The 72,089-nt window shown below is 44.2% G+C and overlaps 1 protein-coding gene across 1 annotated transcript; it reads left to right on the top strand.

The window, feature by feature from the left end:
• Positions 1-6,670: 6,670 nt before the first annotated feature.
• On the top strand, positions 6,671-42,792 carry LOC142784536 (uncharacterized). Its single transcript, XM_075882971.1, has 3 exons — positions 6,671-7,069; positions 7,136-7,387; positions 42,691-42,792. Exons 1-3 carry the CDS (start codon positions 6,782-6,784, stop codon positions 42,790-42,792), a joined length of 642 nt encoding a protein of 213 aa, XP_075739086.1. The 5' UTR covers positions 6,671-6,781.
• The last annotated feature ends 29,297 nt before the right edge of the window (positions 42,793-72,089 follow it).

Genomic DNA, 72,089 nt, shown 5'->3' on the forward strand with positions numbered 1-72,089 from the left:
CAAATTGGTCTACGGAAGGAGCCCGGCAACGACGCTCGATGCCATGTTACCTAACGTCACCGACGAAGAAAGCCTCGATGTGAGCGAGTACCTTCAACGTGCCGAAGAAGCCCGACAACTTGCGCATCTCCGTATCAAGAATCAACAGACGATAGACAGCCACCGTTACAACCTTCGACGACGCTTCGTGGAATACCAGCCCGGTGAACGTGTTTGGGTGTGGACACCGATACGCCGACGTGGACTAAGTGAAAAGCTTCTGCGACAGTACTTCGGACCGTACAGGGTGGTTCGACGTCTCGGCCCACTTGATTACGAGGTTGTCTCCGACGGCATCACGAACTCTCAACGACGCCGATCGCGACCTGAAATCGTGCATGTCGCGCGCCTCAAGCCGTTTCATGCGCGTTAACAAACTGAAACAGTGTTTTTTTTGTATTACTGTTTCATCGTAATTTATTCATTGTACTTTCTTGCATTATTATTGTGCCTTCATCTTTAGTTAAAGCCCCGCAGGGGCGCCTGCTCAAGTAGGCGTTTGGTGTGTAGCGACACCACGGTCCCGAGCTAACGGGGGAGTTTCTACTCCCTCCCACGCCTAGCCGTGCGTGGCTTTGCCGTGTCCGGGGAAAAGGGGATCCTGGGGGTTGAGCCGATGCTGGGTGATTGGACCTTTAAGGCCCCCCGGCAGAGGCAACACACCCCTTTGGCCCCGGCTTCACGTAGACGGCACCCCTGGGCTGACCCACCCAGGGGAAATCGGCAGTCGCCTTTTCCTATCTCTCTCTGCCTACATCTTCGTCTTTTCTCATCTTTAAATCGGTCCTGTCGTCTTCTCTCTTCCATTTACTTCCGGTTTTTCCTGGCGGCAAGGGTTAACCTTGTGTAATTACTCAACCTTGAGTAGTTATATTTGGTTATAGTGGCAATGTACGGCTGGCGTCTGCAGCCTTATGCTATTAAGTGCTTCAGCGTTCCCTGGTTGGACTCCATGGTGGGTGGTCGCCATTGCTGCAGAAAAAAAGTACACTACTATGAGAACACCTGCATTTCCCCATCTCCTAGATCGTCTTCCGCTTAAGAGGGGACGCACCGATGAAATATTAATTTTCAACCAACCCAGACAATGTTTTTCGAAATTTCATGTAGTGCACAGCGAAAAGCCAACAAAACAAGCCAGAGCCATATCTCCATTTCTCGTTGCTAAATCTCTGACTGAGCTCTTTGGCTCAGGATACAAGGTTACAAAGATGGCTAGCGGAGACCTTCTCCTTGAGCTGCCAGAAAAACACCACTATGAAAAACTTGGCGGTCTCAAAGCATTTGGTAATATTCCAGTATCTGTTTCACCTCATAGATCAATGAACACCTCACGCGGAGTTGTTTCAGAAGCAGACCTTTTTGAAATGTCTGAACAGGAACTGCTTGAAGGATGGAAAGAGCAAAATGTCACGGATGTGAAACGAATCGTCATCAGACGCGACAACAAAGAAATACCTACCAAACATATAATACTCACTTTTGCATCTAGCACACTGCCTTCATCTATAGACACAGGATACATCAAACTCTCTGTCCGTCCCTACATTCCCAATCCAAGACGGTGCTGTAAATGTCAACGATTTGGTCATGGCTCGCAGAACTGCCGGGGTCAGGAAACTTGTGCAAGATGTGGTAGCCACGGCCACCCATCTGATAACTGTGTTACTACGCCTCACTGCGTGAATTGTGACGGGGAACACGCCGCGTATTCGCGTTCATGTCCTAACTGGAAGAAAGAAAAAGAAATAATCACTCTTAAAGTCAAAGAAAACATCGCATTCAAAGAAGCAAGACGAAGAGTGTCGCCATTTTACGGCGCAACATATGCTGATGCGGCGCGTCAGGGGGCAACGCCGCACCAGCCCTCGCCACCCCTTCGGCCTGCGCAGAGCGAGCCGTCGGCTGTGGCACCTGCCCCCAAGGCGGCTGTAGCCCAGGCTACACCGCCTACTCCCAAACAGAGACCGGACACTCCAGAGTCTTCGGGTCTCAAGGCCTCCCCTCACCAGGCGAGGCCCAAAATCCAAACTAACAGCCCGCACGTGCGGGCATCCAGTGCCTCCGAGGAGGCAATGGATACGTCGGCACCCTTGGTGCCGAAAGAGCGGCGTGGCTCCTTGGAGCGCGCCAAGAAAACAAAAAAGCAAATAACAGGGCCTGGTGACAGCCCTGTTAAGTGAACTCAAACTCCCCGTCTAAACAGCCACTCGCTTTTCGTACACACAGCATTATTTTACATTCACCATGAACACTCAAATTATACTATGGAACGTCAGGGGCCTTCTCAGAAACCTTGACGACATCCAAGAACTCCTACACGAACACTCACCAAAAGTGCTGTGTGTACAAGAAACACACCTTAATTCAAAACACACAAATTTTCTTCGCAAATACGTCATTTTTCGAAAGGACCGTGATGATGCCATGACATCATCCGGAGGTGTTGCCATCATAGTGAATCAAGGAATTGCATGCACACACTTACAACTCCAAACATCCCTTGAGGCAGTGGCTGTTCGAGCGGTTCTTTTTGATAAACTAATCACAATCTGCACTATTTACATCCCTCCTAGCTATCAGCTGCAAAAACGTGATTTACACTCTTTAATTGATGAACTTCCGGAGCCTTATGTTCTCCTTGGAGACTTCAATGCGCATAGCAGGCTATGGGGAGACTCTCGTTGCGACGCGCGAGGTCGACTGATTGAACAATTCCTTCTCTCGTCGAACGCATGTCTCCTAAATAGAAAAGAACCAACCTATTATAATCTCGCACATAACACCTACTCCTCCATAGACCTAAGCATAGTGTCTCCATCTCTTGTGCCTCTACTCCAGTGGAAAGCCGTCAGTAATCTGTACGGAAGTGACCACTTTCCCGTAGTTTTGAGCACAACTACAGCAACTGAGTGTACACCCCGTGTTCCCAAATGGCTCATAAACAGAGCCGACTGGGAACGGTTTCTTACCCTCGCTCGTATAGATTGGAGTGACATATGTACTTTAAGCATTGATGTTGCTGTCGACTACTTCACAGCTTTTTTGATTGATGCTGCAACAAAATACATCCCACAAACAAATGGGCACCCAGGAAAACGGCGTGTGCCACGGTGGAACTCTGAATGCCGAAACGCGCGCAAACAGCAAAACAGAGCTTGGAGGCTGCTTCGGAACTCACCGACAGCCGAAAATCTTGAAACCTTCAAAAAAATAAAGTCTCAAGGCAGGAGAACGCGTCGGCAGGCCAGAAGAGAAAGCTGGCAGAAGTTTTGTCAGGGATCAATTCATACACACAGGAGGCTAAAGTCTGGAACATGGTCGGTAGGATAGCAGGAAAACAAGTACACACACTTCCACTTGTGGACACTCGGGGTGATACCTTGGAAGATCAGGCAAACGTCCTCGGTGCACACTTCTTACAGGTGTCCAGCTCATCCCACTATACTGACACTTTCCAAAAATACAGAACAAGAATAGAAAAGCAGAAACTTGAACATAAATGCACTAGATCCGAGGCATATAACCAAGCTTTCAGTCTAGCTGAGCTGCAAATGTCTCTAAACTCCTGCAGTACTTCTGCCCCAGGTTCTGACCGTGTGGTGTATGAAATGTTAAAAAACCTACCAATCGAAACACGAAAAACCTTACTTTGTTTGTACAATGCTATCTGGTTTTCTGGCACTATCCCTACCTCCTGGAAAGAGGCTATTATTATTCCCATTTTGAAAAAGGGCAAAGACCCTTCTTTACCCTCGAGTTATAGGCCTATAGCACTTACAAGCTGCTTGTGCAAAGTCTTCGAAAAAATGATAAACTGCCGACTTGTACATTTCCTTGAAACAAATAGTTTGCTCGACCCATTTCAGTGCGTGTTTCGAGAAGGTAGATCCACCACAGACCACCTTGTTCGTATCGAGGCACAGATCAGAGACGCCTTCGTCCATAAACAATATTTTCTCTCTGTGTTCCTCGATATCGAAAAGGCTTATGATACAACATGGCGTTTCGGCATTCTAAGAGACCTTTTCCACCTTGGCGTGCGCGGAAGAATGTTTCACATAATCAAAAGTTACCTGTCAAACCGGACATTCCGTGTCCGAGTGGGCACGGTTCTTTCCCAAACATTTGTTCAGGAAACAGGCGTGCCACAAGGTGGTGTACTTAGCTGCACACTTTTTCTCATAAAAATGAATTCCTTGCGCTTGTCCATCCCTCGCAATATGTTTTATTGCACATATGTCGATGACGCCCAGCTTGGCTTTAGGTCTTGCAATCTGCCATTGTGTGAGCGGCAGGTTCAGTTAGGTTTAAACAAGCTCTCCAAATGGGCAGAGGAAAACGGATTCCGACTGAACCCACAAAAAAGCACGTGTGTTTTGTTCTCTCGAAAGAGAGGCATGCACTCGGAACCTGACATTCGACTGAACGGGCAACGTCTGTCCGTCAAAGCCGAGCATAAATTCTTAGGCCTAATCTTGGACAACAAGTTGTCCTTCGTGCCGTACATCAAGTATCTAAAAACAAAATGTTTAAAAGCCATGAATGTTTTAAAAGTGTTGTCACGTACTACTTGGGGTAGTGATAGGCAATGCCTCATGAACCTCTATAGAAGCCTCATTCGCACCCGCTTAGATTATGGGGTCGTTGTCTATCAGTCTGCTACTCAAAGTGCCTTGAAGATGCTGGACCCCGTGCACCATTTGGGCATCCGCCTTTCTACGGGTGCTTTTCGCACCAGCCCCGTAGAAAGCCTTTACGTTGAGTCAAATGAGTGGTCGCTTCATCTGAAAAGAACCTACATGTCCTTTGTTTACTTCCTTAAGGTGAAAGAAGACAAGGAGCACCCCTCATACTCTACAATTAATGATTTGTCGAGCTCAACTCTGTTTCAAAACAGGCCTTCGATGAGGCAGCCCTTCTCAGTTCGCCTGAAGTGTCTAGCTCAAGAAACTGCAGTGTCACTTGAACACAGTTTAATGGCTCCTGTAGCATACCCGCCACAGTGGCAGTGGCAGACTATAGACTGCGATGTGTCTTTCCTAGAAGTTACAAAACATGCACCTATTGCCCATATCCGAACATACTTTTTGGAACTTCAACACAAATACACACGTCCTGAGTTCTTCACAGATGCCTCCAAGACTAACTCCTCTGTGTCCTACGCTGCTGTCGGCCCATCCTTTTCGGATGCTGGCCCTCTACATCCACGCACAAGTATCTTCACAGCGGAAGCTTACGCGATACTTGTGGCAGCTAAACACATAAAACAATTACAAATACAAAAAGCAGTAATTTATACAGACTCCCTCAGTGTAGTAACGGCTCTGCACACTCTTAAAAAACACAAAAACCCAGTCCTTGTCTCACTTTACTCCATTTTATGCACACTCTACACACTCAAACAACATGTTGTAGTGTGCTGGGTGCCAGGGCACCGTGAGATTCAAGGCAACGTGAGGGCGGATCAGCTCGCTGCTTCCGTCCATGAGAGCACCGCCATTACATCCATATCAATCCCGGCCCTTGATCTTAAGCCGTCTCTCAAGCGAAACCTCCGGGACTACTGGCAGAGCAAGTGGGATACACATACACAAAACAAACTACACGTTATCAAGCCACACCTTGGCCATTGGCCACCAGTATCAAAATCACGTCTAACAGAGGTAACACTAACAAGACTCAGGATAGGACACATATACACGACACACACACATCTTTTGTCCGGTGGTGATCCACCATTGTGTGATAAATGTGGTGAGACATTAACAGTTCTTCACGTTTTAATTCAATGTAAACATTTAGACACTCTAAGAAGACAACACTTCCCACTATCCTACCGACAACATATACCTTTACACCCTTCAATGTTCGTCGGTAGGGAACCGCTTTTTAGTCACAAATCATTATTAGCATTTTTAAAGGAAATTCATAATTTTCATATCATATACCCGGGCATACCGTAGCACGACCTCTCTAGAGAGGTTTTTGCTGCGGTGGCTACACAGGAAAGCACTTGCCTCACGGCCCTTGCACGCAAGGGTACTAACGTGTGAGGTACTTGTGCTAATGCCATACATATCCACCATCGTCTTATTATCACCAACTTTTGTCATCATTCACACCACACACATCTTTCACGGCATGGTCATCATTTTATTACTTGTATGTTTTTACCCGCCTTATCGCGAGGAATTTTATGGCCCTTATACAGCCGCTTATCACAATTATTGTTCATATTTTTAGTAAGATGAAATGGCGCTCTTTGGCGAACAAATGGCCCTTGCGCCAAAAACACCATACATCATCATCATCTTTAGTTAAAGCATCGGGACGATGCCTTTTTTCAGAGGGGGACAATGGCACGTTCCATTTCCCAAATTTTCGTTATCGTCCCAAAACACCACATGATTCTCAGCGCAAACCGCGCCTGCAGTTTTCCAGAAGGTTCCTGACTGTAGTAGATCATTTCGATAAGATCACGCCCACTGTGCGAACGGTACAGATTGTTCTGGAACCTGCGCCACCACCAGCGATAACGCTAGAACATTCGATGGCAAGAGTATAAATGCCGACGCGCTTCGCCACTTGTCAGTAGTTGTTGATCGAAGGCCGACGCTCTGTTCGCCGCTATCAGTCCGAGACTGCTATCTGTGCGATACTGCTGCTGTAATTGGACTTTCCTTTTACCGGGCACAGGTTCGCCCAAATAAACAGTTATGGGCACGGCGGCACCCGAAGCATGCAGAACGCTAATCCCTTCTTGTATGTAGTACAGATCGGCACTTTCCTGCTGCTGATACCGGCGGGGCATGAAGAAGCGGGCAAACCGACGACAGCCTGGACAGCAAATCCAGGCCGTGATAAAGCCCGCCACGTGCAACACGTGCCGGTTGGTATGGATGGCCGGCCCTACAAGTTGGACCCGTTGGGTTCAGCGACGTACAGCACCGACGCCATCTTCAGCGCCCCCTCGGTGCCTCACTCAACGTCGACAACCCTGGATATAAATACGGCCCCCCAAGCGACGGTGATTAATGGGCATGGCGGCACCCGAAGCATGCAGAGCGCTAATCCCTTCTTGTATGTCGTACAGATCGGCACTTTCCTGCTGCTGATACCGGCGGGGCATGAAGAAGCGGGCAAACCGACGACAGCGTGGACAGCAAATCCAGGCCGTGATAAAGCCCGCCACGTGCAACACGCGCCGGTTGGTATGGATGGCCGGCCCTACAAGTTGGACCCGTTGGGTTCAGCGACGTACTGCGCCGACGCCATCTTCAGCGCCCCCTCGGTGCCTCACTCAACGTCGAGAACCCTGGATATAAATACGGCCCCCCAAGCGACGGTGATTAATGGGCACGGCAGCACCCGAAGCACGCAGAGCGCTAATCCCTTCTTGTATGTCGTACATGTGAGAAAACGCTACGGCGAATGCACGCGTTCTGACTGCCTCTTCTTGATTGTGCTGCCGTGCCCAAGGGTGCTTTGTGATCCCTTGTGTAACTTGTCCTGCTATTTGAGGGACCTGTTATTACTAGCAGGTGACGTCGAGACAAACCCCGGGCCCGACTTAAAACAAATTTCTCAACAACTAACGCAAATTGCTGGTGATATTAAAGAAATTAAAGAAGAACGACTAACCGCTATTGAGTCCAAATTAGAAAAACTGGCTGCCTTAGATGAAAAAATACTGGACTGCACCACAAAAGTTTCCGCCTTAGAAAAAGTAGCATCAGGCCTAGAATTAAAGCTGGATGAATTAGAAAACCGGTCAAGAAGAAGTAACTTGATAGTGTATGGCATCCCTGAGGATGAAAAAGAAGACGAGGAATCACTAGAGCAAGTAATAAACAATACAGTTGTGAAAGGTGTTCTGAAAATTGAACCTGTTTCAATCGAAAGGATACATCGGCTCGGTAAACCAAGCGCGAACAAAACTAGACCAATAATTTTCAAACTCCTTGATGATCGAGACAAAACAAAGATTTTGAAAAACTGTCATAAACTAAAGGATACCGACATATCAATTAGTGAAGGCTTTTCCCAGTGTGTGCGTAATATAAGGAAAAAAATTGTGCGACTCGGCGAAACCAAACAAGAAATCCGGGCAAAGGGTACATCTTGTCTACGACAAAATTAGTATAGACCGTATTCTTTATCGCTGGGATGACACCGTAAACGATAAAGTGATGATTGGCGAGGCGAAAAATCCCTCAACTGGAAAAAAAAAAAAAACCTGCCAAGCAACGGGCCGGCGTCTCGCACACGAAACCGCCCCAGTTGAGGTTTTTAAATGTGAATTGCCGAAGTGTCTTAAACAAATTAGAATCTCTTGAATGCCTACTTCTCGACCTTGAGCCAGACTTTGTTGCTTTAACCGAAACCTGGTTAAATAATGACATTTCAGATAGTGAAGTAACGCCCCCAAATTACAATATAATACGGAAGGACAGACCGACGCGAGGCGGTGGAGTAGCGTTAATGATAAAACGCGAAATACAATACACTGTGCTGCCAGAGGTTGAAGGTGTAGAAGCTGTCTTTTTGAAACTAAAATTTGGCTTTCGCACAACAATTGTGGGCTGCTGCTATCGCAGTCCTACTTCTGGTGAAGATAGCATGCAATCGCTCTACAACTACATTGAACAAAACGTACAAAGCGCAAGATTCATCTTGTTGGGTGATTTTAACCTTCCTAATATCGACTGGCAATCCATGAAATTTCATTCCGCATGCTCAGATGTCCTTATCGACACAATGCTGCGATTTAATCTTCACCAAGTAGTCAACCAACCAACACGTGTCCAGGGAGAAACTTCAAATATTCTTGACCTTATATTCTTGAGTAACCACTTCCCAGCCGATGAAACAAAGATTGAAGTTATGGATGGCATATCTGATCACAAGCTCACTTTGTGCACTGTCCCCTTTCGTGATAAAATAGAACCAACGAACATAAAAATTACTTACCCGGATTTTAAATATGCCGACGACACCAGCATACTAAATTATCTAATTATAAAGTTTCCGTCCTTCGAAGAATTGTCGAATGATAGTTCCACGACCATTGAAATATTATGGTCTCAGTTAAAAGAAATTATGCACCACTGTATTAATACCTTTGTACCTCTTAGAGTGAAAAAAATTAAGAAACACAACCCGTGGATAACACGTGAGGTAATAAATGCGAAACGCAAAGTAAAGCGAATACGAAAGAGAATGAAACGAAAACCCGGAGCAGTAACAGTAAATAATTTGACTGCTGCTGTGAGTGACCTAAAAACAAAAATCAAAACAGCGAAGAGCAACTATTTCACTAAAACGTTGCCAAACTTTCTAAAAAATTCACCCAGCAAGTTTTGGAGCTACCTAAAGCCTGCAAAAAACAACAAAAGCAACACACCCCCAGAAAAAGATAACCCAATCACTGCAGACAAAATGAACAACTATTTCAAGTCTGTATTCACTGTCGATGACGGAAACATTCCAGACATCGACACTAGTGCGGAAGGTACCCTGGAATCGATTATTGTCAATGAGGCCGGTGTCATAAATCTCTTGTTAAACTTGGACACAAAAAAAAGGAGCAGGGCCTGACAACATTCCTAACATCTTTCTTGTAAGATATGCAGAGGTGCTAGCTAAATATCTGTGCGTCATGTTTAACAAATCACTATCAACGTGCTCTTTACCTGTGGAGTGGAAAAAGGCCAAAGTTGTTCCTGTGCATAAAGGAGGATGCGGAAATGATATATCTAACTTTAGACCTATATCCCTGACATGTACAATCTGTAAAATCTTGGAGCACATAATTCTTAAACAAATAACTGTTTTCTTAGAAGAAAAACGTATATTATCTCCCTATCAGCATGGCTTTCGCCGAGGTTTTTCAACCATAACTCAATTAGTGGAATTAACACATGAGGTATCCCAGAGTATTGACAACCAAAAACAAACTGATCTAATCTTCCTCGACTTTGCCAAAGCATTCGACAAGGTATCACACAAGAAACTACTTCAAAAACTTGAGGCCACCTTAGGAAATTCTACTGTTCTTAACTGGATCAAAAATTATCTTACTGATCGTACACAGTATGTGGAATTTAACGATGAAACCTCTGCTACCACCTCCGTCACATCTGGAGTTCAGCAGGGCTGTGTGCTGGCGCCAATTTCGTTTCTTCTCTCTATTAATGATTTGCCTACAAATATTAAGGAAAAAATCAAATTATTCGCGGATGACTGCGTGCTATATCGAGAAATAAACTCAACGGAGGACCATGTAGCTTTAAATAGTGCTTTACAAGATGTTTCCTGCTGGTGCCGTAAATGGCAGATGTCACTTAATGCAAACAAGTGTACAATTTTATCAGTAAGTCGAAAAAAAAACTAGGTCAAATTTCCTTTACACCATTAATGACATTCCCATAACTAGAGTAAGTCAGCATAAATATCTTGGAATTATTATAACTGAAGATCTAAGATGGGATGCACACATAAGTTACGTTACTTCAGCTGCACTACGCCGCTTGTTTACACTCAGATACCGGCTTCGCCAGGCCTCGCCTTCTCTAAAACTGCTTGCATACACTTCCCTTGTGCGACCATTACTTGAATACGGTAATACTATTTGGTCACCATTCACAAAACAGCAAATCACGAAACTGGAAGGAATACAAAGGAAAGCTATGAAGTTCATTTACAACAAGTACAGACATACAGATTCTCCGACTAAACTAATGAAAAAAGCTGGATTACTTACTCTAATGAATAGAACAAGGTTAGCACGTGCAAAATTCATACATGAATTAATACATGGTCATTTAAACATTGATGTATCCGCCTATCTTACGTTTGATCAAACTAGAACAACACGCCAAAAACACCCAATGAGACTTAACGAATACTCCTTCAACACAAACTGCTTTAAGTACTCATTCTTTCCGTTAGCCACTAATGAATGGAATAAACTGGATCCGAGTATCTCCAGCACTACCGAATTAGCAAAATTTCTAACCCTTGTCGAAAATGAACTTTGTATTATGCAAACGGAATCACCTGGTTGATTTTAATATGTGTGTTCGTGTGAACATTGTACGAGCGAAGTATCATGTCATCATATTTTTTCTTTAAGCAATTCTTAGTACTGAATCCAGGTGAAGAGAAATCGCTCTGTTGATTCTTGAACATGTTTCTGTTTTTCAGTGTGTATAAATTTGCCCTTCCTTGAAATACTTCGCCATATTGTAGGGTAGTTTCTTATTGCTGTAATTTCTTGTTGTGTTTCTTGATGCATATGCCAATATGTCAACCAATGTGTCAACCAAGTCGCTGCATTTATTTTCTTCTGACAACTTTTCTTTACACTAATGTTTTATGCCTTCTTTGATCTGAAATTGTTAAATGATCCGATTCTGTTAGTTTCATTCTGTACTTTATCGCGATGTATGTCTTTATTGTGTACCTATTCGAATTTTTATGTTCACGCCCTTCCTGCTCAAATCCCTGATGGGATTGGCAGTATGTCGAAATAAATAAATAAATAAATAAATCCCAACACGAAGTCTCCTGTCTTCGGCCACATCACGACCTCGTGACAGTATGGTACCTGGGTTGCTCAAGACGACAGTTTTTATTTCGTGAACATGTGCCTAGAAAAGTACAATTTACTAGAAATTCACGCTTTACGCAGATAGCGGTGATCAGAGCATTGGTCGTCGGTAATATGATCTGCGCGAAGGCACGTCGCCATATATACCCGTGGCATCGAACATCGTCCATATTGTAGGTGTCTCAAGCTAATCAGAAGATTATAAAATAATCTAGAATTTTCGTAGACTGCCAAGCGTGCTTTGCGCAAGGCAATTGATTTATATGAGGTGTTCAACGTTTCAAAACCACCATATGATTATGAGAGGTGCCGAAGTGGAGGACTCCAGAAATTATGACAACATGGGGTTCTTTAAAATGCACCCAAATCTGAACACAAGGGTCTACAGCATTTTCGCCTCTATCGAAAATGCAGCGGCCACAGGCGGGATTCGATCGCATGACCTGCGGGTCAGCAGCCGAGTACCTTAGCTACTGAATCACAATGGCGGTGTCTTTGCGCAAGACAGTGACATAAAAATACAAGCGAAATGGCAGTGTAATAATGTTGTGATAAAATTTCAGCAGATGCGACAGGCTGCACTGTGGATGCTATTTTCATACAGAATGGTCAGTGGGTAGCCACGCGTTGCTAGGTGGATCGACGTCTTTGGGTATTTCGAGTAGGCTAAGTTTTTACCTAAAACATACGGCGTGACGACAGCACTCACGTTGACTGTAAATTTTAGTGAAACAATGTGCACGCTTCGGTTGGCTGATATGCATATTATTAAGAAGCTGTTGTGTAGTCCTCAAAGGTTAAGAACATCAATGGTCGAGCGAACCTTCACTATCGCGTGCTGGATGAAAGGAATACATCTATGTAATGTTTACAGCCAGCCTATAGACCGCAACTGACGGTGTGGGCCAACATTACTCCTGTAAGTCTATATATTTAGGGTTGTATCCGTTACAGTAAAAAGTAACTAAGTACGTTACTCGTTACTCTAATAAAAAAAGGGGAACGTTTCACGGCTCCACGTTCTATATATACATAAAAAAGGTAACGCATTACCATTACCGTAACCAAAAAAAAACATAACGAATGTTACCTCTGCCGTAGCTCCGGAATCATCAGTTTTAATCAACGTGTCTTTGCTGCAGAAACCCACAATGAGAATTTTTAAATTTCAAATTTATGTTTCACACATACTAACCCAAGCAAGGATTATACTCAACGTTCAATTAACGAGAATTATTTGTACAAATGTGCTGAACCTTAGCAATGTTATATAGAGGCTTAATGACGCCTGCCCATGTGATGGCTTCTGACTCTGCAGTGACCCAGGGTGAAACCATTTTTTTTTTCATTGGAGCATTATACACAAAGTGAGGTTCGATAATCTACGGTATTCACAAAGAAGCTATCATTGAACTCTAAAGAAATTTACAAGAATCGGCCTTTTCTTGATCCTTCAGCACATTCAATAAAGCATGTCGAAATCGGTACTGTTGGTCCTAGCAACCGAAATGGCCCGCCGTGCGCCAGTAGGCAATCACGGAGGCCTACGGAGGACTACATTGGTGCCTTTTTATTGGGGAGGGGGGTATTGGGAGATGTCGTGGGGAGGAGGGGGGGCACTTGCAAGTTTGTGACACCAGATGTGGCTTGCAGACGCGTAAGTCTAGAAAAATCACGAAGGGGGACACACATCTTGCAATAGCAGTCATATTGTTTTAATATTTTGCAGGTTTTATTTTTGTTTATATAAGAAATAAACTCATGCCTAGAAATCAAATTGACAAACGAACGTAGGTTCCAAGCACTCGTAATTGCATTCTTCTATTGAGCCTTTTCCGGAACCAGTTGAGAGTGGCAGTTGCGATTTCAATTGTCTCACACACCTGATGGGTATTGAGCACGTGTACACGCTACAAAAAAGCATTAAAAAGTTGAATGTTTTATACATACTTATCAAGCATTCTTATTTGTGACGTTTTTCAGATAAATTTTGATGGGGCCCACTTGCAAGGGGTGTCTCCCTCCCTTGACCGAGCACAAAGAGGTCGGGGAGTCAACGTTCTCTGCAGGCGTGGTCAACGGGCGTCCAGGTCATGACCAGTATGGACTGTGCATCTGAGACAATATTGCATTTGCTCTCGTCTTCACATATGGCCATTGACAGGTTTTTGTCTTGGGGGGGCGGGGGGGTATCACGGCTGAGGGAGGGGGTCGTGTTGCTGTCGCTAGAGTGGGTAGCAAGTGCTGGTGCAGCTTGAAGGGGTCAAGTGCCCCTTTTGCACCACGCTGATGTCTACACTTCATTCATTGAACACAACGGTGAGGACTAGTTGACTAAATTCGCAGATTTGTTTTCTTCCGCATCTTATACCGCTACATAAAACATTCTCATATTGTGAAAAGTAGGTATTTCGATTCTTTGAAGGAAAGTAACATTCAAGGCATGACAGATACTCAAACGAGCGGTTTCCTGCAATCGCAATAAAAAAACTCGTAGCAAAGGTGCTTCTTTTTTCGTGCAGCGTACAATGTAAAAGTGAGATCCAGTTCGGAAAAAGCGAACTGAGTGACGTGCGTTGGTGCTTGCTCAATGTTCAATGAAAGAAGGTTTCATGAAGTATGACGTAGCCAACAACAGAAACAAACTGCCGCATCTTAAAAAAAAACAAGAAAAGTGCTGCACATTCGTGGTAGAACATGGACATAAATTGAAATACGCGTTTTTTATTATGAAACCGAAATAAAAACTACTTATCAAAACGCTTTGCATTCATAGTGATGTCGACACAACTTTGTAGTGTCATTAGGGCTATTTGGATGAAGATCCCTGAAATTCAACTAATTCAGCAACCTCTGGCAGAAGAACCTTTTGAAATTTTAGTTTCGGTTTCCGCGCCGCCGGCGCCACCGCCGCCGATGAAAATAGGCCGCGCGCCGCCGCCGATGAATTAACTGGCGTGCGCCGACAACGCTGCCGCCGCCAACTCTGAACGACCCCCACGCTGCCGCCGGTCGAAATCACCTCGGCGCACACCTCTACTCTAAACAGTGCCTGGGGAATGGCTCGCGCTCCCAGCGCAGTTGGCCTGCCTTCAGTTTTGAGCAAGCGCCGCGCGGTGGCGCTCGCGACTGAGACCTCTTCGCGACTGAGACTATTAGAGGGAAGTGGGTTGGACTTCAACCTCTCTTTAGTCAAACAAGGAAAACTTATTGATCAGGCACTACCAGCATTAATGTACGCAGATGATATAGTGCTAATGGCCAACTACAATGAAGATTTGCAGAGATTGATGGACATCTGCAGTAATGAGGGAGATAGGTTAGATTTTAGATTGAGTAAGGAAAAATCAGCAGTCATGATTTTCAATGACAACGAAGGTAGTGAGCTTAGGATACAGGAGGTCACGCTAGAGATAACAGATAAATACAAATATCTGGGCGTATGGATAAGCAATGGGACCGAGTACCTGAAGGAACACGAAATATACGTGACGACTAAAGGTAACAGGAATGCAGCGGTAATGAAAAACAGGGCACTGTGGAATTACAATGAGTATAATGTTGTGAGAGGAATATGAAAAGGGGTCATGGTTCCTGGTCTGACGTTGGGCAATGCGGTCTTGTGCATGAGATCAGAAGTTCAAGCAAGATTAGAAATTAAGCAACGTGAAATAGGTAGGCTTGCTTTAGGAGCTCACGGGAATACACCAAATCAGGGAGTACAAGGTGACATGGGATGGACATCATTTGAGGGCAGGGAAGCTAGCTGCAAGACAAAACTTGAGAAGCGATTGAGAGAAACGGGGGAGGAGCGTTGGGCTAGGAAGGTTTTCAGCTGCTTGTACATAAAAAATGTCGATACAAAATGGAGGAAGCGAAGTAGGAAGTTGACTGGTAAATACTTAGAAAACAGTAGGTGGCCAAACCAAAAAGAACTATCGGTTAAGAAGAAAGTGAAGGAAACGGAGACTGGCATGTGGAAAATGGGCATGATTAAGAAGTCCGCACTAGAGATCTATCGAACTTTTAAGCAGGAAATTGCCAAGGAAAGGATCTATGATAATACTCGGGGTAGTTCCCTACTGTTTGAGGCAAGGACGGGAGTACTGCGAACCAAGACATATCGGGCCAAATACGAAGGGGTAGACACAGTATGCAGTGCGTGTGGAGAGGAAGAAGAAACTGCCGAACACTTGATAATGTTCTGTAAAGGGCTTCACCCTATAGTTCAGGATGATGGCGCAGAGGTTTCAAAGCACTGGGGTTTAGGGACCGGGAGGGCAAAATAGACTTTAAGCAAGTAGACCTAACTAGAAGGAGGTTATCTGATTGGTGGGTAAAGTCAAGGCACGAGTGAAAATTAAACTCTTCACTGCAAAGTACGAATCCTCAAACTCACTTTTTAAGAAAAAATAAATATAGTTTTGGGTTCATTAAGTATTGCGGCTTGGTGGCGCTAGCCACCACTCGATCTAAAGGCTACAGCCATATCCAACCATTCATCCATCCATTCATCCATTATCACGGCAGCGGGCGGTACCAGCTAAGCGTTTTTCATCTGCGGCCCATAGGGGCGCTTCAGTCGAGAATTCTTCGAGACCTGCAACTGTGCATCACTGTTTCTGAGGCCATGCAAAGTGTACCGTTGTTGCACCGTCAGCCACAAGTGACGCTAGCGATTGAGAACATTTTCAGAATGAAGAAAGGAAAGGATGTGGCAGCTGTTTTTCTTCTCATGCGGCAGGCATCTTCCTAGAGGAGGCGTTGCCGCGTTGGTACAACTTAGTAGTACACACATTTGCCTAGTCTTCGTACTTGCGGGTGGCGAATCGTACTAGCGGCTGCGTTTATTGCTGTGTTTCGGTTTTGTTATGAAAGAAAGATTGACCCATTTTGAACTTCGTGAGCCTATTTGGAAAGTAAGCCTAAAAAAATAAAATGGTGAAGCACAACCGCTGAACATTTGCTAATACTTGTTTTGTAAAAAACAGCTCAAAGCCACACGAACACACACGGAGCCAAAAGCAGGCCAGAAGTACTAATATTAGACAAATGTGTGTACTACCCATCATTCCACTGCTCGCTGAAGAGCCGTGCGTTGCAGCTCCCGTAGACACTAGCGCCAGAGTTCCCTCTAGTAAGTATTGTGGGAAAGTCTATCAGGCCGACATCTCTGCCTTCTAATATATTCTCACTCTCTCTCTCTATGGCTAGAAGAGAAGGTGTCAGCATCGTCACAGCCGCCGGCCGCGCCTTGAAAGTAGGCGTGCTGGTATTTCATCTCCCCGTGGAAATGCGCGCAAGTCGCCAACGTGATCGGTCGAGAGCGCTTGCCAGCCGCTAGCGCAGCACTTTTAGTCGCTTGCTCATGTGCTCGCAAGTCGCAGCGTTTTCGCTTTTCCTATTTGGACTTGTTCGGGATCAATACGTGTCAATGTGACCATGCAACAGTGATGAGTAAACAGCAAAGACAATACTTTGCTCCTGGATGCAATGCGGTATATGCTTCGGCCCGCGAGCAAGGGAAGAAAGCGTTTCTCTTCTCTGCTACCGCCGACAATGAACAGAGCAAGGCCTGGAAGCGTACGATTACTCGCGTTAACAAACCACTGGAAAAGAACTGCTTTGTTTGCAAAGCATACTTCGACGAAAGATTCATCGTCCGTAGCTACAAGCATGTTATCGACGGGTTCTTAGCAACTTGGGAAAAGGTTGTGCTGTGTTGGGGGCTGGCTGGTCCCGACGAAGCAGAAAAAGAAGACGGCCGACGGAGACGTACGCGGCGGGCGGGGACGCCGACCAGCCCAAACACGCTGGTTGGCGCGGAACGCCGAAGGAAGGAACAACAACCGCACTCCACGGTTACCCAACACACACTGATTTTATTTTACAGTCGCCTTGAAACCCTGGATTAAGGTCCCTAGATGCCAGAGCGGCGCCTCCTGGCATCCTCACATGTCATTGCGAAACCGAAACCCAGAACACAACAACCATCCCCTCCTCGAAAAAAGTTCACCTATACACTGTTTATATTTATACATGATCGATACAAAAGTATATACAAGGTATGTACGTTAGAACACATGAAAATTCGGAGCACGGCACACCGAACTCACACACTACGAGACCTGAAAATGCATTGACAAACAAAAAAATGTACACAATTGTTCAGAACAAGAGTTTTACATCCCATAGTCTTCGAAGGACGCGGCTTCTGCCGCTTCCGCTTAGGGCGGGCCCTTTTGGGTGTAGAATCAGGTGTGTCTGCACCTTGGTCACTTGTGCTCTGATGTGACACGTCAAGAGCAGTGGAAGATTGTGAAGGCTCTGAACGAGCGTTAAAATTCGCGGTCTCATCAGAGCTCACAGCATGAGCTTCGGAAGAATTTTGCGGACCGAAGACCGGTTCAACGGTCTCAGCCGTATTTGAAGGTTCGAAGTGAACCGTATGGCTTAGTGTACTTGAACCAGCGACACCCACTGGTAACTCCTCCACCCTAGAAGAACTGCCTCTACATGGAGGCCACATGTGATAATCTGATGGATAGTTGAAAGGCGCGGACAGAACGTGATGGGGAAGACTTTTAGGTGTTGAAGGCAAATCCCTATGTAAAATAACAAGGCGCGAAGCATTCCAGATGTTACCATCACTTAAGCGAAGATAAGTGGGGCTAACCTGGCCCAATATTTCGTAAGGACCTCGATACTTGGGGCGCTTGCCTGGCACACGAACCTTGACTAGATCTCCAGTGCGAACTCTGGACTGCTTTGCACCTCGACGGGTGTCGACATACTTTTTCATTGCTTGTTGCTGAGAAAAAACCCTGGTACGGATTTGATCAGGAGAAGACACTGCTATGTTACGAGGCAAAGAGTCTATGTCGAGAGCAACTCTCGGTTGCCTACCGTGGGCAACCGAGAGTTGAGCAGGAGACACTCCAGTGGTGCTTTGTGGTGTGAACCTGTGCGAAGCTAAACATTCAGTCAAGACTTGCTTGAGGGGACGGTGCTCTAATTGGGCGATCTGGATATGTTCCTTCTGAACGCGATTAAAGCACTCGATTTGCCCATTTGATTGGGGATAGAAAACTGATGACCTCAAGTGCTGAATTCCTCGTTGTGAAAGAAAAGCCTCGAAATGTTGTGACTGAAACTGTGGACCATTGTCCGTAACTATGGCATCAGGAAAACCTTCCAGGCTGAAGATTGAAGACAGAAACTCAATAATGACCTCAGAAGTAACCGTATGTGTGAAACAAAGCTCTGGCCATTTGGAATGGTAGTCGATGAGAGAAACAATGAACCGGGCATTTTGCGGAACATTATGCAAAGGACCGATGATGTCCATGCCGAGTTTCTGCCAAGGCTGATCAGGCCACCGGACTGGCTGCAACGGAGAAAATGCAAGTTTAGTGGACTTGTCAGCTGCCTGACCTATATGTCAGTTGTAAACTGTATGCTCGACCTGCTTGTCTAAGGCTGGCCACCAGTACCTGTCTCGGAGATTCTGTTTGGTGCGGACAATGCCTGGATGGGCCTCATGGGCAAGCTGTATCAGCTTGTTACGGAAAGAAGCAGGGGGAATCACGCGTTCATCGCGGAAAAGCAAGTCCTCGACACAAGACAGTTCCTGTCGGACTGCGAAGTAAGGCAAGAATTCAGGAGCAAGAGCACATTTGGAAGGCCATCCTTCACGTAAATATTTGAGAACTTGAGACAAAGTGGAATCTGCAGCTGTAGCTGCCTGAAGCTCAGCTTTAGTAATGCAGGAAGTAACTAATGAAACAACTTTCTCATCCCGCTCTTCAGTAACCGGTATCTGAAGAGGAAGGCGCGACAGTGCATCAGCAACCACGTTATTAGAACCTTTACAATATTGAACACTGAAATTATAAATAATGAGTTTGGCACACCAACGGGAAATGCGAATGGGGCGGCGGCCTTCGGGTCCTGCAGAAAGAAGAGCAACTAGTGCTTGGTGGTCTGTACGTAATGTGAAGTGCCGGCCCCACAAGTAAACATGCCATTCCTCACAGGCAAAGAGACACGCGAGAGCTTCACGCTTTCCTACTGAATATTTGCGTTCTGCAGATGTCAATGTACGAGATGCAAAAGCGATAGTGATCAGCTGATCACCTCTGAGTGGTTGAAACACTGCTCCCAGTCCAACATCGGACACATCCGTCGTGATGACGATGGGAAGCTTCTCATTAAAAATACTAACAGCTGGCTTTGAGGCCAGTATTGACTTAACTCGAATGAAGCTCTGCTCAGCTTCAGCTGACCAGTTAAAAGACTGTGCTTGACGAAGTAAGTACGCAGTGGTTCAACAACATCAGCATGGTGAGGAACAAACTTTGCATAATAACCAACAAGACCTAAAAAAGATTGCAAGGTTTTGGCATCAGTAGGCCGTGGGGCATAGACAATGGCCGGAACATTAGATTCAACAGGTGTCAAGCCGCGGGAACTGACATTATGACCTAGAAATTGTAACTCATTCACAGAAAAAATGCACTTGTTATTAAGTTTCATACCACATTCACTGATGCGGTTGAGAACAGTATGCAAGTTAGCATCGTGCTCTTCGCGAGTACGTCCCCACACCAAAATGTCATCCAAGAAACAAAGGGTGCCATTACAGCCCTTAAGAATAATTGACACCATTTTCTGAAACACTGAAGGGGCAGATGCAAGCCCGAAACACACGCGGCGAAACCGAAACAAGCCTTCGTGCGATACAAATATGGTTAAGTCTCTACTGCACTCAGAAAGTTCAACTTGGTGATAAGCGGACGCGAGGTCCAGCTTGGAGAAACATACCGCTCCGGAGAGCTGATGAAGCAGTTCTTAAATGTGAGGAAGTAGAAACCCGTCTACGACGATCGCCTTGTTCGGTTCTCGTAAGTCGACGCATAGTCGAAGAGATCCATCTTTTTTCTTGACGACGACCAGTGGAGAAACCCTGTCGGAAGCAGAGACAGGCTCGATGATTCCACTGGCTTGAAGGCGGGACAGTTCCGCAGAGACTTGCTCACGGAGAAGAAGAGGAATGCGGCGCAGCTTGGCACGCACAGGGCACACACCTGGTCGACGCATCACTTTATGCACAAAACCACGCACACAACCCAGTTTACGGGTGAACAGGTGGTGGAATTCAGAAGGCGCGTTGGCTGGAAGATCATCTTGGACGTCGACTTGTGCACACGTCATAGACGCACCGACGATGTTGATGGACAAAGCCCTGATGGCATCACGTCCCAAAAGTGAGCTGCCATTGGCTGTTACACAAAAAGTAATGGAAGCAGTGTGACTGCGATAGGAGACCTGAGCTGTAAATTGACCTAAATTATCAATCGTTTCCTTGGAATATGTTTGCAGAACGACGTGTGAAGGCCACAGCCGAATGTTGGAAAAATGACTATGAAAGTCAGCGGCACTGATTAAAGAGACTGAGGCACCGGTGTCCACGAGAAATAACAAGGGCACATGGCCCACTGAAGCTACGATGCTGGGCTCGGACGTAGTGTGGAGGCCATCCACATTTAAAAGAGTGACCGTATTGGTTCGTGCAGTGCTCGAAGGAGCGGACGAAGGAACTGGTTCCGGAAGACTTGCTGGACGGGAATTGCATACGGACTGAAAATGTCCGATTTTTCCGCACGCAAGACAAGTGCGGTTTCTCGCGGGACACTGCGCGAAATTGGCTAAATGCCGAGCCGATCCGCAACGAAAGCAATGCGTGGTTGCGCTTGAAGAAGAAAATTGCGAACACGAGTTAGGAGCTCGGTGCTGTTCTTGAAAACCAGAATTTGGCGGAATGGGGTCGCCATATTGTCGGCTTCCTCGCCCCCGTGACGCAGAGGGGCTGCCATGTTGGCCGCCACGGAAGGACTGTGCAGGCAATTCTGAAGCAAATGTCTGGCTCGAATGATCACCCTTCGCCGACACAATTTTTGATCTCTGCAACTTGCCTCAGTAGTCACAGTTTGGCACAGTCACTCCCAGTGGAAACATACCTTCTGTAGTTCCGAGCAGCATTCTATGTCCGGGCATCCACAGTAATTTAATAAAATTGCAGAATAAGCTTGATGAGCTGCTAGATGTGGAGCACCTCAATGAGGTTCATGAAATTATTGTTGCTTGTGAAACCCTCCCTGACTACACTGATCTGATAGGACGCAAAATTGACTCCCGGATCACTTATTACGTCAGTGACTATGTGACCCAGAAGATGATGAAAAAGACGAAGTGCTACGATTGTAGCAGGTTAATTGCTTCTTCACTCAGAATTCCAGCTTGCTTCCGGGAGAATCATGCTTTCTGTACCCGTCCGAGTCCTTAGCAGACTTGGCGAAAGCTATGGAAGATGCACTCACCTATTGCTTCAGTTTCAACAAGTTGAAAAGTGACAGCATAACAGACCTTATCTCTTGCCTGTCTGTGTAGAGGTTAAATAAGGTCGGCTGTGAACACCACAAACTGGAAGTGACAAATCAGATAATTAGATTCTGCACACTGACCAGAATGCATTTTATCTTGCTGGAGAAAACGCGTCCAATCAAAAAAGGAGAGAAAAATGAAGTTCTTGAAGTTGAGACGTCTGACTGACCTGCCACCGTATTAACTCAGCGAACAATGTTTTATGTTATTGTGCATTACTCACAGTCTGCTGTTTCTTGGGATTTTATTGATGTCTTGTTCACATTGTTATAAATCCCCCATTAACAATTGTGATATCACTGTCTGGCTGTGTTAAGATATGCAGAAATCATTTTTTTTGTGAACTGGTTTGTGACTGTATCCATGTTTGCCAATGAAATCTCAATGTCATCTGTGTATGTATGCCCATTGTATCATCGTATATTTACTGTTCTCTTTAGTAGCCTTATTCACTTGCTTTAGCTGAGTTTCATATAACTTGCAGTTTTCTTCACCCTAATGCATATGTTGTGCTTACTTTCATGTTGTTTTTCGCTTTCGTGAAAATAAATGTCTTGCTGATGAAATTAGACCTTGATTGCGCGAGTCATAAAAAATGGTTGCCGATACCTTTACGTGCATTAAGACTTCACGGAGAACACTGCGCCATCAAATTTGAAAGCTGCACGGACTTTGTTTTAGTGTCAAGCTCACGGCAAGTCACTTGATTCTCTATATTCTATGCTTCGTAGCTGATATACCACGAAGTGAATTGAAAACACTAGTTTTCATCGCCAATACACGCTTTGTAGCGCGCCGCCAGAATTGTGACGGGTAGACTTTGTTACAATTCACAGGGTAGCGTGAAATAGTTACAACGAAAAACGACTGATATGTGTGAGGAGGGGCATCTCGAAAACGACCGCAGTGCTGCTGCATCCGTATGAAATCTAGCGCGTTCTCCGGCGCACCGATGCTGACACCTCTTTTTCTAGCAACCGGGTTGGTGGGTTGGCGGGTTGGCGGCGGGTAGAAATATACTTGGAAACCGAAACGACAAGTTCAGAAACCTCTTTACTGCGCCTTTTTTGCTTAATCAGCCAGAATTCAGGGCTTTTAGCACTAACGACTGAATATGGCATAGGAGAATACTAGAGGAAAGTTGGCAAATGTTTCGAAAATGCTTTGTCTTTGAGCATGCATAATGAAAATTGGAAAAAAAATTGGGGTGAGGGAATACTTAGCTCAAGTCACGCACAGTATATAGTTAATTTCCTGGGGGGTTTTGACCACCCGGTTAGTGTTCCTCTACAGCTCGGAGGAAGGAAAGTTTTTGCTTTCCTTCCCCCGTGGTCTACAGTGTACTAAAATATGGGGTAGTGTGTTCAGGCCTACTGTATTTTACTGACCTGCCCAGTGAGCGAAGCGCCAGCACGCCCTTTCTGGTATTAGCGCCTGCCGCTATGCCCCCTGTAGCGCTGTAACCTCATCGACATCGGCATAGCCTCCTAGATTTCTTTTGCCTGCCAGTTGAGCGCGGAATGTCGGTCGTCTATGGCGGCGCTGCCTACGTAGGGGTTAGGGTCTTTGTACTTGGCCATAGAGTTTCTTAATACACACTAGAGGGAACTCTGACGCCAGTGTCTACGGGAGCTGCAACGCACGGCGCTTCAGTGAGCCCGACATGATGTATAGTACACACATTTGTCTAATCTTCGTACTTCTGGCCTGCTTCTGGCTTCGTTTGTGTTCGTGTGGCTTGGAGATGTTGTCTGACGAAACAAAATAATCAGCAAATGTTCAGTGGTTGTGCTTAACCACCTCATTTTTTAAAGCTTACCTTTTCAAATCAGGTCACAAAGTACAAAAGGTTTTGTTCTTTTTTTAAAAACGAAACCGTAACCAGCAATAAACGAAGCCGCAAGTATGATTCGCCGCCCGCAAGTACGAAGACCAGGCAAATGAGTGTACTACTAGAGGTGTGCGCCGAGGAGATTTCGACCAGCGGTGGCGTGGGGGTCGTCCAGAGTCGGCGGCGGCGGAAACCGAAACTAAAAATTCAAAAGGCTATTCTGCCACAGGTTCGAATTAGTTGAAATTCAGGGATTTTCATCCAAATAGCGTAAATGACACTTACAGATGTGTCAACATCACGCTGAATGCAAAGCGTTTTGTAAAATAGTTTTTATTTCGCTTTCATAATAAAAACACGCATATTGCAATCTATTTCCATGTTCTACCACGAATGTGCAGCACTTTGCTTTTTTTTTGATTTACGATGTAGCAGTTTGTTTCTGTTGTTGGCTAATTAAAACTTCATGAAACCTTCTTTCATTGAACATTGAGCAAGCACCAACGCACGTCACTCAGTTCGATTTTTTCGATTGGGATCTCACTTTTACATTGTACGCTGCACAAAAAAAGAAGCACCTATGCTGCGAGTTTTCTTATTTCGATTGCAGGAAACCACTCTTTTGAGTATCTGTCATGCTTTGAATGTTATTTCCTTCAAACTAATCAAAATACCTACTTTTCACAATGTGAGAATGTTTCATGCAGCGGTATAAGATGCGGAAGAAAACAAATCTGCGCATTTAGTCAACTAGTCCTCACCGCAGTGTTCAATGAATGAAGTGGAGACATGAGCGTGGGCGAGGCGGGTGGTGCATAAGGGGCACTTGAGCCCACCAAGCCGCACCAGCACTTGCTACCCACTCTAGCGACACCAACACAACCCCCTCCCTCTGCCGTATTGCAAGTTGAAAAAAGGGTTTGCATCCCCCACCTTCCAAGACAAAAACCTGTTGATGGTCACATGTGCAGATGAGAGCAAATGAAATATTTGCTCAGATACACAGTCCATACTGGTCACGACCTGGACGCCCGTTGACCACGCCTGCAGAGAACCTTGACTACCCGACCCCTTTGTGCTTGGTCAGGGGAGGGGGACACCCCTGCAAGTGGGCCCCATTAAAATTTCTCTTAAAAACGTCACAAATAAGAATGCTTGATAAGTATGTATTAAACATTCAACTTTTTAATGCTTTTTTTGTAGCATGTACATGTGCTCAATACCCATCAGCTGTGTGAGACAATTGAAATCGCAACTGCCACTCTCGACCGGTTCCGGAAAAGACTCAGTAGAAGAATGCAATTACGAGTGCTGGGAACCTACGTTCGTTTGTCAATTTGATTTCTAGGCACGATTTTAATTCTTATATAAACAAAAAAAAACTGCAACATAAAAAAACAAAATGGCTGCTATTGCAAGATGTGTGTCCCCCTTCGTGATTTTTCTAGACTTGCGCGTCTGCAAGGCACATCTGGTGCCACAAACTTGCAATTGACCCTCCTCCTCCCCACGACATCTCCCAAGTTAGTCTCAGTCTAAGTGAGTCCAAAGTAAAATATTTTCATATATGGTTATTGAGTTAGTCTGAATGAGTTCTATTTATTTTGCCAACCTATGCCGTACGTGCACTCTTTTTTGTATTTCGCAGAGGGTAGTCTGAGTGTTGTTTGCAAAATTTACTATAACCTTGCTCGTTTGAATGGCTAATTCGGTTTTGATATTAGGCAAAATCGTTTGTTCCAGGTGTTAAAAGCTGAACAATATTGCTGTTACTTTTCTGTCATACATGCATCCAGAAACCTTGCCGAAATGTTCTATTTGCATTTCTTCCAGGTAGCGGCGCAAGGGGTTGGCACGGGGGAGCTGGAGCCCCCCCCCCCCCCTCAATTTTCACTCGCTTCCCACTGCACCCCCCCCCCCCCCACAAGAGAGAACATAGTCACAACACAATGGCTAAGTTCCCTGCCTCCCTGCCCACCCTTCAGGAACTCATAATGAGTGCCCCACTAGTAAAATAATCCCGACGCTGCCCCTGATTTATTTTTTTTGTGTTGTTGCGCTATGCATAAATACCTGAGTAAGAAAATGCTTGCTCTGGGGAGGGTATATTATGCATACTATTTTAGAGGATTAATTTTTTTTTATTTTTTGAGAAAAAACACGGGCTTAAGAAAATCGTAATTTGAGCCCACATGAGACGAAATTTACACCACGTGGGGCTCCAAGTGAAAATTAACTTTATACCTCAATCTAGAACAAACAAACAGCTTTATGTGGCAAGTGTTATCACTGGGCTATTCCACGCCATCTCTCCAAACCTTGGCGCTTGACCATTAGAGATTAGCTTTAAAACTGAGGATCATCTATTTATAGAGCAGGGGATTTTCCCCTGAAATGTTTCTTGACATACACTTTTTAGTACCTTAAGACGCATGCGAATTGTTTTCGGAAAGCTGCTTGACTCGTAAAATGTATTGCCAAAAATTTGTTCTACACTCTCAATAAAATTTTTACTAAGTCCTATATTAAAATAGAGAAAAAGTTTGTTCAATTGAACAGGGGTGTCCTTTTAACTTGAAAAAAATTTTACGAACCCTTTCATGGGTGCTTACTGCTGCCTTCAGGAAGAGAAATATGGCTCATATTGGAGATTTTTTCCACAGACAGATAATAGTGAAATGAAATAGATTGTATAAACGAATGGTCAAGTAGTTTTCCTGTAGGCAAAAAATAATCTTAAATGCACGTAATGCAAAATAGTGTGGACAACTGGCGTCAAAATTTACTAAAAAAGGTTTTTTTTTTGCTCATGAGTGGTCGTAAGTTTGACATTGACGTGTTTCAGGTAAAAATATACTGAACTGTCGATTTAGTAGTGATTTTCATTGCGTACTGACTGGAAGTTTTTGTTTACTTTTTGTTTTAGGTGAGAAAATTGTTCACTAGTTATATTCGGCTTATCTAAGTTATCTGTGTGCTTGCACGTGTTCATACCTTGTAACAATGGATCCTAGCATCAAGTACACGCGCGTACTTCATGCTACATGAAGTACACGTGCGCGAGGAGCATTTAGAGAACATATTAAGCTTTGTTCAAGCTAATTGAAGTGGTTTATTAGAGAGTATTAGCTACGGTCCCTATCAAAATGCCGAAAATCAAGACGCCGATTTATTAAAAGGTCGAATGTCAAAAAGCTGAAAATTTTAAATGCCATAAAATCGAAACACCTAAAACAGGAAATGCTGGAAAATCAAAATGCCGAAAAGACGTATCGAAGAAAATCCCTTGAACCATGCACGTGAATACCCCCGATTTTGAGGGAAATGGACGAAGGTGTGGCGGGGTGTGTTCCCAAAAAGGAAAGCCAATACTTTGTTGCAGTTGTGGTTATGTTCATGTGTTTGACAATAGGTGTATTCTAGGCACTATTGGAGGTGCGAGAAGTGAGGAGACTGCAACGCCAGAGTGACTACCGACCTTCCGGTAGAAGATACTCGCAAGGCAATGTCGAAGAAAGCGATCTACGACAGCCATGCACTTTCGACCTATTGCTACCATAAAGAGGAAGCAAGCCAGACTCGAAGACATCGTCAAGGGAGCGACAACCCCGCCGCTTTCAGAGCAAGAAACAAGGGTTACGCAAAATCGCTTGATGCTGCTCTGGGCAACCCGTACAATGACGACGTTTCATGTTTTCGACAACGAATTGCACACAAGCTGTTTGCGATAAGCAAGAAATCACTCTGATGTGCAATTGGAGGTGGAAAAGTTTATAGTTTGCTATTTCTATGAAGGCTTGAGATAAATGTAAGGGACAACTGGAAATGAGGGTGAACGAGTGTGCTGGCGTAACCTCCAATTTAGCTAGGTGCTTGATCTTCCAGTATAGCTAGGGGACGCAGACATTTTGATATTTCGGCGTTTAGATAGTTAGGTGTTTTGATTTTTTGACATCTTACATTTTCGGTATCTTGTATAATCGGCTTTTTGATTTTTCGGTGTTCTAAATTTCGGCATTACAGAAGTTCATCATTTTGATTTTCGGCATTTCGAGTGCCACATTATTATAGCTTTAGTCAATAATAAATGCGAACCCTACCCAGATGCAGCTCTCCGCTTACCGGGAAGTGATACCAACCTGTGCGATAAAAGCAAAAAACCCTAAAAAAAAACGTTCCATGGCGGAAAATTCACAGTTATGAACTAACTGAATAGTGTTTGAGGGACCATGTTTAGCATTAATCATGTGTTGGTTTATAATTGCAACTTATCCGCCGCGAAGCATACTTTTTTATTTTCGCGGATTCTTTGCATGATCGTTGTGCTATATCAATTTATAAATCTTCGGGTGTAATTAACGAGGTGCTTGACACGTCGGTATCATTTCACAGTGTCACAAGATATCCACGAGGTGCACTCTATAAAGGTATTCAAATTCCTCGTTGACTAAAGCTAATACTTGCATGGAAATAATTTGAATAAGTACTTAGAGAGCTGGATATGCTGTCTAGATGTTTCTCGCGTCTTCTCAGCTTGTACTTAATGCTAGGATGCATTGATTAAAGTATAAATCAACCACCTTCATATAAACACATGCGAGGACTGGAATTAGGAGAACGCCAATTCAAAATTATTTCACTCACTAAAAAAAACCTTTTTTGAAAAAACTTACAGTCGGTACACAGGGCAGGCTGCTAGCAAATGCGCTGTTAGTATATTTATGTCTGGACACATCAACGTTAAATTTAGAACCTAATGCGGCGCGTCATTCGCTCAACATCTTTCTGCAGAACACCACAGTCTAGATGGTGATGGTCTACAAGTCCTTCAATTAGCAGAAGTGGTCTCTTACAATGTGCTTTACTTTTCCAAGTGTGTCAGGCGTATAGTCTCCTATGCAGCCCCCTAGAATAGGGTTAATTGAAGGACTCATTGAAGAAGAGATACAAGCTAGTTTTCTTTTTGTACCAGCACCAAATAGCAGATCGGCGCTATACTGCCGCGTGCTCCACATAGCCCCACTCAGTTAATAGACAAACGCCATGATGAAAAATAGCAATGGGCAAAGTGCATGCTTTAACCCAACACCATCAAAACTTGAGAGTTTCGTTACACTTTACGTACAGACAATAGCATAGAGGCTTTTACTTGCCGTCTTCGCGCTCGCGATGATCAAGAGTTGCAACCTGCAACATCTGTGCACCGGGCATCAGTGCATAAACCGGGTTTTCAGCAAAAATATGTCGCTTCTTTTAATCAAAATATGCCGGATTGAAAATGCCTAGTGATGGAATGCTTGGTAGTCTGTAGAAATTCCTGTCACTGCGTTGATATGGCTTATTGTACACCATTCTATAGAAGCGGGGCTTAACACTCATGAACCATGGAAAAGCACGACAGAGAACAAGTACTCCCACGCGCGAACTTAGTTTTAAAAATGTTGGAGCGATTTCCTTTTTCTTGGAGCATCATTTCTAGAAGTCATGCGCGGCGAGTAAATATTTGCAGTACTTTAACCTAAATAAATGCGACTAACAACCACCTCATACCTCGGCTATACAATGAAAGTATACTAGAATCACAAGACTTTCAAAGAAAAGAAGCTATCGCATACACTGCACGCCTTTTTATAGCAGATGCACGTTACGTACGTCATTGCGATTACTACCAATTTCCTCTCGGAATGAAACTGTGCGTGCTTGTGAGCGTGATGTTAAGATCGGCCTCCCTGGCTGGGCGCCGCTTGGTCGCGGGGGATAATTGCAGCTAAGCCTACCATGATTTGTTTCGGGTCAACGCTCTCGAGGTGCGCCAAAAGCGGCGACAACACGAAAGTCATACTTCGAATTCTTTAGGGCTCCCCTCGTCAGAAACTCTTTGGACACGCCTGACTGACGATGGCCTAGAAAGAGCTGTTTAAAATCGAGGCTGCTTGATTTGTTCGACGTGCCACGAGACGCGCTTGGGATTCGTCGTCAGGTATGCATCTCACACCCTGTGGTGCTTGCAGGTCTTCCATTCCCTCAAGCCCTAGCCTGCCTAGCACTGCAGACCCTATTCTGCACGTGCGATGCAATGTTATTGCACTGTGCTGTGCTGGGCGTACTATTGCACTGTGACCTACGTTGTGTTTCTCTATCGCCGTGTGGCGAACTGAACGTGCATTCTCTCTCTTTCCTGGGTTGAAAAGAAGGCAGTATTTGACTTTTTCTCGCTTTCTCCCTCTCGCTTTCTTTTATCCTTATTCGCTGCGCCCTGCGCTCCCTGCTGGGCTGCACAAATTAGGCGCCCTCTTCTAACCACTACCCCCCCCCCCCCCCCCAATTCGGCCGACGGAGATGAAGACGACAATAGACCTCTACCGGGGTACGTCACCGCGTGACGTCACCGGTGCACGTGGAAGGCGGTGGTTGGCAAAACACTCCTGCCGGTGCCTGTGTGTGTGCAGTCGCTCGGTGCTTGGGGACATTTTTCTTTTTTTTTGAAAGCGTAATCTTCATCTCACAGTGCCAACATTAGCTGTGGCATGTGTCAGAAAACATCTAGGTGTGTGATAAAGTGCGTGATGAAATGTTCGCCACGCTGGCCGGCTGGCTGTTTATCTACGAGAAGTGAACACACGTGGCGGCCTGTGCGAGGAACAGCGGCATCTTTTTTGAAAATGTGCAGTTATGACGGTGGCGTGTAGTGTGCGTTAAAAAGCATCGGCAATATTGGTTCATCTTTACAGACGGTAAAATTGGGAATATTGTGCGTGGTGTGTGCAGTGTGAATAATGCGATGCGTCCTGTTTGCGAAAACACTGGTACTCATTGTGGGCCGGTTTCAGTATCAGATTGTCGTTATAACTTTACAATCTGACATTTTAGTCAAGGTAAAAATGCATTTGACGCGATTATCCGCGAGTGGGTACATCTCAACGCATGCGCGGCTTGCAGAAAAATAAAAGTGCATGATCTCCTGGTGGAATATACGGCTACGCATGAGCTATAAGCATGTTGTAGCGTTGTCGAATCTGCATATATGCTTCACCACGGCTATAACTCGTAATATCGGATACCTGATACGTGGTAATGGAAACAGCGGAGATTTTGGTTTCTCATCCACTTTGTACTTTTACGACTCGATCCTTATGAAGTGTAAATGCGCGTTAGAAGTTTGTGTATCAGGCCTAAAGAAGCGATAGGCACGAAAACACGTTATAGATGTCAAATGCAGCAAGATAACTGTGTCACATAACATTATATATAATATCAAGATGTCGGGTATTACATAACATGAATTTTTACTAGGTTATTGAGAAACGCAGCGGCAGAACTTCACTTTGATTTTCACGAGGATATGTTAACCTCAACCTAACCTCCGGAAATAAGTGGTGTTTTTTTTTCCATTCATCTCCGATGAGACTTTTGGGCAATGAGTGAGAATCTTATCCATGACTTTGCGCAGAGCAGCTCAAAACCATGCTACCGCCAATGATTTACTTCGTATTGCACATGCCACGATGGAAATTGAGTAAGTTTACAGCCATGCCATGCAACTATTCAAAAAAGATCAATTTTTTATGGCTATCATCTACGTGGGTGAAGACCACAGCATGTTAGTCGCGCCTCTCAGTACTCTAAACAGTTTCTCCGTCCATTCAACTGCGATGCGCAAATTTCCGCACAATCGGCAGTAACCCTTCCGCGACCCCCTTCTTTTAAAAGCTGTGACTTTAGAACATAGCAATGTAGAAATTTCTGTCGAAAGAATGCAGACAATCAGCTCTGCTATGCATAAAGATGCCACCGGAGGAACTTTCTTGCCAACCAGCACCTGTTTCAAGAGAGGGTGTTGGGGGCGGGGTGCCCGCAGTGACGTCACACTGTTTACAAAGAGGGGAGGTCTATTCCTTTGGACTGCCCTGAACTGAATGGACATGCAGTCTGTCAGTTAACAGTGATCTGCACGGTGGCTTTCCTGTAAGGTTTGTTTTCCAACCAAAAACTCTCGTTCACAGACTGCTTTTCTTTCTCATTTTGAGCCCGCGAGTACAACAAAATGTCACCTCTTCAAGTTCCCGCGAAGGCACGTGAGTACAACATCTCAAAAAGGGGAATGGCAAAAATGAATTGAGCGAGAAAAGCAGTCTGTGAACGAGAGTTTTAAAAAACTAACATAACAGAATAGCTGCCTTGCAGATTATTGCAAACTGTCCATTGTTTTCTCCTGCAGAGAATTTTAGGAAGATCAGGGCTTAAAACGCGAGCACAGAGACGCTCTGATACAGCTCTCAGAAGCTACCATCAAGCTTCTATGATGCTACCATCAACATATAGTATTACGCTACCTTTATTGTGTAAATAGTGTATATAAACGTTCCTCTTATCAGCCCCGGCTACCCTGCTCGACTTCTACTTGAGACATGGCTAGCTCCTTCGAATACATCACGAGCAAGCAAAAGGGCACGGAGTTGTACAGGCGAAAATGTGCAATATCACATCGCTTTTCTTACGTGACATATTCGTTCTCGGCTGCATTCGCCCGCTCGTGTTCGCAGATAACGTTCCAGTTTTTATAGCGAAGACACACCGTTGATTGCGGTCACGTCATTGAATATCAATTAAACAGCGGTTGCATTATTTATTTGCAAATTACTTCACCATAAAGTATGGTGAAGTAATTTATTACTTGGCCACCTGAGGAGCTTTCTAACTTTACCTACTGTTTATAAAGGCCTGAATATAACGTTAAGATTTATTTGGTTGATTCTGAGCATTACCTTCGCAACAGGAGTACATCACCACTGCCCGCAACAATTATTATTCATCTTTCCCAGTGCCAGTAGGTCCGTTCAAGTTACGTGATGAAAACATGTTTGCTGGACTACGTCATATATGACATGCCGCTTAAGTGTCTGTCTCCGCATTATTGACGAATCCAGCCGTCTCTTGTAAACTTTCTGCTGGCAAGTTTTTAAAATTTTATTTTGTTCTTTTTAAAACTGGTGGCCTCAGACAAGCTTAATACGCCTCTGCTCACCACTGGATAGCGTTGTTACGTGCGGCGCCTGGGCCGACGAGGGAGAGAGGCGTTCTTTGTTCATCAAAAAAGTCACCAAAGGGCTGCCAGCCTGCTGTCCTCCGTGTTTTGTCCATCTTAGCCGGGAAGTGAGGTGGCATTCCGACACCATAAGACGTTCGACTTGACGACCACAGTGGTTTCTTGGCGTCACAGGTGCAGTGTGGTGACCACGCCCCAATCAAAGACGTTGACTTGAGCGAGTGTGAGCGGCACTGTCAGAAAAGGTGTGTGTGTCCCGTGATTCAACAGCGCATTCTTGACCCATTCCCTGATTTAGTCAAAACGCACACTTTATAATGAGCCACCCAGCTCATTCGCAAGAGATCTCTCACCCTGTCTGTACAGAATGTAATAAATCCTCTGTTAAGTTTGCCAACCTACTCCTGAGTGCACATGCGTTTTCTTTTCTGTCTCTCTACACCCCCTTTCTTGCCCCTATTTCTCCACCACCAGTGCTGGGCAGCAAACAGGATGCCAAGACCTGCTTGATCCCCCAGCCTTCCTTTCTCTCTCTCGCCATCTTACTGCCTTGGCATCTTCATCCCGAATATCTGATGCCTGAAAAGGCCGGTACCAACGGAGGTTAAAGAATAAAACAGATGGTCAATATTTTCCGCGGCATGTTAAGACGCTGCATATGAGTGGTCATCCTCGAAAATTATCAACTTTAACAGCATGGACGGGTGATGATATACCCTGAGTAGGTTCTAGCATGTATTATGCCTCGACGCTTTTAATCTCCATTAAACTTTTCCCTTTCGATTTCATTTTTCGGGGCTTTGTGTAGTTCTTCACCTAACGCACTGCATTCGTGCTGCACTGCTACTACTTGATTTCTTCTGTATATACGCCCTGTTTTGGGCCCGATCATAGGCTGCCATCTTGGACTGATAATGACGCCATTTTGCATCCTTATGAATATTCGAATAGTGCTACGGTGAACTCGCATGCATCAACACGCTGGGCCAGTACATTCAACGTCGTATGACCATAATCATTGCTAATTACGACACAGAAAATCAGCAAGAATTACTTTTAAGCCTAAGATGACAGCGTCTATGCTTTACTGCAACTGTTACATTTATTTTTTGACAATTTGTTCAATATCTCATTTCATCCAGCGGCCACAGAACTTGTGCCGCTGTTCATAGTGGTACTCTCGGTCTCTGAAGCTGGATGAAGATAACTAAGAAGCCTGGTTTTTACTGGCTACATAAAATGTGAAACGAAGCTATAAATTAAGATGAAGAAGAAAAAGACAAATCTGTGAAAAGTCAGTATTGGCGCATAAATGGCGCGCCGATTGCACCGATGAAAATCATCGGCGGCGGCGGCGCGCCGATCAGTTCACGTCGGCGGCGGCGGCGGCGCTATGAAAACTCTCGGCGGCGGCGCGCCGAACAGTCAGCGCACACCTCTATGTACTACCCATCATTAAGGTAGCTAGAACGGGGTGGCATCATTAGGGTGGCTAGAATTCGAGCCACCCTACCATCATTCCCATGGTAGCTGAACGATCGCAGCGCCAGAGTGCCATCTAGTTAATTTTAGAAAACTCTATGTACTTGGCCTTTGAAATAGGCAATTTTTGCGTTTGTTGCTCATTGCAGAGGCTATGTCTTGTATTGAAGAAGTTGCCTCTCTAATGACGACGTTACTTACGTAGGGTTAAATATAAATACGTTTACGCCGTTTTAAATTTTTTTGTTATTTTTGTTGCATATAAATTCCAAAAACGTAAAAACTTATTTGAAAACACCCCCTACTTAGGTGGCGCCACCATAATAGTTCCGATGATGGCTGCTTTTTAAGTGACCGTCGAGAATTCGGCAGGCAAGAGAAACTTAGGAAGCTAGGACACCGGTTGCTGGCGCGCGAAACATGAGCTGCCGCGATTTTTTTTTTGTCGGCTGCTCGCGCGACGCTGGGAGAAAGCAGCAATGTTTACGCGTGCATACACTCTGGACAATGAAAATTATGAAAAGCCTCTTTTTGAATAAACTTAAAGGTATAATGACGATCTCTTGCTACCGTCTGCTCGTGCCAAGCTGCGACAGAAGCGTGCTGGTAGGTGCAGTTTGTACATCAGCAAAGCGAGGCATTTTCGCTGCAAATTAGCCATCACGATGGTGGTGTACTGCGTGCTTCTCGGCGAATAAAGGCAAGGAAAGACTCCTGATGTAACTTTTCATGAGCTTCCAGTGACTGAGGTCCGTAAAAAATGGATGAAGGTGATTTCTAGAAAGGATAAGTATGCTCAATTAGGCGTTGTATGGCATCCTGAAAATGTAATGTGTTGTAAAAGATTACGTGTCTCTAAAAGAGTCAGTTGCTGGGCTCATTGGTGGTGCATGACAGACTGAGATGCATATTAGCGCAAAAAATAAATAAAAAATAAACCGACAACCTTAAAAAATTAAACGACTTGAGAAAAGTATAGTCAACACTGTTTATTAGCGAAAAAAAAGGAAAGATGACAAGAGTGCACATATGGAAGGAGGTTATGCAACTAGGTTTTGAAACACACCCATTGTGTGAAGAATTAGTGTTCAATAAGTGATTTTACGTGCTGTTTAGTTTCATACCAGTTGCAGAGTGTCTTTCATTGATTATTCATTTACCCGCGATCTACATTTGCCATTTCAGACGACGGTATTTATACGCAAAATGATCTGGCTTGGCTTGTCTTCTATGCGCGCTGAATGCCGCGGCCACGGTCAAATGTCATAGTCCTTGCCCTTTCATGCCTAGACAGTAAATGCAAGCCAGCTGAGTGTACGCCAACGGCAACACGTCTACCATTGCATACCCATATAGCTAGTATCAAGAGTTAAATGAACATTTGGTGGCCAGCGCATTTTACAACCTGTCTTCGTCGTCATTCTTTCTTGTTTTGCTGGATGATCGTTAATGATTTGCGATTCTATTTGAAAAATAATGCACTGAATTGTCAACTAAAATGTAAAAGAAGATTCTCAAAGTCACGAGAGATAAAATGATTCAAGATATCCGCCAAATTTATCAATGCGTGATGAAACTCTTATCTAACCGGCGCCAACCCATGCATTTCCATGCATCCACCGGCGCTCAGTATGAATGGAAGGATGGGTATGGCTGTACCCGTTAGATCAGACAGTGGCTAGCGCCACCAAGCCCTAATACTTAATGAACCAAAAACTAGATTTACTTTTTTTCTTAAAAAGTGAGTTTGAGGATTCGTACTTTGCAGGCAAGAGTTTAATTTGCACTCGTGCCTTGACTTTAGCCACCAATCAGATAACCTCCTTCTAGTTAAGTCTACCCGCTTAAAGTCTATTTTGCCCTCCCGGTCCCTAAACCCCAGTGCTTTGAAAAACTCTGCGCCATCAACCTGAACTATAGGGTGAAGCCCTTTACAGAACATTATCAAGTGTTCGGCAGTTTCTTCTTCTTCTCCACACGCTCTGCATACTGTGTCTACCCCTTCGTATTTGGCCCGATATGTCTTTGTTCGCAGTAGTCCCGTCCTGGCCTCAAACAGTAGAGAACTACCCCGAGTATTATCATAGATTCTTTCCTTGGCAATTTCCTGCTTAAAAGTTCAATAGATCTCTAGCGCGGACTTCTTAATCATGTCCATTCTCCACATGTCAGTCCCCGTTTCCTTCACTTTCTTCTTAAACGATAGTTCTTTTTCGGTTTGGCCATCTGCGGTTTTCTAAGTATTTACCAGTCAACTTCCTGGTTCGCTTCCTCCATTTTGTATCGACATTCTACATGTACAAGTAGCTGAAAACCTTCCTAGCCCAACGCTCCTCCCCCATTTCTCTCAATCGCTTCTCAAGTATCGCTTCTCAAGTTTTATCTTGCTGCTAGCTTCCCTGCCCTCAAATGATGTCCATCCCATATCACCTTGTACTCCCTGATTTGATGTGTTTCCGTGAGCTCCTAAAGCAAGCCTACTTATTCCACGTTGCTTAATTTCTAATCTTGCTTGTACTTCTGATCTCATGCACAAGACCGCATTGCCGAACGTCAGCACAGGAACCATGACCCCTTTCCATATTCCTCTCACAACATCATACCTATTGTAATTCCACAGTGCCCTATTTTTCATCACTGCTGCATTCGTGTTACCTTTAGTCGTCACGTATATTTCGTGTTACCTCAGGTACTCGGTCCCATTGCTTATCCATACGCCCAGATATTTGTATTTATCTGTTATCTCTAGCGTGACCTCCTGTATTCTAAGCTCACTACCTTCGTTGTCATTGAAAATCATGGCTGCTGATTTTTCCTTACTGAATCTAAAATCTAAGCTATCTCCCTCATTACCGCAGATGTCCATCAATCTCTGCAAATCTTCCTTGTTGTTGGCCATCAGCCCTATATCATCTGCGTACATTAATGCTGGTAGTGCCTGATCAATAAGTTTTCCTTGTTTGAATAAAGAGAGGATGAAGCCCAGTCCACTTCCCTCTAATTTGGCTTCTAATTCTTGTAGGTACATCATGAATAATAAAGGTGACAGGGGGCACCCCTGCCTAGGTTCCCGTTTTACCTCTGCAGGCTTGGTTATCTGGTTTTTTCACTTTATTACTACCTTGTTACCTTTATAGATACCCTTTAAAAGATTAGTGACTACATGTTCCACGCCTACTGTGTCCAGTATTTCCCACAATTTCTCAGCTAGGGTAACTAGAGTGCCCCTAGGCTTCGAAGTTCGGAATCCGAGGCGGCGCAGGCAGCTCCGTAGACCACCGCCAGCTGGGCAAGTCAGGAGTACAGTATGTCGTGCCTCTGGCGAGGCAAGCGTCGGTCAAATGGTAGTGTGTAGGTGTTCTGTGGCAGCCTTGGTGGCGGCAGAGAGAGTTGAGCGAGTGTCTTCTGCGCGTAGCATTCGACGTGAATGGTCGTCTCTCGCGGTATGTTCCCGGTGCACGGCACCGCGGGCCGTGTGCAGGAGGCCCGCGTGTGGAGTCAAGCGTTGGCAATGGTGCCTTTTGTGTGCTCTTGTGTTTGTTATGTTGTTACGTGCTGAGTAATATTGTGAAAGGATTGCTTAGCGGGTTGTTCACGATTGACGTATAATGATTCAGTGTATGATATCGTCGTCCTATATTATTTAAGTAGATGTGTGTTTGGTTTGGTTTGGACCCATTGCGTCTGCTGTGTCCGTTCACTCGTGGTGCTCTTTCACCCAATTAGACCACACAAAAAATCGCCGGTTAAAGGTGCCTCGAAGAGGGCGCCGGAAGGAGCGCCTCGCCACTATTCCTATGGCTCAAAGGATGTCCCAACGCGAAATAGCTGCTACAGTGTATCAGCCTGTTGTTACTGCTAACAGGGCATTTAGAAATGAAGGCTGCGTGAGCGATGCGACACGTATATATAGTTCAGGAGCGGTCAACTACGCCAGAAGATCTTTTAATAGTAGCCGCTGCAGTAATCAAGCCTTTATGAATGCGTGGCAAATCAACTATGAGCTTGGTATGCCCGTGAGCCCGGACACTGTGTGCAGAAGACGACATGAAGCGGTCATACAATGCCGTGTTGCCACAAGAAAGTCGACGTGTGGAGCCTCCGCATCGCCATCAGCGATTCCGGTTTTCTAAGCTCATCTGGATGTAGGAAGATGAGGGATATGTGATATACCGACGAATGTACTCTCTGCACGTGGTGGGACCAACGCCAGAGTGTTTCGCGTTCTTAACATTACCGGTGAGTCTATTTTATTGTACGGCAAGGACAACACTGCATTTCTAACAGCAAAACTGTTTAATATGGCTGAAGCATTCATTTATCATGCAGAAAAACTGCTCCGTGAACTTACGTGGAGGTAATGAAAACCCCTGTCAGGAGTAGAAATACTCAAACATCAGACCAATAATTATACCGAGTGTCCTGAGCATGTACCCTGCCAGCGATATATAGACGCTGGCAAAAATCTATTATCTTTATAAAGAGTCACACTTTCTCTATTCTTGTGGCAGAAGCAACTGCTTTCAACTGCTGCACCATTAAAATGACATCAGCCGATGGCGCCTTCACGACGTCTATTACATCAGAATCAGAATCAGAATCAGAATCAGAAATTTATTAATAAAATTCGGTACAAGTGACAGGAATTTAGTATACAGAAGGAGGTCCCATAGTCAAGTGACTGTATCGGGACCTCCTGTACAAATGCAATGAGTTATTAAACACATTAAAGCAACAGGAGCGTAAGTATAAATCAAAGCGTACAACTGAGCGCATAAAAAATAGAGAAAACAAAATAAAGGTGTGAAGTACAAAAAAAAAAAAAGCGATAGAACAGTTTAACAATCAATATACAAAACTAAATAATAAAAGGAAATAAAAAAAAAACAAATAAAAAGAAATACAAAAAACAGACCAAACAAAAGCATACGTCAAATAAAACAAGCAGTAAGTCTTATGGTTAGTCCGCATGAAGCAAATACAATTTATACTGTTTCTTAAATTGATGAAATGAACTGATAGATTTTATGTTAAGTGGAAGAGTATTCCACAATGAGATAGAAGTGAATTTAACAGTTTGTTTGCCATAATTAGTACGTATACTGGGTAGAAGGAAGTTATTGTTTAGTGCAAATCGGGTATTACTATAAATAACAAGATCAGAAGACGGGAAAATGGTAGGGGGAAGTTGATTATTAAGAAGTCTGTAGAAAAAAATGCCAAGGTTGAACTTAGTAAGTTCAGTGAGAGTAAGGATGTTATTTTCATGTAGTAAAAATTTAGCATTAGAAAAACGTGGGCTGGATGTAATTAGTCGAATAGCATGATTTTGGACGATTTGAAGAGACGAAATGTGAGTATTGTAAGTATTGCCCCAACATGTTATACCGTAGGTAAAATGAGAATGTACGAAAGAGTGATAGAGGGATAGTAATGTGCTGCGTGAGAAGTACGGGCGCGTTTTTACCAAGACTCTTATACCATATGCTAATTTTTTTTTTATGTGAGCAATATGTCTCTGATATTTTAAATTGCAATCTAGAAGGATGCCAAGGAAGGAAGAAAATGAGCAAGGAGAGATAGAGTGGGGGCCAAAAGTAATATTAGGTGCTGATGTTACATTCCGCTGGTGTGAGGTGAAAACAACAAACTTGGTTTTAGAAGCATTAATAGACAACATATTAGTATTACACCATTTGAAAATACTTTCTAAGTCAGTATTCAAAATGGTTACAAGAGATGAGATGTCTTTATGAGAGGTGAATATGGTGGTATCGTCGGCGTACAAAATGCATTGTGATGAAGACAGACACTTGGGCAAATCATTAATATAAATCAAAAACAGAAGTGGCCCCAAAATGGAGCCTTGGGGCACACCAATGTTAGTGGTTCGCTGTCGGGAATAGACGTTGGAAATAGAAACAACTTGAACTCTGTTGTGTAAGTAGCTTTTTAGTAATGAAAGAGCAGGGCCGCAAATGCCAATGGACTCCAGTTTAGTGAACAGAATATTATGATTTATGCTGTCAAATGCTTTTGTTAGATCGATGAATATTGAGGCAACTAGGCGTCCTTCGTCTATTAATTTTTTTATCTGATCAGTAAGATGAATAAGCGCCATCTCTGTTGAGTAGCCATGGCGAAAACCAAACTGAGAGGAAGAGATAATGTTAAACTTGGAAAGATATTTAGTTAGTCGTGTCTCAATGAGTTTCTCAACCACTTTTCCAAGGAATGGTAAAATACAAATAGGACGGTAGTTGTTTAGTAATGATTTATCCCCCTTTTTAAAAACAGGGATAACTTTGCCACGCTTTAATTCATAAGGGAATACACCATTCTTGAACATCAAATTAACAATAAATGAAAGAATGTCTGATATTATATGCACAATAGATTTTATGTTAGCAGGATGGATCTCATCTATGCCAGCACTAGTCATTTTTAAATTACGAATAACATCAGTTATTTCATCCGGTATTGTAGGAAATAAAAAGAATGAGTGGGGTAAGCGAGAAGTGTTAATGCTTTCTGTAGGAGAATTGGTATTATCAGGGAAGAAGAAGTTGCTAAAAGCCTCAGCTACTTCTGAAGGGGAATCATATTCTACTCCATCAATTATAATTCGACGTACCTCGTCTTGTCTCGAGTTCCTGTTTAAAAAAGAGTTCACAATCTCCCATTTCTTTTTAGTGCTAGAAGCATGTTGGATTCTTTCTTCAAAATAAAGTCTTTTGGCAGTTTTAAGTTTGTAGTTAAGAGCATTGCAGAAGATTTTATATCGGGCACTTAAGTTCTTATTAAAAGGTTGTTTTTTAGTTTTTCTATACAAGTTATCTCGTTTGCGCATTTCTGTTAATAGCTGTTGCGAAAGCCATGGATTATGAGAGAAGGCGATGATTTTTTTACATTTTGTTTTGAAAGTGAATTTCATTAAATGCGTTGAAATTAGTGAAAGAAATTTAGAAAAAGCTTTCTGTGGGTTGATTATTGACTTAATTTCAGTCCAGTTAGTGTTAGCAACAGCCGTTTTAAAACTTTCTTTGTCCAGCACATATCTTGTGTGAGAAAAGGAATGCGGTCGAGCATTAGTATTGAAGCGTAGGATGATGGGGTAATGATCACTGATGTCAATGTGTAAAACTTTTGCCTCTGGTGGGTCTAGTAAGTTAGAGAGAGCATGATCGATGAGTGTACATGAGCCTGAAAAATCTTCACGCGTGGGAGCGTCAATCAGGCAATCATATCCGTAACCATGAAGCAGACTAGTATAGTTGATACAGATGGGTGATCCTTCATCTAGTAAATTAATGTTGAAATCACCCATTATGACAACATTTTTATTTTCTATTGAAATTTTATGCAAAATATGGTCGAGATTAGTACAGAAATCACTAATTGGTGATGAAGGAGAACGGTAAACACAACCAAATATGAGGTTCTTATTGTCACCAGTCAAAAAGCAGTTATCTATTTCAACCCAAACAGACTCACAGTTATCAACGGTTAAGAATAGGTCATGTCTTCTACGATAAGCTATTCCAGAAGAAACAAATATGGCAGCACCACCGTAATTACTGGTTATTCTGTTGCAGTATTCAGAATTAAAGTTATGAAAGCAATATAGATTTTTGTCATCGTCAGACAACCAAGTTTCAGTGATGGCAATCATTGAAAATGAACAAGAAAGTGAAGTGAGGAAACCGTCAATGATGTCAAACCGTTTATGAAGACTTCTTGCATTAAAGTGAATAATGGAATGAAATCCATTCAGAAAAGAGTGCAATTGATCTGGTTTTAGTACGGAAGCCATGATTGTACTATCCAAAGTATGAACAAACAGCTTTATACTATTTTGTTTAGGTCAGATTCGTCCCGAATGCGTAGAACTTTACTAGTAGTTGTTTTCCTGGCCTTAATTTGGCAGTTGTCAGTCCACAGGAACAACCATTTTTTTTCTTTTTTCAATGAAAGAGCTTTGGAGAAGAGAGTCTTGTTACAGGCAGTGAGATGCTCATTTACAAATACGGGAAATTTGGACTGACTAGACAACCCTATATCACTAAGACAGAGCCTGGCTTTACGCGCTTTGCTAACAAAATCGGCCTTCTTGGTTCTAGAACAAAATCGAGCAATGATGTTTTTCTTGTCAATAGATCGGGTAGGCACGCGATGAACAATATCGAGATCATAGGGCAAAATGGGACAACCAATTTTGTCCCCCACTGTTTTCAGGATTTCAACACAGTCTTCTCCTTGGGTACATGGAATGCCCTTGATCTCGACATTGCTGAGACGAGAGTACTGCTCAAGCTCCTCGACCCTGCGGGTCAATGATTGGTTCTGGGATCGGAGTTGCGTATTTTCATCGGACAACGCAGAATTTTTGCACCGCATATCCTCAAGAAGTCCATTCAAATGCTCAACACTGGAACTCAGCGAGTCAACTTCTCTCTTAAGTTCAACAACGTCGATCCCAGATTCCTTCATTCTCAGCAGGATCTTACCAAAGATGAGCTCACTTGTACCTTTAGCTATATTGTTAAGCTTGTCTTCCAACGCCTCAACTTGTTTTGACAGTTCTGCATTCGTCGGCATGGTACAAGTAAGAAACACACTCAGGAGAAAAAAAAAAAAAAAAAAAAAAAAAAAAGCGAGAAGAAAAGATACACTTGATGGCAGCAGCAGCAGCAGCAGTGAAAAATTAACAAGAGAAAAAATTGACGTCGGAATACCTGCGTAAAACAGAGGATTCAGGTTTAGATGACGCTCATGCGATGCCGCTGCTGCCAGTGAAGAGTGGGCGTCAATGCCGGCTTGTTTATAGGGTGTCGCCGCGATAGCAGCGATCTCCAGCGGTGGACTTGCCGATATCAGCGACGCAGCATTAAGAGGCTGCGCAGTCGCAGATTCACCCACGTGGGCGACTCAGCGCTGTCCAAAAGAGCTAATCGGCCGCACAGCACCACGAGGATGATCACCGAAGAAACAGCCACAGACAAGGACGGCTGCGTAAAACAGAGGATTCAGGTTTAGATGACGCTCATGCGATGCCGCTGCTGCCAGTGAAGAGTGGGCGTCAATGCCGGCTTGTTTATAGGGTGTCGCCGCGATAGCAGCGATCTCCAGCGGTGGACTTGCCGATATCAGCGACGCAGCATTAAGAGGCTGCGCAGTCGCAGATTCACCCACGTGGGCGACTCAGCGCTGTCCAAAAGAGCTAATCGGCCGCACAGCACCACGAGGATGATCACCGAAGAAACAGCCACAGACAAGGACGGCTGCGTAAAACAGAGGATTCAGGTTTAGATGACGCTCATGCGATGCCGCTGCTGCCAGTGAAGAGTGGGCGTCAATGCCGGCTTGTTTATAGGGTGTCGCCGCGATAGCAGCGATCTCCAGCGGTGGACTTGCCGATATCAGCGACGCAGCATTAAGAGGCTGCGCAGTCGCAGATTCACCCACGTGGGCGACTCAGCGCTGTCCAAAAGAGCTAATCGGCCGCACAGCACCACGAGGATGATCACCGAAGAAACAGCCACAGACAAGGACGGCTGCGTAAAACAGAGGATTCAGGTTTAGATGACGCTCATGCGATGCCGCTGCTGCCAGATGCTACATGAAGTCGCCTATCGACACGATTTTTGTTAGGTGTTTTTGAACACAATGTGCTGTAGTGAAGCCAACGTATAACAAAAATTATCCGCGTGCGTTAAGAAGAGAGTAATGCTGCCTTGCAAATGGTAATCATGAGCAAAAAAAGTCTCAATTTTCCTTCGTCTGCATTGCCCTTTGCCTCGGGCTCTAAGAAACTTTCCTCTACGGTTTGAACCTTTACGGGCACTCCAGAGTCAGGGCGTACCAAACTAGCCCCATTATGCCAACAGTGCCATATGTTGAGCAGCTTCGTTTGTAGTGAGCACTTTCACGGTTGCTTTTTTTTTCGCTACAACAAGCACACTTTAAGGCTAAAGGGTGTTAAAAGGGTGTGTGGTTTGTCTTGTTGGGGACTGAAGGGGCTGCTACAGCCATTTATTCCTTTATGAACTAATGGCACCGGGTCTAACAGATAGTCTCCACAGGCAAACTCAAGGGACTAAAATTTAGTCCTCAAATTTTCACCTTAGTGAGTAACCGTTAGTCCCACAATTTACCTCAAAGGACTAGCATTTGGTCCTCACATTTGCACCTTATAGAGCAACTGTTATGCCCCACATTTACACCTTACCGGGCAACTGTTGGTCCTCCCAGTTGCACCTTGTTGGACGAATGGTTGATCCACTCAAATACTCCAATCGGACGGACTTTTTGTCCCCAGTTCAAACATTGTTTTTGTTTATTTTTCGCCAGTCCTAATACTTTTTTCCCCTGTTTTTCTGCGCAGTGAGCAACAACTTGCGCAGAAAAGAACACGCGAAAAAGTAGTTAGCCACCTATGTGTAACTGCTTTCGCAGTCACGGCAACAACGAAAGACAAAATTGAGACATCGGAATCTTTTATTTTTCTATATACACATGAAATTTCTTCATTCTTTTAAGTGAATTTATGGTGAAGAGTACAAGTCCAGCCTCGTTGTCAAATAATGCTCACACCTTGGGAGCTCCTCTGACGGAAGCGATAGATGACAGGCATTGCAGACGCCAGCGCACGCAGCCTTCTGCCTGATCCCCACCACACCCTTTCCTGTTGCCCCCTTCCCTTTAACAAGGGATAAATAAAGTTGTTCATTCATTCATTCATTCCCATGGCTGCACGTGGCTATAGTAAAAATAGTTACACACACGCGACAGAAAATGAAGATGCACGCATATGACAAGTACGTGCACGTTATTATAAAAACGAGTGTTAAAATATGACACACAAATAACTTTACCTTCACATCTCGCACAGTCCTTCTGAAGCTGCTCTGACGAAAGAGATGGATGACAGGCATTGCAGACGCCAGCGACACAGTCTTCAGCACGGTGTGTGCCCACGGCTCCACAATAAATATGTAAAATAGTGAGTCACACGTGACAGAGGATGAATACAAATGCCTATGAAAAATACGTGCAAGGTGAAATGAAAACATACGTGAGATATGACATGCTAATAATTTCACATTGATGTCACACCTCGTCAAAGACTTATTTTGATCTCCGTAGCGCAACATCTTAGGAGCGGCGGCTGTGGTCACAACTTCGCGAACCACCGTGCCGCTAACAAGTCAGCGAGTCCTAAGCGGGAGACGTCGTCAAGCTTGAGCAAGTGAACGCGAGACCAAACACGGCTCTGCACGCGGAGTGTCTGCCGCCAGCGAACTTCGAACAGGAGAGCGAGCGTACGCTTGGCCACTGCCACGAACAGCGCTGAGCTGGTTTGGAGCTAGCGCCAAAGAAATCGACGGTAATGCGGCTCTTTTCCACAAACTCGAGCGAGTGCAGCGCGCAAACGTGAGTCCGCCGCCGCGGCCAAAGGATGGCGCCAAGCTGCTTGCGACCGACTGAGGGAATGCCAACTGTCATCATCATCATCATCATCATCATCATCATCATCATCATCATCAGCCTGACTACGTCCACTGCAGGACAATGGCCTCTCCCATGTTCCACCAGTTAACCCGGTCCTGTGCTTGCTGCTGCCAATTTATACCCGCAAACTTCTTGATCTCATCTGCCCACCTAACCTTCTGTCTCCACCTAACCCGCTTTTCTTCTCTGGGAATCCAGTTAGTTACCCTTAATGACCAGCGGTTATCCTGTCTACGCGCTACATGCCTGGCCCATGCCCATTTCCTCTTCTTTATTTCAACTATGATATCCTTAACCCCCGTTTGTCCCCTAATCCACTCTGCTCTCTTCTTGTCTCTTAAGGTTACACCTACCATTTTTCTTTCCATTGCTCGCTGCGTCGTCCTCAATTTAAGCTGAACCCTCTTTGTAAGTCTCCAGGTTTCTGCTCCGTAGCTAAGTACCGGCAAGATACAGCTGTTATATAACGTCCTCTTGCGGGATAGTGGCAATCTACCTGTCATAATTTGAGAGTGCTTGCCGAATGTGCTCCACCCTATTCTTATTCTTCTGGTTACTTCAATCTCGTGGTTAGGCTCTGCGGTTATTACCTGCCCTAAGTAGACATAGTCTTTTATAACTTCAAGTGCACTATTACCTATCTCGAAGCGCTGCTCCTTTCCGAGGTTGTTGTACATTACTCTCGTTTTCTGCAGATTAATTTTAAGACCCACCTTTCTGCTCTCCTTGTCTAACTCCGTAATCATCAGTTGCAATTCGTCCCCTGAGTTACTCGGCAATGCAATGTCATCGGCGAAGCGCAAGTTACTAAGGTATTCTCCATTAACTCTTAACCCTAACTGTTCCCATTCTAGGCTTCTGAAAACCTCATGTAAGCACGTGGTAAATAGAATTGGGGAGATTGTGTCCCCCTGCCTTACACCCTTCTTGATTGGTATTCTGCTGCTTTCTTTATGAAGCACTATGGTAGCAGTTGATCCCCTGTAGATTTCTTCGAGGATGTTAATATATACTTCATCTACGCCCTGATTCCGCAGTGTCTGCATGACAGCTGATATTTCTACTGAATCAAACGCCTTCTCGTAATCTATGAAGGCTATGTATAGTGGTTGGTTATACTCTGAGCATTTCTCTATTACCTGATTGATAGTATGAATGTGGTCAATTGTTGAGTAGCCTGTTCTAAATCCTGCTTGTTCCTTTGGTTGATTGAATTCTAATGTTTTTTTTTATTCTGTTAGCAATTATCTTTGTAAATAGCTTGTATACTACAGAGAGCAAGCTGATCGGCCTGTAATTCTTCAAGTCCTTGTCATCCCCTTTCTTATGTATTAAGATGATGTTAGCGTTCTTCCAAGACTCTGGTACCCTTCCCGTCAGGAGACACCTCGTAAACAGGCTGGCTAGTTTTTCTAACACAATCTGTCCTCCATCTTTCAGCAGGTCTGATGTTACCTGATCCACACCAGCAGCTTTGCCTCTTTGCATGCTCTCCAAAGCTTTTCTGACTTCTTCTATCATTACTGGTGGGGTGTCATCTGGGTTACTGCTAGTTCTTATAGTGTTAAGGTCGTAGTTGTCTCGGCTACTGTACAGATCTCTGTAAAACTCCTCCGCTATTTTAACTATCCTATCCATATTGGTAGTTATTTTGCCTTCTTTGTCCCTTAGTGCATACATCCGACTTTTGCCGATCCCAAGTTTCCTCTTCACTGCTTTGACGCTTCCTCCGTTTTTCAGAGCATGTTCAACTCTCTCCATGTTATACCTTCTTACATCGCATACCTTACGCCTATTAATCAACTTCGAAAGCTCTGCCAGTTCTATTTTGTCTGTTGTACTTGAGACTTTCATAATTTTTCATGAAGCCAACTGTAATGGCGACCAATTTTCAGTGAGTTCCGACGCTAGCGAAAGCCCCGGCACGTCAGCCTTTGCTGGTGCACTTACAGCGCGCGACATACTACAACCAAGCTCTTTACGAGAACCCGCAACGTGTTTTCGACGACTCCCAACACAGCGACGAGGTCTCAGCCCTATATCGTCAGCCCGGAGCTCATCACGGCGGCGAAGACAGGCGAGCACTCGACGAGCGAGCGTACGGGAGGCCGACAGCAATGCGCCAATTTCGAGGCGGTCGCAAAGTGGGCGTGGGAACAGCGCAGAAATGTGGCACCGTAACCTTGCTCTCTTGTTCACACAGGTTGCTTCACTTCTTCACTTCTGCTCGTGGCTATCACCGACTGCTGGGCATGAGCCACGGACAGTGCTTCTGCCTGATAGCGACCAGTTTTCGGCCAGTCCAGGATTTGGCCGGAAACACCCCTGCAACATCTTCCCGAGTCAGGCGGCCACTTCATCGGTCGTGACGTCATTCCAAGCCCAGGATAAAAACGGACGGCACGAACCTGGCCTCTCCAGTGGGCGTGGGAACAGCGCAGAAATGCGGCACCATAACCTTGCTCGCTTGTTCACACAGGTTAGTAACAATACTCCTTTATATGCAAAGAAGTCCAACAATGTGTGCTTGATGCTGTTCCCACGCCCGGGAGTCTTGTCACTATTAAGTGAATGTGTAGATGTTATATCTATGCTTGTTTTGCTATCTGGCGACGTTGAAGAAAACCCAGGGCCCAATAAAAAGGTTCCTGAGTCTGACGTATCGAACAGGGCTCATGAGCCAAAATTTAGTGACATGTTTGCTCTTCTGCAGAGCGTGAACTCTCGAACCGAAAAAATGGAACAGGACCAAGTGAAGTTAATATTTAGCGTGAATGAAATTAAAAACAACCAGGAAGCAATCGAGCGCAAAGTTAACGACATCGACCTCGACAGCTCGCCGCTGTCGAAGCAAAAGCGTGTGACAACGCCGAGGTAGCAGATTTTGGGTATCTGCTACCGTCCACCGTCCTGTGATCCGAGCTTTGTCAATAGCCTTCACAATGTGGTTAACATAGTTATGGAACGTTTTCCTAATGTACCAGTCCTTTTAGCCGGAGACTTTAACTAACCAAATATATTTTGGTCCAGTGATGTACCTCAGTTAAGTCCGTTCTCTACTGACAGTTATAATTTTTTGAGCTTTTGCTCTGATTTCAACTTTACACAAATTGTCACCCAACCAACTCGCATTAAACCTACTACTTCGAGAGCGTTTTAGATCTCGTGTTAACCAACGTGCCTGACCTGTTCATGTCTCCACTTTGTTTGCCTCAATTAAGTGATCATTCTTTGCTCCATTTCACTATGGATGTTTGCGTTCCTCACCATGAAAATTATACTAAACACATTAGAGATTACGCTGCTGCCGATTTTGATGCCATCAATAGAGAACTTTGTTTATTTCTGGACAGCTATCTTGATGAATTCGAGGCTCGTTCCGTTAATTCGAACTGGATTTTGTTCAAAGAAAAAGTAGCATACCTGACTGAAACGTTTGTTCCCCTGAGGCTAGTCACCACCAATAAGCATGCTCCCTGGTATAGCCAATCTTTGAAAAGGTTGGCTAATAAGAAAAAAAGGCTGTTTCGGTCCGCTAAAGTTTCTAACTCGCAGGCCAGATGGGATTCTTACTACGTTGCTAATGAGGAATATAGGAGGGCCACAAAAGCAGCAAAGGAAACCTACTTTAATAACACACTCCCCAATATGTTAGTCAACAACCCGAGACAATTTTGGAGGGTGGTGAATAAAAAAGATACTCATGAAATAACACTTAAAACTTCGGACGGGGTAACCCATAAAGATGATTGCGCTGTTATTCTCTGTGACACCTTCGCGGCGGCAGTGTCAGGTCTCCTCAACAAAGTTTCAAACCCTGTTTGTCAAGCTAGTGGTTATCTCCCGATGGAAGCAATTCGTTTTGACACAGCAGGTGTACAAAAAATAATAGAAAATCTTGAAGTCTCGTTTTCCGCCGGAATTGACAACATTACTTCCAAGTTTTTAATCAACACTAAAGTCTACAGCGCCATAATCTTAACAAAAATATTTGAGCAATCTCTGGAAGCGGGCTGTCTTCCGGATGATTGGAGTGTGGGAAGAATTATTCCATTCTTTAAGTCAGGTGATAAACTTTGTCCGGAAAATTACAGACCAGTATCAATCACTTCGATACCATGCAAAATAATGGCACACGTAATTTATTCGCAGCTTGTAAAATTTTTAGAGGGCAATTCTTTCTTTACTGATTCGCAGCATGGATTTCGTAAAAACTTTTCCTGTGAAACACAACTAATATGTTTTATACATGATTTGCATTCTATTCTCGACAATGGCACACCCATTGACTGTATCTTTTTAGATTTCTCAAAAGCGTTTGACAAAGTACCTCATGATTTACTCATTTTAAAATTACGGAGCCTCAATACAGATGATAACGTCCTCGCGTGGGTGATTGCTTTTCTCAGTAACCGTTCCCAATTTGTAACTGTTAATAACTTTGATTCGCCCAGGGTCCCGGTTGGCTCTGGGGTCCCACAGGGCTCCGTGTTGGGACCATTGCTCTTTCTGGTCTATATAAATGATTTGCCTCTAAACATTACTTCTTCAGTGAGTCTTTTCGCAGATGACTGCGTAATTTATCGGGCAATTAAGGGACATTCAGACGTTCTAGAATTGCAGGCTGATATGGATTGGGTTCAGGAATGGTGTGAGACTTGGGGCATGGCGTTAAACGTTAACAAATGCAAATACATGCATGTTAACCGACACAGCACTAGTATCAGGTCGTATTTTATTATTAATGTTCTTCTCGAAGTAGTAAATTCTTATAAGTATATAGGTATCCACATAACTTCTACATTGTCTTGGAAGACACACATTGAATATATTGCAGGTAAAGCTAATAGCACGTTGGGTTACCTTCGAAGAAATTTTAATCAGGTACCCGTTGCCTTGAAACTCTTACTCTACAAAGTATTGGTACGTAGCAGATAAGAATATGCAGCATCTGTTTGGGACCCTGGTCATGACTCGCTTATCTATGAATTAGAACGAGTGCAGAATCGGGCAGCGCGCTTCATCCTTTCAAATTACCATCGCACCTCGAGCGTCACATCAATGAAAACTACACTAGCATTACCCCTACTGTCTCTTCGCAGGAAAGTGTCTCGGCTGTGTATATTCCATAAAATTTACTTCACCAATCCGTTACTCAGAAGCAGATTATTGGCCCAACCAAATTACGTTTCCACTCGCATTGATCATCGCCATAAAGTAGGACTTCCTTTAGCGCACACCAAGTGTTTTTATAATTCATTTGTGCCAAAAACATCTGTATGCTGGAATCATCTTCCTTGTGATATTGTTGGTATAAACGATGCTGCTTTATTTAAAATTGCCGTCACTACCTTTATTTGTACGTAGCCTCAGTTCAACCCTGTAGCAAGCGACGATTGTAATTTTTCTGTTGTTGTATTTTGCTTTGTATGCCGTACATGTATGTATGTACCCACTCCCCTCTGTAATGCCCTCGGGCCTTGAGGGTAACTGAATAAATAAATAAATAAATAAATAAATAAATAAATAAATAAATAAATAAATAAATAAATAAAAAAAAGCACAGGCCAACTTCAGATGCCGAAGCTGACCTTCCCGATGCACTTCATGCGTGCGATATACACCACGACCGATCCCGTTGCCGGCAAGCGCAATCCGTATCACACATGCGACAAGTAGAGTAGAATAAATAATGATAAACTATTGCCTTAGAATCCAGCGCTGTTTTCTGCCCTGAGTCGGACTGAAGTATATATCCGATAGGCCTGTTGTCTTCTCGGCCGCCATATTGGCCTTCCCAACTGTTGCTGTCGTGTGTTGATCGTGACTATCTTGAAGCCAGAGATATACGCGTGGCGTGTTGACGTGTTGTGACTTGCTCCAGACTTCATGGGTGCAGCGGGACGCAAAAGCAGCAGCCAATGCTCATCCAAGCGTACACACAAGCGCCACGTCGTAATTCTTAGATCGTTGGATTCAGGCGGCCGTGGTCGAGCACTCTGAGCGCGACGCAACGCGAACCATCGCCGGCAAAATACGGGGAAAGACTCAGCCAGTAGAGGAGGAAAGGGAGGGTTGGTCCCCATGGCAACGCTTTTCGCGCTGCCTGCAATGCCCGGGCAGTTCATCCCTCGGTTTCGCGCGGCACACTTCTCTCTGTGGTTGCTCCTCAATGGTCTATCCGTTAATCGCGCGCGCCAATTGGGTTCCGTTACTCCTTTTTCGGGTAATTTTGTCTTAGAGTGCACTATGTATGCGATGTGCGCACGAATGGTCCCACGGCAGTAAACGCGTCGGGCGCGGTCAGCTACGCGGGCCTAGTTCCCATCCGCAGAATACCGGGTGGTTTGTCAGCGCACAGCTACGTAGACATATTGGAGCAGGTGTTGATGTTCTGAATGGGCCCTTTCCGGATGGGTTCTTCTGGTTCAAGCATGACCGAGCGCCCATGCACACTGCACGAGCAGAGCGGCTCTTCATTGAGGACCGCGTGGTCATGGAGCTTGAGTGGCCGAGCCGTAGCCCTGACCTAAACATCATTGAAAAAGTTTGGGGAATGTTGAAGCATGGGCTGGCTAGGCGCTTGCGTTCAAGTTTTCGCACGACGGACGAGTTCTAGGCTCCAATACAGGAAGAATCGGAACTTTTGCACGAGAACAGCGAGCTTGTGAGAACGGTATGCGCTTCCTGGCAGCATGGAAACCGCGAAGCACGCACTCGGTGGTAGCAGAGAATATTAGACCACAAGTTAGGCAGGTGCTTCTTTTGAAGACGATAGTCTTTCTTGGGGACCTTCGACGCCAAAATTTTGGTCTGCCTGTCTGTACATTTGTCTATTTCTCCACGGTAACGATCCCCCTCATGTCACCAAAATGACTAAACCATACCTCAAACGGCCAGCCCCATCCACAGCGCCCAAGAATATTGCTCAAGTTTCAGCATTCATACTTGTGTGATTGTCAATTAAAAAGCAACATTTGCGCATTTCTGAGGCACCATAACAACAGGTGGACGTTTTGTATGTGTGCCTTTATACTAGAGAAGGCGCACACAAGTTATTCTAAAGACCTTAGCGTTTATCACGCTGCGCTGACAGTGCAACCCAATGCTCAAAAAGGCAAGTGTTTCCAACGCTTTGCTAAAACAACACGGTGGTGCCACCTGCCCGTCACTTTGAGTTCTGCTCCTTATCTCCTCCGAGACAGGCACGCATCTTTCTCCGCGGGCGCACCCGCACCTTCTTTTGTTTTCGAAGATAACTAACTGCCAGATGGCGCTTGTTTCTAACGTGCCTCGATGCGCTCGGTAGCCTTCGCTGCATGGATCGAGACTTTCTAACGCAGTGCTTCCAAAAGACAATTTACCCATTTTCTCGCGCAGAACATCAAATAAACGTTTGTTCACTCTCTCCACACGAAAGACTGTGTACTCTGTACAGAGGACAGTGAAACTTATTCATGAGTCGACTCAGACTCGCCAAGTCATTGAGAGTAGATTGGTAAATTAGTCATTATTTTTTGCAACAGACCTGCAGTATAAGTTTAAAGCAGGAGAAACACCTGTGCTCTCATTTTTATGTTTTCGCATATTCGGAACGGCAATTATTGTATAATGAAAGCTACAGTCATAAATTCGCTGTTGTATCGGACTACAAATTCAGCGATGTATTTAAGTGGCATAGCTACCCTTGGCTTGAATTTTGGCTGTTTTTAAAATCTACCCAACAACACGCAGCGTGCCGTGTCTGGTAGTGTGAGTGGCTTTCAAACATTTAAATAGAACAGAGGTTCCTACCTGCAAGAAACCTTACGAGTAAACCGCAACCAAGTGTCTGTTTTCCTGACATGACACGCTTGCGCAAACACACACAGCTGTCTTGAGCAGCCCTGCCTAACATTTTTACTGAGAAATAAGGTCATTGAGCGATTAAACGCAGCTTAGCTCAAAACGAGGTGGGACCTTTCGCACGCCTCACAAAATCGCAGCGCCTTCCATAAAAGATATTTGCACGTATTCTAACAAAAACTAGTTCAAAAACCATATGGTTGCGGTGGTAGAAACATTTAGAGGCAACAAATGGCGTCATTAGAAAGCACGCACTAACAAGCTTGTTTATGTTCATGCCATTAAACATATGTTCATGTATCAAGAAGAGCTGCACTTTGTCAAGCTTTTTTTTTGTTCAAAATTAATCTTTTGAATCGTCACGGCCACACTGTGTTGGGCTACCCGCATCAGGAAGATGCATGTGAGTGGGCGACGAGTTATTTTAAGTGCACATACCCACTGCTACTGTCTGGTATATTCAATTTATGAGCAATATTTTTATAACAAAAAAAAAGCTTTATTTGCGTTGTATGCAAGCGTCTTCCTTGCTAAAAAGACGGACAAACATTGTGCTCCAAGGCCATATCTTCCGTGCAGCATGAGTTGCGAGAACAGTTTGATTCCCGCTGTCTCAAACTTGATGAATCAGAACATAAAACACCGCCACCGCGTTTCAGATTTATTCATTCTGCAACATTTACAACGACCATGAACACGCGTTTTCTCTGTGATTTCTTTTGTGCTGCAGCTGCGAATTCGAACTCGAAGGGTGTGTAAGCTGTCGCACTCCAATGGTTCATTGTCGAGATAAGTGTGTGACAGCGAACGCCATGGGCGCGCGCGATTACGTAGCCACGAGCGAAACGTGGCGAAAGCTGGATGCGAAGGGAGTGCATTCCAGCTGCCGGTCAGGTAGACTGCATACAGAAGTTTACTTGTTCAACCGACGGGTGCTCCGTCTATCGTGAAGTGCAACAAACATATCATTTTCAACGCTTGGTGGCGCTAACCGCAGTCCAAATGAGTCGAGACCACGCCTCGGAGCATTTAGGTTAAAGGTGTTGACGGCTGTTTAGTTGGAATCGATGGTGTGCGAAGCACGACGGAGGACGGTTGATAGGTCACTTTCAAATCAGCGCAACTCTACCAGGCAGACGTAAATCATGCAGTGCATAGTTTACATGTCATGACTATCATGTTTGGGCATGTTGTTTGACCTGGTCGTCCATTCCCTTCACGTGATACCAAATTTGGTATATGTGGAGCTTGCAAAATGACCACGAGTGCGCTATGAGCATAGCATTCAGTAATGTTTTAGACGCCATATGATTATCATGTTTGGACATGTCATTTACCTTGGCGCTCATTCACGTCACGTGACATCAAATTTGGTATAGTTTGAGCTGGCGAAATGACCGCGAGCGTGCTATGAGCATAGCATTTACTCATGTTTTACATGACACGCATGTCATGATTATGTTTGGACGTATCGTTTACCTTCATCGTCCATTCACGTCACGTGACGCCAAATTCGATATTTTTGGAGCTTGCGAAATGACCGTGAGCGCGCTATGAGCATAGCATTCAGTTTTTTACAGGACACGCAGTTCATGATTATCATGTTTGGACGTGTCATTTACCATCGTTGTCCATTCACACTACGTATTACCAAATTTTGTATATATGACGCTAGCGAAACGGCCGCGAGCGCAGCAAGAGTATTGTATGTAGTCATGTTCTTACATAACACGCACATCTTGAATATCATGTTTGCACCAGTCATAATCTTTCGTGATCCATTGAGGTCACATAGCACCAAATTTTGTATATGTGAAGTAAGAGAAACGGCTGTGAGCCCACTATGAGCGTAGCATGTAGTCACGCTTTACAAGACACGCATGTCATGATTATCATGTTTACACCAGCGTCACGCTAGGGCGTGTCCCGTAGGACCTGTAGGACCTGAATAAAATTGTTCTAACCAACCAACCGACCGACCAACCGACCGACCGACCGACCGACCAGCCAACCAATTTTAACGCGATAACTTTGAAGAGCTCAAGTGGCAGAAAACCCGTCGCCGACGTCGACCCCAATGGTTGTGAGCGAAAAATTGTTTGTGCGTTTCTGACGGAAAACTCAAGTTACCAATATAGCCGCTGGAGGCCGATACTTGTCCACGCGTGTGCGCGCGATCATAATGATGAAGCCGCGCTTTCGATGAAAAAAAAAGTGCTCAAGGTCACGAGGCACGGTACTTTCTTTGCCCCGCCACCCCACCCTGCTTAGCTTCTAGCGCTTTCGTCGGGACGAGAGAAGAGACGATGCGTTGCAGCATGCGACAAGCCTTTGTAACTCCACTCGCACTGGACGGAATCTTGAAATTTTTGCAGCGTTTAATTTGTGAGGCAATAAGCTTTTCTACTAAATTCATTCCATGGTTACTTGAAAAAGGGTTTCGGGACCCCTTTAACGCATTTTATTATACAGGTGTCACGACAAAAATAAGCCCATTCGGCGATAATAGCTCACGCTGGTCCAATCTTCCGTGTGCGTGTTTGTGTGCGCGCACGTGTATGTAACAAAACATATGAATAAGATATTTCAAAATGACTTGTTTTTAGGCTAGTTGGTGCATACTTGGTGCAGATGACTGAGGCGCAAAAAACCTATCGTGAAGAAGGAAGAGCAGGAGACGGTCATTAAACAGTTGGTAGTTGGCGCTGTTCTGTCTTCTCTCCGGCTCTTCCTGCTTCACGATATGTTTTTTGCGCCTCAGTCTTCTGCACCACATATAAATAAGTATACACTAAGCAGTCGAAAGTAATGTACAACAACCTCGGAAAAGATCAGCGCTTCGAGATAGGTAATAGTGCACTTCAAGTTGTAAAAGACTATGTCTACTTAGGGCAGGTAATAACTGCGGAGCCGAACCACGAGATTGAAGTGACTAGAAGAATAAGAATGGGGTGGAGCACATTTGGCAAGCACACTCAAATAATGACAGGTAGATTGCCACTATCCCTCAAGAGGAAGGTATATAACAGCTGTATCTTGCCGGTACTTAGTTACGGAGCAGAAACCTGGAGACTCGCAAAGAGGGTTCAGCTTAAAATGAGGACGACGCAGCGAGCAATTGAAAGAAAAATGGTAGGTGTAACCTTAAGAGACAAGAAGAGAGCAGAGTGGATTAGGGAACAAACGGGGGTTAAGGATATCATAGCTGAAATCAAGAAGAAGAAATGGACATGGGCCGGGCATGTAGCGCGTAGACAGGATAACCGCTGGTCGTTAAGGGTAACTGACTGGATTCCAAGAGAAGGCAAGCGGGTTAGGGGGAGACAGAAGGTTAGATGGGCAGATGAGATTAAGAAGTTTGCGGGTATAAATTGGCAGCAGCAGGCACAGGACCGGGTTAACTGGCGGAACATGGGAGAGGCCTTTGTCCTGCAGTGGACGTAGTCAGGCTGATGATGATGATGATGATGAAGAAGCAGTTGAAGGGTGCACTTGGGGCCGGATTTTGCTACCGCGTTCAACTCCTAAAGGTGAAGTTTAGGATCCCCTAGCTTTTTGGTGAAGATACCATTTTCGAAAGGGCCAGAAGAACTAAATGTCGTAGGTGGCTATACAGACAGACAGACAGACAGACAGACAGACAGACAGACAGACAGACAGACAGACAGACAGACAGACAGACAGACAGACAGACAGACAGACAGACAGATAGATAGATAGATAGATAGATAGATAAATAGATAGATAGATAGATAGATAGATAGATAGATAGATAGATACGATCAAAGTTGACGAAGTTCGCCAAAAATTGCTTCGCATTTAATACGCGGCGTCTATCATCCTTGGTCCCTGGGTACCTAATCGGGTAGCGTTCATTTCAAGGCAACAGGTCATCACAGTTAAATGTCCGCGTGTCGAAATTTGTCTTGGCACAATAAGGATGAGTTCCTTCCACAAAGCCTTGAGAAGTGGCGCCATATATCTATATTCATATTCGCAAAAGTAGCGAACGAAAATAACTGAGTACTGCACTAGCGCTCGGATGAATATTGCACAAGCGCTTTCCAGCGTCCTCGTGATAACTGAAAGCTTTTTTTTAATGCGAAGCATTTCTTAGCGAGCTTCAGCGACTTTGATCGTATCTATCAATCTATGTGCCTAAATATCTATATAGCCTCTTGCGACTTTTAGCTCTCCTGGCTGTTTCGATGATGGCGTCGATACCTAACTTGGTATGCCATAACAGGAATGTATGGTGAACGTAAGTGACTGATCATAAAATGAAAAACATGATATATATATATATATATATATATATATATATATATATATATATATATATATATATAATTTATTATATGTCAAGAATATCATCATTTACGCTTGCTTGATAATTTTGCTGCTCTTGCGTCTTGCGGTGGTTTCGTTCACATGACAAGTATCAAAGCAGGTATTGTATGACTTCACTGCACGGCACACACAAGCGACAGACCCTAACATGAAAATCATGACATGCGTGTCATGTAACATGACATGACAACATGCCGCGCTCATGATGCGCACACGGCCGTTTCTCTAGCTTCACATACACCAAATTTGAGATTTCAGGACATGAATGAATGATGAAGGTATGTGACTGGTGCAAACGTTATAATCATGAGATGCGTGCCGTGTAAGAACATGACTACATGCCACGCTCATGATGCGCACGCGGCCGTTTCGCTAGCTTCACGTATATCAAATTTGGTATTACGGGACGCCAACGAATGACAAAGGTATGTGACTGGTGCAAACATGATAATCATGAAATGCGTGTCATGTAACAACGAGACTACATGCCACGCTTATGATGTGCTCACGGCCATTTCACTAGCTTCACATATACCAAGTTTGGTATTACGTCACGTGAATGGATGACGAAGGTGCAGGTGACTGGCGCAAACACGATAACCATGAGAGGCGTGTTATGTGAGGCCATGACAACATGCCACAGTCAAGGCACCAATGCATTTCGACGTGACGTGGTGCCCGCGCTCGCCGGCGTTTATTTCGTCGCGTCACGCCGGCGTTGCCACGCCAGGCGCCCGTCCTGCCATATATATACTCGAAGGCGCGCGCCGCGCTGCGTTGTTTTGATGCATGCGCGTTTGAGTGCGCCCGGCGTCCCTTCATCACGATTAGAGGCAGACGCAGTGCTGTCTGGGTAGAGCTGAGCATAGACATACTAGCCGGTGGGGGAGGGGGGGGGGCTCAGTTCTTTTGGCTGGTACGCCTATACACTGAGAAAAGTTGGGGGAGGCTGAGCCCCCCCCCCCCCCCCCCCTTTAATAGTGCTCACTGTCAGCTGCATGCTTGGGGAATCCAACAACTAAAGCAGTTTTCCTTCACCATAGTAATCGCTTCATTATATTGTTACGAGGAAATGTTACCAGGGAAGGATTTATTATAGTAAAATGTTTTATAAATTTCTGCTGTGACGATTGTCCTTGAATGTTCCTTGCGGTGCGGGCCGCCTATGCGACTCTTTCGCGCATAGTACTGTAGCTTTGCAAAGTGGGCTAGAGTATAAGATGCGAAAGCGTCTTGTGTTTGCTTTGTAATAAATGGGAACGGGTAATTGTTTTATAGACCAATCAGAGCAGTTGCTGCTTCAAAGAAGTTGTTTTCTTTGACCAAAAATGAAGAGCGTAATCGCTGCTTTATCGAAGCCGCTGTGAGCTGATGATTGTGACGAATATTTTTCAATGATTTAGTTCTGCCATACTAGAAGCATTACAAAAGGTTTGCGCTTTGTCTGATAAATCTGACCAGCCTTGCTTACGGTAGTAAAGAGTTAATGGAAGCGGTTGGCAAAGTGGCGCAGAATAAATCAGTAGACTCTAGTACAGTGGGAAGCTCAGCTTCCAAGATTATCCCGCAGTTTGACCCACCGGACCAGGGGAAAGTGAAATATCGTGGTTTCTCGCGTGATGAAGGCCTAATTAGGAGTCGTGCTAGTTAATGAGGGTGGCGATTTGGGCTTGTTGGTATGGTTGCATGATGATGGATGGTAGCGCAGACAACGAACACGGACAAGAGAAGGCACATAGACACAACACAGCGCTAACTTTCAACAACAATTTATTACACGCAGATCTCCGTGGTGTATGCGATCCACCACGCCAACGTCGCACGTGCGTAGCTCTAAAAACCATCAAATATAACCAACGCGCGTGTTCCAATACTTTACAATTTTATATTTTTCAATCTTTTTCTACTTTTTCTTTCTTCCTTTTATCCCATGTTACCACAAACCCTATCGCGAATACATGTAATCAAGTTCCTTATCTGTCAACACCACTGATGGGCTGCTCACACACGTGTCACCTAGCTCTGCAATTCTGCCGGCCTCCAATACCAACCGCGTCATCTCATGCCTACTTCTATTGATTATAACCGTTTCCTTGAATTTCGGTGTGCAATTACATCTCTGGCAATGCAGGGAAAGAAAACCATCAGGAACAACACTATTTACTTTGTTATTGTGCTCGCGCAAGCGATCGTTTATGCATCTACTGGTCTGACCGATATAACACTTTCCACAAGTAAGTGGAATGAGGTATACAACACACATGATGCACTCCACAAATAGGTTTCTATGTTTCTTTTGGCATACATTTGATTTTCCCTTGTCTGGTCTTGTGCTTCTGCAAAGACTCACCAACTTATTGGGTGCCGAGAAAACTACGTTAGTGCCACATTTTTCCGCAATCTTTTTTATCCTGTGAGAAACCTTATGCATGTATGGAATTACGGCAAAACTTTCCTTTCTTGAGCTCACCCTATCCATCCCTTCACATCTTTTCTCCAGCACTTTTCTGTGCAATCCTTCAGCAACGGACACGACGAGGCTCTTGGGGTACCCGGCATTGCTTAGCCTCGAGACCTGTTGTCTGAAGCTTTCATTCATGAGGCACCGGCAGGACTTCTTTAGTGCCTCACTCAAGCACATCTTCGCAATGCCTCGTTTTACCAGTTTAGTATGCGCTGAGTGAAACTGTAGTAAAGGCTTACTTGCTCTGGGCTCGTAACACCAGCATGTCTTTTCATCTGAGAATTGAAAGTTAATGTCAAGAAATCTGAGCCTTCCGTCACATGGCATTTCAAAAGTCACTTCAAGTGGGTTAAGCCCCTCACGAAAAACGCTACACACGCTACTACATTGAGTAGCAAAATCTGCAGTTCTGTCATTGATAAACACTAAAAAGTCATCGACGTACCTAAATACGTGCACAACATTGTATTCATTTAGGCGTCCTGATAGCCTCCTGTCCATTTCAGCCAAAAACAAATTACTTAAAACTGGTGCTAAGCACGAGCCAATGCATACTCCTTGTTTTTGCAGATACAGGGTACCATTGTTTTCAATAAACGTTGACGACAAGTAAAACCTAAGTAATTCTAAGAAATTGTCGACGGACGTACCTGCTTGTGAGCTAAATCTAACGGCACCGTACTCATCGATGCATTCGCCAACACTTGTTAATACTGCTGATTGTGGCAGAGAATAGTACAGATCTTTTATGTCAGCCGAAAACGCTTTTAACCCTATGTTTTTTCGTTCCCTGACGAAACTTATCACCTGTTCCGAATTTTTTGTCAGGAAGGGGTCATTTATGTCAAGCAAGTTTAATGTTCTTTGCAGATACACAGCTACAGCTTTTTGCCACGTGTCCTTCTCCGACACTATCACTCTGAACGGTACTCCTTCCTTATGCGTTTTAGCACTAAAGAACACATCCAGACTGTCATTTTTACTTTTTCTGATACCGCTAAGCACACCTTCTAGATTCATCCTCTTACAAAGTTCTATTGCTTTTCCCCTCACTTTTTCAATCGAAATACTTTTCTTTTCGCTGAACACTGCCGTAATAGCACTTTTAGCCTTTTCTTTAAATTCATCATGCGAGAAAACCGCAAACCCTCCTTCTTTATCGACTGGAAGTACACTCAGAGCATGCTGTGTCAAGTAAGTTTCCACGCGTTTGAGAGGCAAACTGCGGCTTGGAGGCCTACACAATTTTAAAGCGTCCACACCTTCGTTGATGATCCTGGTGGCTTGATCCTCGGGAACCCGCTTCGACACTTGACGTACAATTGATACGAGTTCCGGCTTGTTCTTTTGAGGTTGCACGGCAAACTTTGGCCCAAGTCCCAATACTTCTAGTACAAAGTCCGGTAGGCAGATGCCTTCTGCCACATGAACGTTGGAGGTTGCACTCACGCGCACTTTGTCCACCAAATCACGTAACAGTCGTAATTGAAGCTTCCAGTGGAATTCTATCATTTGGTCTGCCAGACGTAGATGCTTTCGAAAGTGAATCTCCGCTGCATATGACTCGTAAGTTCGATGCATCTGCGCCCGTAGGTAGGCTCTGAAAAGGCGTACCTGTCGAAGCCATTCTGAGCGCTGAATTTTCATGATCCTCGTTCTGTGCCCATCTGAAGGGGTACACCCTCCGAAGAGCGCTCGAACATCCTCTGGTAGAATCTTGTTCCTTATGGAAAAGCTGAGCGTTCTTGCCTTGCACACGGCGTTGACGATGAGGGCTACAACACCCGAAGGATCTCGCAGTACATGAACGAAAGAGCCCGTTGAACGAGAAATGAAGTCAATGAGGGTGGCGATTTGGGCTTGTTGGTATGGTTGCATGATGATGGATGGTAGCGCAGACAACGAACACGGACAAGAGAAGGCACATAGACACAACACAGCGCTAACTTTCAACAACAATTTATTACACGCAGATCTCCGTGGTGTATGCGATCCACCACGCCAACGTCGCACGTGCGTAGCTCTAAAAACCATCAAATATAACCAACGCGCGTGTTCCAATACTTTACAATTTTATATTTTTCAATCTTTTTCTACTTTTTCTTTCTTCCTTTTATCCCATGTTACCACAAACCCTATCGCGAATACATGTAATCAAGTTCCTTATCTGTCAACACCACTGATGGGCTGCTCACACACGTGTCACCTAGCTCTGCAATTCTGCCGGCCTCCAATACCAACCGCGTCATCTCATGCCTACTTCTATTGATTATAACCGTTTCCTTGAATTTCGGTGTGCAATTACATCTCTGGCAATGCAGGGAAAGAAAACCATCAGGAACAACACTATTTACTTTGTTATTGTGCTCGCGCAAGCGATCGTTTATGCATCTACTGGTCTGACCGATATAACACTTTCCACAAGTAAGTGGAATGAGGTATACAACACACATGATGCACTCCACAAATAGGTTTCTATGTTTCTTTTGGCATACATTTGATTTTCCCTTGTCTGGTCTTGTGCTTCTGCAAAGACTCACCAACTTATTGGGTGCCGAGAAAACTACGTTAGTGCCACATTTTTCCGCAATCTTTTTTATCCTGTGAGAAACCTTATGCATGTATGGAATTACGGCAAAACTTTCCTTTCTTGAGCTCACCCTATCCATCCCTTCACATCTTTTCTCCAGCACTTTTCTGTGCAATCCTTCAGCAACGGACACGACGAGGCTCTTGGGGTACCCGGCATTGCTTAGCCTCGAGACCTGTTGTCTGAAGCTTTCATTCAGTAGCGTGTGTAGCGTTTTTCGTGAGGGGCTTAACCCACTTGAAGTGACTTTTGAAATGCCATGTGACGGAAGGCTCAGATTTCTTGACATTAACTTTCAATTCTCAGATGAAAAGACATGCTGGTGTTACGAGCCCAGAGCAAGTAAGCCTTTACTACAGTTTCACTCAGCGCATACTAAACTGGTAAAACGAGGCATTGCGAAGATGTGCTTGAGTGAGGCACTAAAGAAGTCCTGCCGGTGCCTCATGAATGAAAGCTTCAGACAACAGGTCTCGAGGCTAAGCAATGCCGGGTACCCCAAGAGCCTCGTCGTGTCCGTTGCTGAAGGATTGCACAGAAAAGTGCTGGAGAAAAGATGTGAAGGGATGGATAGGGTGAGCTCAAGAAAGGAAAGTTTTGCCGTAATTCCATACATGCATAAGGTTTCTCACAGGATAAAAAAGATTGCGGAAAAATGTGGCACTAACGTAGTTTTCTCGGCACCCAATAAGTTGGTGAGTCTTTGCAGAAGCACAAGACCAGACAAGGGAAAATCAAATGTATGCCAAAAGAAACATAGAAACCTATTTGTGGAGTGCATCATGTGTGTTGTATACCTCATTCCACTTACTTGTGGAAAGTGTTATATCGGTCAGACCAGTAGATGCATAAACGATCGCTTGCGCGAGCACAATAACAAAGTAAATAGTGTTGTTCCTGATGGTTTTCTTTCCCTGCATTGCCAGAGATGTAATTGCACACCGAAATTCAAGGAAACGGTTATAATCAATAGAAGTAGGCATGAGATGACGCGGTTGGTATTGGAGGCCGGCAGAATTGCAGAGCTAGGTGACACGTGTGTGAGCAGCCCATCAGTGGTGTTGACAGATAAGGAACTTGATTACATGTATTCGCGATAGGGTTTGTGGTAACATGGGATAAAAGGAAGAAAGAAAAAGTAGAAAAAGATTGAAAAATATAAAATTGTAAAGTATTGGAACACGCGCGTTGGTTATATTTGATGGTTTTTAGAGCTACGCACGTGCGACGTTGGCGTGGTGGATCGCATACACCACGGAGATCTGCGTGTAATAAATTGTTGTTGAAAGTTAGCGCTGTGTTGTGTCTATGTGCCTTCTCTTGTCCGTGTTCGTTGTCTGCGCTACCATCCATCATCATGCAACCATACCAACAAGCCCAAATCGCCACCCTCATTGACTTCATTTCTCGTTCAACGGGCTCTTTCGTTCATGTACTGCGAGATCCTTCGGGTGTTGTAGCCCTCATCGTCAACGCCGTGTGCAAGGCAAGAACGCTCAGCTTTTCCATAAGGAACAAGATTCTACCAGAGGATGTTCGAGCGCTCTTCGGAGGGTGTACCCCTTCAGATGGGCACAGAACGAGGATCATGAAAATTCAGCGCTCAGAATGGCTTCGACAGGTACGCCTTTTCAGAGCCTACCTACGGGCGCAGATGCATCGAACTTACGAGTCATATGCAGCGGAGATTCACTTTCGAAAGCATCTACGTCTGGCAGACCAAATGATAGAATTCCACTGGAAGCTTCAATTACGACTGTTACGTGATTTGGTGGACAAAGTGCGCGTGAGTGCAACCTCCAACGTTCATGTGGCAGAAGGCATCTGCCTACCGGACTTTGTACTAGAAGTATTGGGACTTGGGCCAAAGTTTGCCGTGCAACCTCAAAAGAACAAGCCGGAACTCGTATCAATTGTACGTCAAGTGTCGAAGCGGGTTCCCGAGGATCAAGCCACCAGGATCATCAACGAAGGTGTGGACGCTTTAAAATTGTGTAGGCCTCCAAGCCGCAGTTTGCCTCTCAAACGCGTGGAAACTTACTTGACACAGCATGCTCTGAGTGTACTTCCAGTCGATAAAGAAGGAGGGTTTGCGGTTTTCTCGCATGATGAATTTAAAGAAAAGGCTAAAAGTGCTATTACGGCAGTGTTCAGCGAAAAGAAAAGTATTTCGATTGAAAAAGTGAGGGGAAAAGCAATAGAACTTTGTAAGAGGATGAATCTAGAAGGTGTGCTTAGCGGTATCAGAAAAAGTAAAAATGACAGTCTGGATGTGTTCTTTAGTGCTAAAACGCATAAGGAAGGAGTACCGTTCAGAGTGATAGTGTCGGAGAAGGACACGTGGCAAAAAGCTGTAGCTGTGTATCTGCAAAGAACATTAAACTTGCTTGACATAAATGACCCCTTCCTGACAAAAAATTCGGAACAGGTGATAAGTTTCGTCAGGGAACGAAAAAACATAGGGTTAAAAGCGTTTTCGGCTGACATAAAAGATCTGTACTATTCTCTGCCACAATCAGCAGTATTAACAAGTGTTGGCGAATGCATCGATGAGTACGGTGCCGTTAGATTTAGCTCACAAGCAGGTACGTCCGTCGACAATTTCTTAGAATTACTTAGGTTTTACTTGTCGTCAACGTTTATTGAAAACAATGGTACCCTGTATCTGCAAAAACAAGGAGTATGCATTGGCTCGTGCTTAGCACCAGTTTTAAGTAATTTGTTTTTGGCTGAAATGGACAGGAGGCTATCAGGACGCCTAAATGAATACAATGTTGTGCACGTATTTAGGTACGTCGATGACTTTTTAGTGTTTATCAATGACAGAACTGCAGATTTTGCTACTCAATGTAGTAGCGTGTGTAGCGTTTTTCGTGAGGGGCTTAACCCACTTGAAGTGACTTTTGAAATGCCATGTGACGGAAGGCTCAGATTTCTTGACATTAACTTTCAATTCTCAGATGAAAAGACATGCTGGTGTTACGAGCCCAGAGCAAGTAAGCCTTTACTACAGTTTCACTCAGCGCATACTAAACTGGTAAAACGAGGCATTGCGAAGATGTGCTTGAGTGAGGCACTAAAGAAGTCCTGCCGGTGCCTCATGAATGAAAGCTTCAGACAACAGGTCTCGAGGCTAAGCAATGCCGGGTACCCCAAGAGCCTCGTCGTGTCCGTTGCTGAAGGATTGCACAGAAAAGTGCTGGAGAAAAGATGTGAAGGGATGGATAGGGTGAGCTCAAGAAAGGAAAGTTTTGCCGTAATTCCATACATGCATAAGGTTTCTCACAGGATAAAAAAGATTGCGGAAAAATGTGGCACTAACGTAGTTTTCTCGGCACCCAATAAGTTGGTGAGTCTTTGCAGAAGCACAAGACCAGACAAGGGAAAATCAAATGTATGCCAAAAGAAACATAGAAACCTATTTGTGGAGTGCATCATGTGTGTTGTATACCTCATTCCACTTACTTGTGGAAAGTGTTATATCGGTCAGACCAGTAGATGCATAAACGATCGCTTGCGCGAGCACAATAACAAAGTAAATAGTGTTGTTCCTGATGGTTTTCTTTCCCTGCATTGCCAGAGATGTAATTGCACACCGAAATTCAAGGAAACGGTTATAATCAATAGAAGTAGGCATGAGATGACGCGGTTGGTATTGGAGGCCGGCAGAATTGCAGAGCTAGGTGACACGTGTGTGAGCAGCCCATCAGTGGTGTTGACAGATAAGGAACTTGATTACATGTATTCGCGATAGGGTTTGTGGTAACATGGGATAAAAGGAAGAAAGAAAAAGTAGAAAAAGATTGAAAAATATAAAATTGTAAAGTATTGGAACACGCGCGTTGGTTATATTTGATGGTTTTTAGAGCTACGCACGTGCGACGTTGGCGTGGTGGATCGCATACACCACGGAGATCTGCGTGTAATAAATTGTTGTTGAAAGTTAGCGCTGTGTTGTGTCTATGTGCCTTCTCTTGTCCGTGTTCGTTGTCTGCGCTACCATCCATCATCGTGCTAGTTAGTTTTCATTCAACTTCAATTGTCTTTTGCAGCTCAAAATACAACTCCAAAAGAAAAGGAGCAAAGGTGCAGCGCTGCTTAGGTCTCCCTATCTCAGCAAGGATGAGCTCAAAGAGGTGTACAAGCACACATACACTCTGAGAAGTTTTCCGGAGTAACTGCGTAGTTATCACGAAAAAGACTCTTTGCTCCTCCAAAACACGAAATGTGTGCGAAATGTTGCGCACAGCACCACAAGGAAAGCACTTTCCTCCTTGTAGAGTAAAGCACCCGTTCTTTGGGGTAACTGTATAAATGTTCGCACCGTGCACAAATGACTCATCGGTGCCTACACAAGCCTGTTTCATTTCAGACGGTTCTGTAGCGTGGTGTGGTGTAGTGGTTAGTGTACGTACAAGCTGACTGAATGATCGTGAGTGAATTGATTGATCGATAAATGGGTTTAACGTAAAAAAAACACGCTTTGAATATGAGAGGCACCATAGTGGAAGACTCAGGAAATTTCGACAACCTGGGATTCTTTAATGTGCACCTAAATCTGAGCACAAGGTTTCTCTATCGAAAGTGAAGCCATCAAATCTCTCTCTCTCTCTCTCTCTCTCTCTCTATATATATATATATATATATATATATATAGGACATTGACGAAGGCTGGCCCACCAGCCGAAACGTATGTGATTAATAAACGTGTTTCCTCGTTAGTCGTGCTTTGTCGCTTCCGTTTTTACTACGGAGCCAGTGCGCTTCCTTCCTCGTAACGTTTATATATATATATATATATATATATATATATATATATATATATATATATATATATATATATAGCCAAGTAGGTTCCTCCGTGAGCGGTAACAACGTGGTTTATTTGGACGTTTCGGCCTAGAGTCTGGCCTTCATCAGGATTGAAGGTACAGTTTGTTTGTGCTCAGCTTTATACAATCTCAAATCAGAGGGAAAGAGGGAAAAAAGACAAAAGAAAAGAAGAAAAGGTAAAAAAGAAAAAAGAAAGAAAAAAGAGAAAAAGAATATAAGGTGGACTCCCCCTGGGCGCCCCCCTTCCACACTTCCTTCCACAACCCCCTCCATCTCCCTACCTTTTCTCCCTTTCACCTTTCTCTTGTCAGCGGTCTGTGTATGCTCCCTTTCACTTCCGTTCACTAACGCATTCTTCCCGACCAGACGGCGCCTCCTGGCTCTGGCGGTTCGGTGTGGGGCAGAAAGCTTTTTAAGAAGTTTAAGCCTTTAGCTACTCAGCACTTTGTCGACATTTCGTCGTAGAAAGAGGGGTGCCGCGTATTGCGGCAGAGGCTGGTAAGCAGGCACAATGCGTATTCCTTGCCCGCTTCTGGATTACGCGTGCAGTAGGGGCCTCCCGACTGTGCACAGGGTTGCTGTTGGGCATGTCATGCTTGGCACAATTGATTGGGTAGTAAAGTAAAAACAGAAAGCAGACGACAGCGGTACTTAGGAAGGGTAGTTACACTTGGAATTGTTTTGAGTTGTCCAGTGCCCTTCGCAGCTGCAGAGCAGTGAACTCAATTACTACTTTCATTATTGCCGTTATTGTTTTCTAATGCTTTAATTGCTGCAAGTGTACCAGGATTCACATTTATTCCTCTATCAAAGGTGTTAAATTGGTGGATAAGGTTTAACTTTCGTTGTTCACGTTCTCGGTTTGATTTAAATCCCGTCTCTAAAAGCAATACTGATACTTTGTCGAATGCATGGTCGGGAAGAATAATATGTTTTGATAGGGGTAGATTTGGGCCTGATTTCGCATGGGCTCTTTGATTATTGAAGCGAATCCTAAATGTGTTTCTGTTTGTCCGGTGTACTGCATACGTTGCATTCGAGTAGGTATAGCACATTAGAGGAATTCCTCTAATGTGCTATACCTACTTTGACTAATGTGCTATACTTTTACTCTGACGAAGGCCGTGCCACGGCCGAAACGTCAGTAAAGACAATTTCCTTTTCAAATGTGCTATCTGCAAGTTTATTCAATATATATATATATATATATATATATATATATATATATATATATATATATATATATATATATATATATATATATATATATATATATACAATACTGCCAGTCTCTTACGAGACCAAAGCAGGAGGGCATGAGTTACAGAATACAATGAATGCTAAGTACTTTCTTACAGGTGGCATACAGAACTGTAGTTATTTTAAAATTGGTAATAATAATCCTAGTTACATAGAAACATTAGACATAGGTATTTATGCACTCCAAATATTCACACTTCGGAAGCAGCGAACTGAATCTTTGCTGCATAAAAGAATCAATACAGTTTTATACAAAGAAGGCATTGTGTACACTTATACATCCAAATAAATGCTACTGGAAAACAATAATGGAGGCCATGGTTGAAGAAAGCCTTTGTCTCAAAGTATAGTCTCAATTTTTGAAGTGAATTCTGCCAATGATGGTGCGTTAGTAATGGAGGGATCTAACCTATTCCATTCGCTGATTGACAGGGGGAAAAAGAATTGCTTGAAACAGTCGTTGTTGGAAGCGTATTCTTTGATAGTGTATGCATGTTTATGTCGTAGTGTTCGTGATTCTGCCAAAGATATGTACTTGGATGCATCGATCCGGCTGTGGTTATGCAGAATGTGGTATAGAAATTTGAGACGCGCGATTTTTTCTCTTGTTGCAAGCGTGGGTAGACCGGAGGTTTCTAAAAGGTTTGTGGGCGAGTCGGTGCGTTTGTACTTATTATGTATAAACCTAATGGCCTTCCTTTGAACCCGTTCAACTTTTGCTATATTAGTAACACCTTGCGGGAACCACACAGTGTTAGCGTACTCCAAGATTGGTCACACGAATGTGGTGTAAGTTAGGAGCCTAGTATCTGTCGGCGCGAAGGGTAAACGCCTTCGTAGGAAAAACAGTTTACGCAAAGCCGATGCTGTAACATTGTTAATGTGCGCATCCCATCTTAATCCGGAAGTCAAGGTGACACCAAGATACTTCTGCTGCGTAACTCTTTGTAAAGGTACGCCGTTAATTGTATAGGTAAAGTCGGAGGGTTCTTTTTTCCTGGTTACCGTCATGCAAACTGTTTTTGTTAGGTTAATTAACATTTGCCACTGCTCACACCAGTGAGCAATCTTACTCAATGAATTATTTAAAGATAAATGGTCATCCGAACTGTTAATTGCTCTATAAATAATGCAGTCGTCTGCGAAAAGTTTAATTTTTCAGTCTATGTTATCAGTGATGTCATTTATGTAAATTAGAAATAATAATGGCCCTAGGACGGAGCTTTGGGGAACACCTGACTTAACTGGAGCCGTCCACGACGATACTCCTTCGAAAACCACGAACTGTGACCGGTTTATAAAAAAGTCTCTTACCCAGTTCGTAATTTCCCCATCCCCAATAATGTTCTTCAATTTCGAAATCAGTTTAGTATGACACACTCGATCGAACCCTTTTGCTAAAGCAAGTAGAATTACGTCAGTTTGGCCACGGTTGTTTATACTGAGTGCAAGGTCGTGGACAACCTCGATAAGCTGCGTGACTGTTGATAAACCTTTCCGGAAGCCATGTTGATGGGGGGACAGAAGGTTGTTGTTTTCTGAAAAAATAATTAAATGCTTAGCGATTATATGCTCTAGTATCTGACCTGACGTACTTGTGAGGGATATAGATCTAAAATTAGAAGGAACAGTGGTACCTCCGGTTTTGTGTATGGGTATCACCTTTGCTATTTTCCATTCCGATGGCAGTTTTGCTGTTTAAATAGATTTGCGATAAATTATGCCGAGGTATTTACTGCACAGTTCTGCGTATCGAAAAAGAAATTCATTTGCAATATCATCGTGGCCACTGGCTTTCTTCGTGTCTAGATTCAAAAGTAGGTTAAGAATCCCGGGGTCGCTTATAACTAATGGTTCAATGGGAATTCGGGCTGTAGGCAAGGCCGCAGGAGTGGTGCCATTGTCACCAGTAAAGACAGATTGAAAATAATTGTTGAAGATATTGGCCTAGTTTGTTTTATCGCTATCGCTTAAACACGACTTTGTTTCAGCGGCAGGGCGAAAATGTTTCCAGAATCGGTGAGGGTTGTTTTTTATGTAACACGGAAGCGTTGAAGTAAAATATTGCCTTTTGGCGAAGCTAGCTTTTTGTTTGAAGTCTGTAATAGCACGTGCTAGGTTAGATGCGGTTACTGGATTCTTGCCTTCCTTTTTGATTGCTTGGCGTAGCCTCTTAACTTTTCACTTTGCGTGTAAAACTTCGTGGGTTATCCAAGGATTGTTTTTTTGCCTTTTTGTTTTCAGTGGGACAAAGTGGGTAACGCAGAACACAACGATAGTCTTGAAGCACGACCATAGATGATTTACATCAGTCGTTGGGTGTATAGCAAGGTTTGAAAAGTTTTCAAATTCGTGAGCTAAGTATGTTACGATGCTGGCATCATCACCTTTAGGGAAATTTCGTACAGTAGTTACTGATGAACGTGGTGTTATGTCATATCCTAGTTGGAGCTGACAGATTGGTATGCGGTCATCTGATATCCCCGGAATCACATTGACGACTGATTTATTTAACGGGAACTGGCCACTAATCAATATAAGGTCGAGTACGCTTTTTGTTTGATCTTTTATACGTGTTGGTGCAAGCACGACTTGTTGTAGATTGAAATTTAAAATTAAATCAATAAGTGTCTCCGATGACTGTGACGTGTACTGCATGTTGTTCCAATTTATGTCGGGAAGGTTAAAGTCACCCATGATGATTAGTCGAGAGTTATGGGCATGTATTTGAAGATAATCTTGGATCGCTATAATACATTTGTTGTCTGATGAGAGCTTCTG

This window comes from Rhipicephalus microplus, chromosome 2 (assembly GCF_043290135.1).
Source record: "Rhipicephalus microplus isolate Deutch F79 chromosome 2, USDA_Rmic, whole genome shotgun sequence".
In the NCBI taxonomy this organism is placed as follows: Eukaryota; Metazoa; Arthropoda; class Arachnida; order Ixodida; family Ixodidae; genus Rhipicephalus; species Rhipicephalus microplus.

Bases quoted from the DNA above. Each gene is read 5' to 3' on its own strand.
- LOC142784536 (XM_075882971.1), top strand. From the start codon at position 6,782: ATGCAGAACGCTAATCCCTTCTTGTATGTAGTACAGATCGGCACTTTC. The intron at 7,070-7,135 runs GTGATTAATGGG...TATGTCGTACAG, and splicing joins ATACGGCCCCCCAAGCGACG to ATCGGCACTTTCCTGCTGCT. The intron at 7,388-42,690 runs GTGATTAATGGG...CACTGTTTTCAG, and splicing joins ATACGGCCCCCCAAGCGACG to GATTTCAACACAGTCTTCTC.